This window comes from Bombina bombina, chromosome 7, assembly GCF_027579735.1.
Source record: "Bombina bombina isolate aBomBom1 chromosome 7, aBomBom1.pri, whole genome shotgun sequence".
Classification (NCBI taxonomy): Eukaryota; Metazoa; Chordata; class Amphibia; order Anura; family Bombinatoridae; genus Bombina; species Bombina bombina.
The window spans coordinates 569,803,377-569,875,465 of record NC_069505.1 but is presented as its reverse complement, the minus strand read 5'-3'; the positions used below and the strand labels follow the sequence as shown (position 1 = coordinate 569,875,465).

Below are 72,089 nucleotides of genomic sequence, written 5' to 3'. Positions count from 1 at the left end.
TTAAATTTATTAACCACTAAACCTAAGTCTAACCCTAACTTAAATATAATTTAAATAAATGTAAATAAATATTACTATCATTAAATAAATTATTCCTATTTAAAACTAAATACTTACCTATAAAATAAACCCTAAACTAGCTACACTATAACTAATAGTTACATTGTAGCTATCTTAGGTTTTATATTTATTTTACAGGCAACTTTGTATTTATTTTAACTAGGTAGAATAGTTATTAAATAGTTATTAACTATTAAATAACTACCTAGCTAAAATAAATACAAAAGTACCTGTAAAATAAAATCTAACCTAACTTACAATTACACCTAACACTACACTATAATTAAATAAATTAACTAAACTAAATACAATTAAATACAATTTAAAAAAATTATCGAAAGTACAAAGAAAACACTAAATTACAGAAAATAATAAATTAATTACAAGTTTTTAAAACTAATTACAACTAATCTAATCCCCCTAATAAAATAAAAAAGCCTCCCAAAATAAGCCCACACAATTGGAATTTTAAGAATTAAACATAGCTATAAGTGTTTTATTTTAACACCTTCCAACATAGTTAAATGCCTTTTATGTACACTATGTTTATATATTCTTATAGACACAGGTTCATTTTGAGCCTAAATTCATTAAAGTGCATTTGACTTACAGAGAATATTAAATGAAAAATAACGGAATTAAATAATGTGCATTTAATTAATTATATGTAGATCACATTAGGGTTTAATACATCTATGTATATTTTTAAAATATGTAAACGTTTGGAGATTATTAACGGTTAACATATGTATGTATACCTTTATGTAACATATCAATTGGCATATATGTAAATTGAATGAAAAAAGAGAATGCACTTTTAGTATTTTGAATAGTTAATTATAGACAGCAACTTTCTTCATAGCCAGCAAGGGTTAAGTATACAGCTGATTTGGTTTAACATGTAATTTGAGACTTATTTAAACCTCTGTAAAACATACAATAGACATGGTCTATGATTACGGCAGGAGCTAGCCGAAACGCGTTAGACCGTTCTATGCTTTTACACCTACATTTTTTCATGTTTTAACCTTGTTCTAAATAAACATTAATTTTTTATATATCAACCTCCGGGACTTTGCCATATATTTTTTCTATACACTTTCTTCAAGAGTAGAGGAACTCTTTTCATTAAGCCCCAGAGCACATCGGCATACAGAGGAGCATTGACCTAACCTGAAGCACTGATTGGATACAGACCGGTGAGAGTGTGAATTGACAGAGGAACTGATGACGTCACGTCCGATCGGTAAGTCCCGCACACGCCTGCAGCTGAGCCGGAGTTGGAAAGAGAGTGGCGGTTACGCCTTCTAGCGTGGCCGCCCTCCCGTCTACACAGAGGTGAGCTTACCCGAGAGAAGCAGAGGACTTCCACCTTCATGTAAAGGTAAAGAAGGGTTGTAGTTAGGTTTGTGTGCGGGTGAAGTGTTTGACGAGACTGCCGTGTCAAGTTACTGCAATACTGCACTAATCTCACATGTGTTTCAAGTGTGTATCCAGGAATATATTACTGTGGAGCTCAAAAAGTATTTTGCCCACTATGTTGCGTTATACTTGCCATTTTTCATTTTATCATTATGAAAACCTCTGGGTGGAGAGCCCACTCTCTCCGGGATGAAAGGACTGCTTGCTGAGAGATGGCAATCGTGAGACTCCGCCCTCTTGAGAATGCGAGTCACCTCCTTCATTGCTAAGGAGCTCCGAGTTCCTCCCTGGTGATTGATGTAGGCCACTGAAGTAATGTTGTCTGACTGAAATCTGTTAAAGCGGAGCGAGGCTAGTTGAGGCCAAGCTGTCAAAGCATTAAAGACTGCTCTCAACTCTAAGATCATTATAGGAAGAGAAGACTCCTCCTGAGTCCACACGCCCTGTGCTTTTAAGGAGCCCCAAACTGCTCCCCAGCCTAATAGAGTGGCACCCGTGGTCACAATCACACAGGAAGGTCTCTGAAAACATGTGCCCCAAGACAGATGGTCCTGAGACATCCACCACAAGAGAGAGTCTCTTGTTAGGGGATCCAGAACTATCCTCTGCAAGAGATTCGAATGGTTTCCGTTCCATTGACTGAGCATGCATAGTTGCAGAGATCTCAGATGGAACCAAGCAAAAAGAATGGATGTCCATAGAAGCAACCATCAGACCAATCACCTTCATGCATTGAGCCACTGATGGATGAATAGCAGACTGGAGAGAAAGGCATGAAGTAAGAAGTTTTGATTTTCTGAAGTCCGTCAGAAAAATCTTAAAGGACAGGGAATCTATAATTGTTCCTAAGAAACACACCCTTGTATCTGGTACAAGGGAACTCTTTCCCAGATTCACTTTCCACCCGTGGGGACGTAGAATAGATATCTCTGTATGAGATCCTGCTAGATGAAAAGATGGCGCTTGAACCAAGATGTCATCCAGATAAGGCCCCACAGCAAGGCCCTTGAGACTTGACCACTGCCAGAAGAACCCTCAGAATCTTTGTGAAAATTCTGAAAGCTGTAGCAAGGCCAAAAGGAAGGGCAACACACTGGAAATGTTTAGGAAAACCTCAAATACTGGAAATGATCCCTGTGAATGGGAACATGGAGATATGCGTCCTTCAGATCTATGGTCGTCATGAACTGACCCTTTTGTACCAAATCAAGAATGGAATGGATGGTCTCCATTTTGAAGGACGGAACCCTGAGGAATTGGTTGAGACACTTTAGGTCCAGTATGGGACTAGAAGTGGCCTCCTTTTTAGGAAATACAAATAGATTTGAATAGAATCCTAGACCCTGTTCCTCTAGAGCAGGGTTCTTCAAACTTTTTTTCTCCAAGACCCAGTGTAATGATACCCAATACCTGCGCGACCCTATTTTTATGCTTGGTCTTGAAATTTCTGAAATAATAAGCAAGAAAGCAGGCAGGCTAATGTAAAGTGTGTAAACCATTAATCAACACTTTTAAGACATATTTTATTAATTAAAACATAATTTTGTATCAAATATGCAAGATAAAATAATTATCTTGATCACAAAATAACAGTGCCCCACACATATCATATTTGTACATAATATATATCTATATCTATATATATAAATGTGTGTGTATATGTATATATATATATATAAATATATACACACATACACACACATCTAAATATCTATCTATCTATGTATCTATCTATATATATATATATTACACACGAATGTTGCTGGAGTAAGCAAATGTTGGAGCCTAGTTCATTGCAGTACACACTGGGACTCAATGGGTTAAGTTGAGATGGCTTTATTTGTCCCTAAGCTCAGCACCCTTTCCACAATCATATTTTTACCTGCCTCAATCGTCTCCAGGTTTTTCTCTGAACCGGAAGAGCTCCAGCTTTAAATATCCCAGGCACAACCAACACACAGAACACAGACACTTAAAGGGCCATAATACCCAAATGTTTAAACACTTGAAAGTAATGCAGTATAGCTGTAAAAAGCTGATTAGAAAATATCACCTGAACATCTCTATGTAAAAAAGAAAGATATTTTACCTCAAAAGTTCTTCAGTAGCCACATCCCATTGTAAAGTATTTCTAAGCAGCATATTAGTATGTCTGTCCTGGGACTGAAAGGATGAGCCTTGTGCACTCTCATGTTATTTCACCAATCAGGTAAAGGAAGCTTACTATGAAATCTCATGAGAGTTAAGTCAAATCTCATGAGATCACAGTAAGAGTTCATGACCTCAGCACTGCTGATGCTGATTGGCTGCTGTTCATTTCTTCATTTTTTTTTACCTGCAGCTGGTATCAGCTGAGTATAACATTTTACACAGCACTTACTCTGCTGAGCTGAGGAGATTCTGAGGTAAAATATCTTCCTTTTTTACATAGAGATGCTCAGGTGATATTTTCCTGTCAGCTTTTTACAGCTATACTGCATCAGTTTCAAGTGATTTAGCATATGAGTATTATGTCCCTTTAAATAAATATTTATTTATAGTCAGACCCTCTAAGACTAGTATCAAGCATTTTCCTTCATGTACAAGTAGAGCTGTACTGACATTTGCCATATATTCAACAAATCAGGGGAGGGTCACAGGCATATATATAATATTCATGTATATCATTTTGGTATCAACAGACTGATAATAAACAGGATATGGAGCCTAAGGGTGTTCATAAGTTCTGTAACCCTTACATAAACTCCTAGGAACTGTACAAAAATATCTGTATTTCAGTGACAATGGTCTGACAAATGGGGCTGTGGAATAGTCAGACTTTTCTGAAGGTAATGAAGATTATTTTCTCATTGGGAAAAAAATGAACTACATTTATTGCAATATACTGTATGTGCCCTAATACAGGTGGTTAATCCTCACCCCTCCGCTTTATATCTAAAACTGTGGCCTCCAACACAGCTCATCTCAACTTGGTGCTCCCTCTCTGACCCCACATTCTTTTATTTTATGCTCAGGCTCCGTGCATTCCTCTTCTCATCAGCCTAGCAACTTATAGTTCCCGGAGCAGCTTTGCCTCCCTAACTACTGCAGCGTGTTCAAAGCAGGCTGACTCCGGGATTTCCAAAAGCTGCACCTCATCTTTGCTATCTTTTTTTGACAGGAGGGACGATAGCTGTAATAAATTTCACACAAGAAGTACAGGGTTGCTAATAAGCAAACCGTGCCTGCTCTGTAACCGTTAACACACTGACAACGACAGAAACAAAACCACGGCTCATATCTCCTTCAAACAAGCTAAAGCAGGGAAATGCTTCCAGGCATGCACCTCTAACATTATGCACACAAAAGGAAGGCAGTAGTTACATCTTGATTAAATATATACACACCTTATCTAGGTTTTAATAGTGCATACACAGTTAATAAAATAGTGACTACTCTGTCCGCAGTAATTTGAAGGGAAGGTATGCTCTGCTGTAAAAAAAGGTATGTGCCTGCCACTGCTTCTCAGTACCCAGTAATCACAGTGCTGCAACCCAGTAGTGGAATCACTCCCAGGGAAGATAGGTCCTTTACGCAGTTTAAGAAGGCCTCCCTCGTTATCTGGTTCACAGATAACCTTGACAGGTGGAATCTGCCCCTGGGAGGGCAAGATTTGAATCCTATTCTGTAACCGTGGGACACTATGTCTACGGCCCAAGGATCTGGGACATCGCGTATCCAAGTCTGCCGAAAAAAAGAGAGCCTGCCCCCCACTTGATCTGATACAGGATCGGGGACGGTCCCTTCATGCTGATTTAGGATCAGAGGAAGGCTTCTTGGCTTGCTTTCCTTTAGTCCAAGGCTGACTGGACCTCCAAGAAGACTTGGAGTGATCCAACTTGGAAGTGGAGGAGGTAGACTTTTGTCCCTTAAACTTACGAAAAGAAAGACAATTAGAATTCTGGCGAACCCTTAGGTCTATTCTTTTTATCCTGAGGTAGGAAAGAGCCTTTTCCACCTGTAATGTAATGTAATTATTTCAGACAGACCTGGACCAAACAAGGTTTTACCCTTATAAGGCAAAGCTAAAAGCTTGGACTTGGATGTGACATCTGCAGACCAAGATTTTAATCACAGAGCTCTGCAAGCTAAAACAGTGAAACCAGAAATCTTATCTCCTAGCCTAAGAACTTGCATATTGGCATTACAAATAAAGGTATTAACTAGCTTGAGCCTTGATCCTGTTTTGGATCTCCTCTATAATGGTCTCTTCTAAGATACTATTAGATAAGTCATTGCACCAATAAGATGCTGCCCCCGCAACTGTAGCAATACTAGCAACAGGCTGCCACTGTAATCCCTGATTAATGTACATTTTCTTCAAAAAGCCTCAAGCTTCTTATCCATGGGATCCTTGAAAGAACAACTATCTTCAATAGGAATAGTAGTTCTCTTGGCAAGAGTAGAGATAGCTCCCTCTACCTTGGGCACGGTGCGCCACAAGTCACGAATAGCGTCAGCAACAGGAAACATCTTTTTAAAAACAGGGGACGGGGAAAAAGGAATCCCTGGTTTATCCCATTTCTGAGTTATGATATTTGCCATACGGTCTGGAACTGGAAACACTTCCACAGATGAGGGTACATCATATACCCTATTAAGTTTACTAGACCTCTTTGGATTCTCCGCAACAGACAAATCGGATTCATACAAAGTAGCAAGAACCTTCTTTAAAAGTACTTGGGGTGTTCTAACTTAAATCTGAAATTAATTTCCTCTGAATCTGTAACATTGGTGATTACAGTATCAGAATCCGATAACTCACCCTCAGAAGCCACTGAGGAATCATCCTCATCAAATAACTGAAATACTGACTAATGCAGCCCTAGCGGAGTTAGAACCCTTATTAACATTAATATTTTTGGATTTCCTTGTGTGCTTACCAGCAACCGGAAAGGCTGATAAGGCTGCTCAAACAGCAGATGTTATCTGCGCAGCAAAATCCCCTGGTAAATAAACACCCCCAGGAGGAGGTTGAGAGGAAACGCAGGGCACTTCACGTGAAACAGTATGGGACATCTGAGGAGAAAACGGAGGCATGGCATGGACAACGTTATCCTGAGAGGAGGGGACATTTTATCTTTAAACTATAAAGTTTTATCCAAGCATGTGGAACACAATTGCATAGGAGGCACTATCTGAGCCTCCAAACAAAGTAAACATTTTACAAAATTAGCTGCTATATTTTGTTCTGAGTCCATAGTAGCAAGAGTATAGAAAGTGAAAATTCCCACAGAATTTAATAAACTACAAATATTGTAGTAATATACCCCACTGCAGAATGAGATCAGATGCAAAATGCTACATCTATATTCTCAGACTGACTGAGGCAACTCAACACACCGGAACAGGAGCTCCACTAGCAACCGGATTCTGATCAGAGGAAAGGCTAAGAGACTAGTCTATACTTCTGTCACTCTAGACGCTAGGATTTTAACACCCTCAGAAGTAGCTCACCACTCCGCTCTTCAAGCCGCTATGAAAATGAAGGCGGAAGAGTGGAGAGTCACATGAGCGCAAAGAAAATACAACTGCGTCACAGGATACAAAGTGCACATATCAAGCGCTATGTTTAAACAAGTACTTGAATCTCCTACACACAAGGCCCCTTACATGACGAACCACTTCAGTCAATAAAACAAACACAAAATCAGGGAAACAAATGCACCTGAAACGTTCAGCCCTACTCAGCCTCAAAATCTAGGGCTAAACATTAACCCCTTATGATTCCTCTTTTACTCGAGTAACCAACTCTGGTTTTCTATCAAAGGGGTAGCATAAGTCTTAGAAATAAAGCAAGGACCACCTCGCCGCCTTCTAACTGCTAAAAGCCACCATTACTCTTACTATTGACATGGACACAGCATAGCCCCAAATCCTTGTTTGCAGGGAAAAGTACCCATTAAAAGGATTAAATATCTTCAGACACCTTCTTCGCCATTCTCCCGTGATCAAGGCAAAGAGAATGACTGTGGATTATGGGTAAGGGAAGTGATACTTAACAGCTCTGCTGCGGTGTTCTTTGCCACCCTACTGCTGGCCAGGAGTGAATATCCCACTAGTAATTTGAATGAATCGTGGACTCTCCATCCCATAGGAAAGAAATCTTCTTCCTTACTACAATTTCATATTATACAATATATATTATACAAAAAAATCCAATGCATTCACTCTAACAACAAAAAGGTTGTTTATAGGTAGGTGTCAATATATGTTATAGCAGTCATTGATCCATGTGACGTGGAGGAAGGGAAAGGTTTCTACCAGAACCCAGTAGCTTTAAAGCAACCCCTGACTAGTAAAATAGTAATATTTTTCTACCCCTGTATGTATGTATGTATGAATATATATATATTGTATATCATAAATAAAGAAAATATATATATCACGCACACATTATTATAATAAAAACACAAAAAACAATTGTAGGATTTGTATTTCTCAGCTGGAAGACCTAGAAAAGATCCTGCCGTACCAAGGTAAAATTTTAGGTGCGCTGCAGGTGGTGGCCAACGAGGTGAGGGCACCCATAAATGTCTTGAGGATTCTAAACCAAGCAGGCAGGTTGTAATTTTAAGTTGCCAGGGAGCCCCTGAGTTTGTTGAGCTCTGACATAAAATTTCAAGCTAAGGAGGCGATTTGATGGTGATGAAGGTTTTGCCCAAACAAACCTGCAATTCTAAACAGGTTACTGGTGTGGGAGAAGAGCAAACGTCTGAACTAATCAAAGGAGGAAAAGTGAAATACATCACAGCTTTGAATGAGTCACATGAAAGTGTTGCAGCATCACTGTAAAAAGCTGACTAGAAAATATCACCTGAACATCTCTATGTCTACCTACAATGTCCTAAGTATTCACACCCCATTGTAAAGGACTTTAAGCTGCCAGTCACTTATGCCTGTCTTGGGACCTGCAAGGGAGCGTGCCTTATGCACATTCATGTTATTGCCCTATCCAATTTAAGGAAGTTTACTATGAAATCTCATGACATCACAGTTCATGACCTTAGCACACTGATGCTGATTGGCTGCTGTTCATTTCTTTCTTTATTTTACCTGCTGCTGAAGTATAATTGTTAACACAGCACTTACTCTGGTGAGCTGAGGAAATTGTGAGGTAAAATATCTTCCTTTTTTAATTAGAGTTGTTCAGGTGATATTTTCCTGTCATCTTTTTACAGTTATACTGCATCACTTTCAAATGATTTAGCATATGAGTATCATGTCCCTTTAAAGAGGGTAGCAACTTAAAGGAATAGTCTAGTAAAAATTAAACTTTCATGATTTGAGATGAAGCAAATCTCAAAAAAGAAGTAAATTGGAAAGTTGTTTAAAAGTGTATGCTCTTTCTAAATCGTGAAGAAAAAAATTGAGTTTCATGTCTCTTTAAAGGAATAGTTTAGTCAAAATTAAACTTTCATGATTCAGATAGAGCAGCAATTTTAAGTAACTTTCTAATTTTCTCCTATTATCAATTTTTCTTCATTCTCTTGATATTTTTATTTGAATGTAAGCTTAGGAGGAGGCCCATTTTTGGTTCTGCACCTGGGCAGCGCTTGCTGATTAGGTAACAAGTCATTTGGAAAGTTGTTTAAAATTGTATGTGTTATGCGCACACCCATCAAAGACTACACTATCCTGCATAGGTTACTTTCTAGTGTCGAAACAGCTATGTCCTAGAATTGGAGAGGTGAGAATAGACCCCATAACCATTTCGGATCATGCTCCAGTCACATTAGAGCTACGCACAAACACACCTCACAGGAAGGCATGTAGGTGGAAATTCCCCACACATCTGTACCATGACACAAACCTGAGAAATCACCTGATAGGGGAATGGTTGGCATATAAAGACCTCAACGCCCAACACATGGCTAACATTTCACTGTTCTGGGAGGCTGCAAAAGCGGTACTGAGGGGAGTAGTGACGGGGTATACAATTAAAATGACTGCAACTTAAAAACAAAAGGGAGAGCTGCTGCTACGCCAACTTTTGAATGCTAGAAACCAGTACCTGAGATACCCGACAGAACATAATAGAATAAAGTACAAAGACACTAAGCAACTCAGAGACACACACCTCATTCAGACATCAAAGATAAAAAAAGAAGGCGCTACCATAGTGCACAATCAGATGTTTCTGACACGCCAAATATACAAGTAAGACCGTACTTACAAGCTGTATGACACTTGAGAAGTGTCACAAATGCCTTCTGGACTGTTTGGAGTCGTCCAGCTAACTCACACTGGTAGATATCCGAATTTCTCTGGGGTGTGGGAGCGGCGATAGCAATCAGCATGCAGTATCCAGCCACAGACGTTTCACAGAGCCGGTTCGTCTTGTACTTATCCACTGTTATGGTAGATACATTAGTAGATACAATGTATCAAATGGAACAAAGTGATGAAAAAATGAATAAAAGATACTTCGTGGCAAAAGTCTTATAAAAGCAAACAGACTTTATTTGGAGTACACAAGCACAACGTTTCTCGGTCTCTCCTGACCGTTTCCTCAGGTGCAATATACATAATTAAAACCACAAACTTTTATTGCCGAATTTTCGGCGTCTTCTCAAAGGAACAGCGCATGCGCGAAGGTGTGACCACTGCTAGAGCTACCATTGGTTATTGTAATCCAATGGTAGGAAAGATAATAGCAGTGTTTTACTCACGCTGTCTATATCACACAGAGGCTTGAATATTATCTTTCCTACCATTGGATTACAATAACCAATGGTAGCTCTAGCAGTGGTCACACCTTCGCGCATGCGCTGTTCCTTTGAGAAGACGCCGAAAATTCGGCAATAAAAGTTCGTGGTTTTAATTATGTATATTGCACCTGAGGAAACGGTCAGGAGAGACCGAGAAACGTTGTGCTTGTGTACTCCAAATAAAGTCTGTTTGCTTTTATAAGACTTTTGCCACGAAGTATCTTTTATTCATTTTTTCATCACTTTGTTCCATTTGATACATTGTATCTACTAATGTATCTACCATAACAGTGGATAAGTACAAGACGAACCGGCTCTGTGAAACGTCTGTGGCTGGATACTGCATGCTGATTGCTATCGCCGCTGCCACACCCCAGAGAAATTCGGATATCTACCAGTGTGAGTTAGCTGGACAACTCCAAACAGTCCAGAAGGCATTTGTGACACTTCTCAAGTGTCATACAGCTTGTAAGTACGGTCTTACTTGTATATTTGGCGTGTCAGAAACATCTGATTGTGCACTATGGTAGCGCCTTCTTTTTTTATCTTTTACTTCTGCAGAGTTTAACATCTTGGGACACCAACAAGAACTTCGAAGAAGCAGCTTGCCATCTGTTCCAGATTTCAGTATTTGGATTATGGACTAGATGAACTGTCCTACAACATACTTCCATCATCTACATTATTGGTTTGATTGGGACTTTAACCTCACTGTTTATATTATGCAGTTTCTACTTATGTTTTTATATATATAGGGGTATTTTATTTGAATGCACTATATGTTGGTATTTTCACTATTTTTTTTATACAGGTATTTGGCGCACTGGTTTTATATATATGTTTTTTATATATATTAATTAACTCATTCAGACATCAGTGAGGGCCCAGGATCGCATGCAGGCGAAATTCTATCGCTATGGGAATCGCACGGGGAAACTACTGGCGAGGGTTACCAAGTTAGATAGAAAACCAAACTACATAACAGCTCTTAGAGAAAAGGGTAGATTAATAACGCAGGAGAAAGACATACATGAAGCATTTATAAACTATTACTCTAACCTATACAGTGCCCAAGCAATACCCAATGACCAGAAACTAAACTTCTGGAAAGACATAAATCTCCCGAAGGTGGCTGAAGAACAGCTCCAAAAACTCAATGCCCCAATCAGCTCACAGGAAGTTATTAAATCTATCGAATCATTACCCTTAGAAAAGACCCCTGGCCCTGACGGACTACCAGGGGAATTTTATAAAATGATCAAAGGGGAAACAGCGGAGACGCTCACATTGCTCTTCAATGCAATTAGGGAGGGAAGAGCTGGCCTATCTAGCAGATTTTCGGAAGCGAACGTGACAGTAATACCCAAACCAGACAGAGACCCCCTACTGACATCCTCATACCGACCAATATCCCTTCTTAACTCTGACTACAAACTGTTCACGAAAATACTGGCCAACACACTGACAGAAATCTTACCCTCACTGATAAACGACGACCAGACGGGATTTGTAAAGGGCAGATCATCGGTGAAAAATATGAGAAAGTTACAATCCATACTAACTTACTATTGGGGACTAAAGAAACAAGACCGAGAGACAGAAAGAGGGGAAGCCTGCCTAATACTTGTGGATGCTGAAAAAGCGTTCGACAAGATATTATGGGACCATCTATTTACCGCATTGGAAAAATTTGACATAAGGGGTGACTTTATGACAGCCATACACGCCATTTACACTGATCCTAGAGCAGCGATCCTAGTTAACGGTACTCCTTCTAAGGTATTCTCCCTTAAGCGAGGCACGAGGCAGGGCTGCCCCCTGTCGCCGCTCCTCTTTGACCTTGCGTTAGAGCCACTAGCAGTTAAACTTAGAAGAGATATGGAGGGACTGACTATAGGTAAAGAAACAATGCATATCTCACTTTTTGCAGATGACATGATTCTATACATGAAAGAACCTAGAAATAACATCCCCAATATTATGCGCATTATCACTGAATTCGGACAAATATCGGGATACTGTATCAACAAAGAAAAATCAGAGCTACTTTGGCTACACAATAAAAACCCTGCTGTACCGCTTCAGGACAACTTCAAAATCATTACTACTACATTCAAGTACTTGGGTATCACTTTGGCTAGAGACCCCAGACAGTGGTATTACTTGAATTTCAAGCCCTTAATTAAAGGTCTAAGACGTACATTGGTGACCTGGTCAGCACTAACACTAACACTGTCGGGAAGAGTAGGATTAATTAAAATGATTCTGTTTCCCAAATTGCTTTACACCATTCAAATGTTACCAGAACTCATACACAAACAAGATCTCCTCACGCTGAATAGAGACATCCTTCAATTCTTATGGAGAGGGAAAAAACACAGAATAAGCTTCACAAAAATGACCTGTACACCAGAGATGGGAGGGTTTGGACTTCCAAACATAGAGCATTATAATTGGGCTGCCCTAGCTAAATACGCAATGGATTGGCTTTTAGATAGAAGCACCTTCACTAATCCTAAATTAGAGGGAGAACTTATCACCCCGTGGTCCCTGAAAATGCTCCCACACATGACCCGTGCACAAATTGAAGGGGCAGTGGGCAATACCACCCTCTTCCTACACCCTCTGTTGGCGTGGAGGAAGATATGCAAGGCTCTTGGACTCTCAAACAGACACACTACGTACCTTCCACTAAGGGGTAACCCAGATTTCCAGGCGGGTTTTACCACCAAACCATTCAAACAATGGGAAGACTGGGGACTAACTACCATAAGACAGATGTTATCAGCAGATCAGAGAACAGTTAGACCATTTGTCGAGATACAAACAGACTTTAACTTACCCAACCAACATCATTTTGCTTTCCTACAGAGTAGACACTATATACAAGGCCTCTTGAGAGCGGGGGACTTGCCAGACACTAATTGTGAAATTTACAGACTACTGACATTGCACAGAGGGGGGATGACCTCAATCTCACACACCTACAAGGCTCTTCAGAACAAGCCCAACAAAACCACAAGAGATCACCTCCAAAATAAATGGAACACACTACATGGACAACCGACCCCAGATCAAATTATTGAACAAAGTGTAATGAAAGTTAGGAAAGCCTCATTGTCTAACGAGATCAGGGAATCACACACGAAATTACTACACAATACATACATAACACCTAGACAGTTTCACAAGTGGAGTCCTGAAACCTCAGGGTTATGCCCAAAATGTTCACACCCTAACCCTAACATTACACACATGATATGGCAATGCCCGTGACTCAAGAAATTCTGGGGAATGACGCAGAGATGGGTGGAGAAACTTACAGGGGAAAAATTCGAATTGACAACGACTATGCTGATCCTACTGCACTCACAGTCAGATCCACAGAAACACGTTAAATTCACCCATAATGTAATACTATTGGCTAGAAAACTTATTCTCAAACAATGGATGGCACCCGATCCACCAACTCTGACACAGCTCAAAATAACTGTACAAAGACAAATGACATATGAACAGATTGACACACAAGGGGACGTAACAATGCGGACCCAACACTTTCTGAATAAATGGGAACCCTTGATTTGCAGCTTAGACCTCCCACACCAGAGACAAATAATATACCCATTTAAAGACTCAGAGTTTGTCCTTGAAGCCCAACTTAGGGGACAGTGGAATATCTTTAACTAACATACCCGTATTTGACTAATTGACTCAGATAAGATGGAGAGTTCTGACCCTGGGGGGGCGCCTCGGGAGAGTAAAAGAAGAGTAGAACTTTGGAAATAGTGGGAAAGGGATGTGATGAAAATGCAAAATGTTAGACTTTGATGCCAATAACATGAAACAAAGACTTACCTCCATGGCAAAGACATTGATTGACAAAAGGATAACCCATTGCCACATTACTAAGACTTTTGAGTAGCTTGCAGCAAATCGCAATGTGGCATAAGACTTCTTGCTCCTTAATCGATGGGCAGCGAAGGAAAGAGATAATGTGATAAATAGCATGTGGGGTAAAGCACATATAGGCTTAGATAGGTTACTAATGGTATTTGAGGGGATGGAGGAAGTGGAAGGAGGGTGGTGGAAGTAAACCGTTGAAATATATAGAAAATGCCAGGACGGTTGTAGTGACAAATCTGTATTGAACATTGTAAAAATCTAACTGTTTAAGATGCTTGTTATTGTGACTAGTGCTGGAAATAAATAAAAGATTTAAAAAAAAATAAAAATAATTGTATGTGTTATCTGAATGATGAAAGAAAAATGTTGTGTTTAAAGTGCCATAAAACAGGTTGAGATCTGTGCATATCCTAAAAGGACTAATTAAGCAACAATAGTTACATAGCTATGCTGTTTGAAGTAGTCTGATCCACCCCCCCCTTTGTAGTGTTTAGCATTCCTTTAAATCTAAGTATTTATTCAACTGCTTCCGTTCATCTTTCTTTTCTACCTTTTAGACACAGCAGCTTTGCTTACATTTTTTATTTTCCTCCTTTTGAATCTATTTTTTTTCTCCCAGCAGCCAGTATTTTTAATGTTCTATTTATGCACATTCTTTAGAAGGCCACCTAGTTTGTATTAATAGTTGGTACTGCTGTTTAACTCTCCATAGTAGAACATTGATAAAATAAACAAGGAGAGAATCTATTCACAGCCTTTATTCATTGTCCCATTAAAGCCACAACAGGAGCCAAACCCTCATTTTTTTTTCTTTTATGACTTGGAACATACAATTTTATCTCCTGCGTATAATGACACGTGTTAGCCATCTGTACAATGCTTTCAGAGCTCATCCCCCCATGATGTTATGCAAAAGTCCCAAGGGGGAAGAGGAGGCATTATAAAGGGACACTGAACTCAACTGATTCAAATAGAGCATGGAATTTTAAGAAACTTTCTAATTTACTCCTATTATCAAATTTTCTTCATTCTCTTGGTATCTTTATTTGAAATGCAAGAATGTAAGTTTAAATGCCGGCCCATTTTTGGTGAACAATCTGGGTTGTTCTTGCTGATTGGTGGATAAATTCATCCACCAATAAAAAAAGTGCTGTCCAGAGTCCTAAACCAAAATAAAAGCTTAGATGCCTTCTTTTTCAAATAAAGATAGCAATAGAACAAAGAAAAATTGATAATAGGAGTAAATTAGAAAGTTGCTGCTCTATCTGAATCATGAAAGAAAAAAAATTGGGTTCAGTGTCCCTTTAAGTTAAGAATTTCCTTGCTTTTAAACATTTCAAAGAAAACTTAAAGGGACACTGAACCCAATTTTTTTTCTTTCATGATTCAGACAGCAGCAATTTTAAGCAACTTTCTAATTTACTATTATCAATTTTTATTTGTTCTTTTGGTATCTTTGAAAAGTCAGGAATGTAAGTTTACGAGCCGGACCATTTTTGGCTCAGCACCTGGGTATTGCTTGCTGATTGGTGGCTAAATGTAGCCACAAATTAGAAAGTTCTGAACCAAAAAAATGGTCTGGCTTCTATGCTTACATTCCCGCTTTTTCAAATAAAGATACCAAGAGAACGAAGAAAAATTGATAATAGGAGTGAATTAGAAAGCTGGTTAAAATGTCTGCTCTTTCTGAATCATGAAAGAAAAAAAAATTGGATTCACTATCCCTTTAAACTCTGGCAATTAAAAAAACAAACAAAAAAAACCAATATTATATATATATATATAAAATTATTTTTTTTAATTGCCAGAGTTTAAGTTATAAAAAGCACACACTATTGTTAAAGGGATTTGAAACTCAACATGAATATTCTCTGGTATTGAGGGTGCCTTGAAACGCGTCAGGTTTTAGAAGTTACGCTGTGTTGACAGGATTATAACACAGGACTTGTGTGAATATTGGGCTCCTATAAGACTCTGGAGGAGTACCCTGATTTGTGTATATATATATATATATATATATATATATACTGTACATATATACACATGCATGAATTACCTCATACATATTGAGGTTGAATATTGTAAGCAATTTTAAAGGGAGTGTGTGTGACAGGATTGCACTATTGGTTCTCTTTTGTCTTTTACATGTTTCTTCGTTTGACATATGGGAATTGAAACACACGCTGCCTGATATCCTGTGGGTATACAAAGTGGATGCACCTGGTGTCTATTACAGACTCTTCCTACACTGTGCGTCTCTTACCTCATAACGGTTGAGGTACTAGAACATCTTTACAAAAGGAAACATTTTTTACAACGATTTATTTTTTCTAACCATTTGGAGCATTTTTTTATATTGTTTTACTTATATATTTTAGTTTTAACACAGACCCTAGTCATGAGTTTTATTACTATAAATGTTATATGTTTTCTAAGATATACTATATGTGTAATATATTAGGGTAAAATAAACAATAAATTGAACTTATAATTTAGGCACACTTTCTGTCTAGACTATCCCCTTGGTAACCGTAGTGATGAGGCGCACCTTAATACCCAGATTCTAACTTGTACTTATATCCTTTTAAGGTCTTTGGATAGTATTTTATTGGTGATACAGTGAGTCCACAACTCCATTCAATTACTGTTGGGAAATTCACTGCCTGGCCACTAGGAGGAGGCAAAGAACACCCAGCCAGAGCTCAAGTATCTTCCCACTACTCATACTCCCCCAGTCATTCTTTGCCTCTGTAACTAGGAGGTGGTGAAGATTGTGCTCTGAAGAAAATGTAGTCCTTTTATGGGTAGTTTCTCTTCAAGATAGGACTGGGGTTAATGCTGTGTCCATATAAACCTCTTAGTAAGAGTATTGGTCACAGAGAACTTATATGTCCTCTCTCTAGCAATTTGTACTAACATTGGCTTCTTACCTGGCTTGGGAAAATGATGATGTGTGCTTCTAACTATGAGGTTGAAAATAGTTGAAGTTGAGCTTGATCAGCTAATTTAAATACAGTAAGTAGATAAGTAACAATTATTTATTTGTATTGTTTATAAGAAGTGGCACTGAAGACATTTGGTCCCAGACTTTTCCCAGGTCTCAGTGACCCAACAGCATTTTCTATTTACTGTATGGAAATACAGTAGGTTGGATAAGGGTTTCATTCTTTTCATGTAAAGTTGTATGAGTCATGATTAAGTCTTGACAGTTTTGGGTATGAGGAGTTAGATCTCTATTTGGGAATAGATGATATACATTTGCATACCATCATCTAAAGACCTCTGCTATTGATATGGTATACTCATGTGGGAGGGGGAAGAATAAACGTGGTAAACATACACTATATGGCCAAAAGTATGTGGACACCCCTACTAAATTATTGAATTAAGGTATTTCAACCACAGCAGTTGCTAAAAGGTGCACAAAATCCATTATATAGCCATGAAACATTCATAGACAAACATTGGTGGTACAATGGGTCATACTGACATGACAATGTTATAGAATGCCACCTCTGCCTCGTCAGTTCGTGACATTTCTTACAGCAATGAATTAGGTAGAGCATACGAAAGGTTGAGGACTGAAGCATGTAAAAATCATCTATAATCTGTTTACATCATTCACTACAGATTTCCAAACTGGCTTTTAAAGCAAAATCAGCACAAGAAGTGTGTGTTGGGAGCTTCATGGAATGGGTTTCCATGACCAAGCAGCTATACACAAGGTTCACATCAACATACCAATTCCAAGCGTCAGCTGGAATGGTGTAAAGCATGTCACCACTGGACTATGGAAACGTGTTCTCTGGAGTGATGAATCACAGTTCACTATCTGGCAGTTTGATGGAAGAATCTGTGTGTGGCGGATGCCAGGTGAATACTACTGATCGGAATGCATAGTGCTTACTGTAAAGTTTGGTGGAAAAGGAATGGCCTGGGGCCGTTTTCAGACTTTGGGCTGGGTCCCTTAGTTCCAGTGTGCTACAGGATAGAAAGTTATTTTAAACAATTGGGTGCTTCCAACTATGTGGCCACAGTTTGGTGAAGGCCCTTTCCTATTCCAGCATGTAAGTACCATATACACTAAGCAAGGTCTAAGAAGACATTGTTTGACAAGTCTGGTGTGGAAAAACTGAAGTGGTCTGCACAAAGCCCTGACTTCAACTCCACTGAAGTTTTGGAAGTTTCTTATCCAACATCAGTGCATGACCTCACAAATGCTCTTTTGGCTGAATAGGCGCAAGTTCTCACAAACACAAAAATCTTGCGGAAAGCCTTCCTAGAAAAGTGACACCTTTTATAGCCACAAACGGAAGGAGGGCAACTCCATACTAATGCCCGTGGTTTTTAAAAGGGATAGCCAGAAAGCTCATATAGGTGTGACGGTCAGGGGTCTACTCACTTTAGGTCATATAGCGTATCTTGACAGTTTTACGTCTCTGCTGGATTTGTTACCTTCCATAAAGTATTTTTGTTTTGTCTATGTAATTTTACCACTTCCTCTCCTCCTTGACCTTTGAAAGATTTTGTAGTTCAAGGCAGCAGCATTGCCAAGTGATGGCATAGCCAGCCCGCCAGTTATCAAGTGACATAAGTGGTATGTTCTCTCTGCATGAGAACTGCCTCTAAACTATAGTGCTGTACATCATTTTCTCAAACTCCTACATCATGTGAGTCCTAAAGAGCTTCAGTAAAATGCCTCAAAACATGAAGCATCAGCTTTAAAAACCATTGCACAAAATTTGAATTGCATAATCAACAAGTGAATAATAAAAAAAAAGACAATAAAATAGTACTTAATCTGGATATTAAAATGAGTAGATTATTTTTCTGACAAATTTAAATTTACTTCTGTTTGCCAGTCCCCTGTATCATGTGACATCAGCCATTCACAGACTCATATGTATACACTGTTCAGTAGTGGGTGCCTCAGAAAGTGTGCATATAAAAAGATTGCACAATTTGATAATGTAATTTGAAGTATTTTAAAATTGTTTGCTCTATCTGAATCATGAAAGTTTAAAGTACAATTAAAGGGACAATCAAGTCAAAATAAACTTATGATTCAGGTAGAACATGCAGTTTTAAGACTTTTTTCCAATTTACTTCCATTATCAAATTTTGCAGTCTATTTATATTCACACTTTCTGGGGAACAAAATCCTACTGAGCATGTGCACAAGCTCATATGGTATACTAGTCTGTGATTGGCTGCTATCTATCACATGATACAGGGGCGGAAAATAAGAAAAGAAAAAAATCTACTGCTTATTTGAAATTCAGAGTAAGTGTAATTGCATTGTATTTTTATTGTGTATTTGTTAATTATGTGATTCTATTGCATTGAGTTGTCCTTTAAACATAAAAATGAGAGAAACTGTCACTCACTTAGCTTTCTGCTGACTTTCTGCTGCGCAGCACCTGAAGGAGTCCCTGCTGCAAGATAGCTTTGAAAAAGCGCCAGAACGTCGTGAAACGCGTCCGATAACGTAGACACCTGTTCTGTTTGTTCCTGCACTCCTCTTCGGCATGTCCGGTGTATTGTAAGTTTTAAATGTATATGCCAAGAAATGTGAAGTTTTATCCACACCACGATCAAAGCTAAGATTGTTGCCTTTTTCACTATTAAAGGGACACTGAACACAATTTTTTTCCTTTCATGATTTAGATAGAGCATGCAATGTTAAACAGCTTTCTAATTTACTCTTATTATCAATTTTTTTCCATTCTCTTGCTATCTTTATTTGAAAAATAAGGCATCTAAGCTAAGGAGCCAACACTTTTTTTGTTCAGAACCATGGACAGCACTTGTTAATTGGTGCTGTCCAATCAGCAAGGACAAGCCAGGTTGTTCACCAAAAATGGGCTGGCATCTAAACTTACATTCTTGCTTTTCAAATAAACAAAAGAAAGAATTTGGGTTCAGTGTCCCTTTAAGCTTCTGTAGCTCTGTTCTCTGGATATTACCCTTTGCAGAGTTGTCCTTTAATGCTGCTTACACAGATAGACTGATGGGAATCATGTGACAGCTTTACAAACATATAGAATGTTTCGGGGGATGTTACAATGATATCACTAATAGGGCCATGTGTACTTAAGAAGAGATCTGGCTAACTGGTAATGTACAAATACAATATTTACTGCAGTACATTTAGTCATCTGTTCATTGCAGTCAAAATTAAAGGGATATGAAACCAAACATTTTTCTTTTATGATTCGCATAGAAGGAAATTAGAAAGTTGTTTCAAATTGCAAGCTCTATGATCTATTTTTCTTCATTCCCTTGGTATCGTTTGTGGAAAAGCAGGGCTGTGTGTTTAGGAGCTGGCCATTTCCGGAGCAGATGTCAGCACTATTTCCTGTCCTGTGTTACTCCATTTGCCTACATAGATATCTCAACACAGAATATCATGGGAACGAAGCAAATTGGACGCAGTTTTTTTTTTTTTTTTTTAAACGTTATGCTCTGTCTGAATCACAAGAGAAAATTGTGGGTTTCCTATCTCTTTAAACTTTCATGATTCAGATAGAGCCTGCACTTTCAAACAATTTTCCAATTTATTTCTATTATCAAATTTGATTTATTCTTTTGATATGCTTTGTTAAACAATAAAGCTCAACAGCAGCAATACACTGAGAGCTAGCTGAACACATCAGCTGAGCCAATGACAAGAGGCATAGAAGTGCAAGCACCAGTTACCTCCCAGCAGAGCAATGATGCTCCTGAGACTACCTTGGTATTCTTTTTAACAAAGCACACAAGAGAACATTTGATAATAGGAGCAGGGGCGGACTAAAACCAATCAGGGCACCGGGCAAAAATTAGGAAAGGACCCCCCCCCCCCCCCACTGTCTCACACTCATCCAAATGTATGCAAATAAACATGGTATCCGCCCCCCCCCCCCCCCCAACAGAGTACTAGTTCATGTGTGTCATATAGATAGCATTGTGCTCACTCCTGTAGAATTATTTAGGAGTCTGCACTGATTGGCTAAACTGCATGTCTGTCAAAAGCACTGAGATAATACTGTTTTTAGCCCTTCTCCTCTGGAGTGCTTAGATTATGGTTTGTGATTTAAACTATGTACATCCCCTACACAGTAGGGTGCAGTTATGTAAAAAGACTGAGCTATAAGTCTGTCCCTCCCCTGCAGGGTCACACAAACAAAAAGAGCTATAAGCCTTCATGACACCCCCCCATATGACACAGAAGGTTGATTTGTACCTACATGCCCAGTGGCAGAAAAAGTGGTTATGACATAGTCTATTTCATTAAACACAGAATAAAAACACACATTAAAAAAAATATATATTTAAAAATATTTTTTGTAAATAAATATTTACACATAGTAAAAATATCAATCAGTAAGGTCCAGGAGGAGAAGTTTTAATCAGTATCATTTAGTGGCTCAGTCTCTGTGGTTTTGGGGAAAGATACTATTATATCTCCACTCCTACTTCCGGCTAAATCCATGCCCTAGGTTAGAGGGTCCATATGCCAAGGTAAAAATCAACGGCTCATGGCTTCCACATACCATGGTGGAAGAATTAAGAGATCTGGGTCGGAATACATGGAGCAAGTGACGTCTGATCCAGGTTCCCAAGAAAAGAGGTAAACGAGCCTACATGGAGATATGGAAGCAAGAATGAATAGATGGTGTATGAGAGCTAATGATGACAACATAAGGAAAAGGAAGAAATGTGAGATTTGACCAAACAACGTACCCGGGGTCGTCTCTGTTCACCACATTTTTGATGTGAGTCAAGAAGGCATCACAAAAATTCATACAGACAGCAGGGTCCCAGCTGTTTTTGTCTCCCTATAAATACACAAACAAGGCAATTTAGTGATAAAGTTTATAACAGCATCAGAAACGGCTTCTAGAGGTCTTACCCGAACTAAGAGGGGTATCTCTGATGTCCGGAACTTCTGTAGTGCCACAACTTTTCCCTCTTGACTGCGAAATCCAGCAACAATAAGTGGAATCCCAAGCAGAAAGGACTGACACCACCATTTGAGGAGCTTATACCTTAGAATGGATGGGGAGAACATAAACTTGTATCTACAATTCGGAAAACTGTCCTACAAGAATCACAACAAAATCCCTTGGTGTCCGACTGCAATGGTTTTGCTCGTCATGAGGACCAACTATGATAATCTACCTTACCAGCCAGTGGACAGTAGAGTTCTAGGACAATACCATGCACCTTTTTAATGTTACTTACACTTTTACATAAAAAGATATTTTTAACCATGTTTAACATGCTCTTCCATATATGTGATAAAACAAATTGAGAAGAATGTCCCTTTAAACAGTTAAAGGGTCATTATACACTAGATTTTTCTTTGCATAAATGTTTCGTAGATGATCGATTTATATAGCCCATACAGTTTTTTTTTTTTTTTTTTTTTAAATGTATAGTTTTGCTTATTTTTAAATAACATTGCGATGATTTTCAGACTCCTAACCAAGCCACAAAGTTTTAGGAGAATACTGATGTATTCCTCCTCCAACTTGCTCCTGTTTGTGTAAAGGGTCTTTTCATATGCAGAGGAGGGGGGGGGTCTGGTATTTATCCACTTTCCCTGGGTGTTCCTTATGAACAGGGCTAACTAAACTGGGAGCTTTTAAGTAAGTTTTTAAACAGTTTTATACTGGATTTTTATATCAGTATCTGTGCATCTTATTCTTTATATCAGTGTCTATTACATGCAGTTATATGAAAATGTGTGTATACTGTCCCTTTAAGGCATTGAATGGGTGTATAAACAGTTCCTGTCAATGGACTTCTGGCTAATCTAAATAAGCAAGTCCAAAAGCACTAAAGAAAGGGGAACATTAGGCAGTGCTGTAGAAATAATCAAAATGCATGTGGTGGAACTAGCTAGAGTAGGTGAAAGGGAGTGGGGGAAAGGAGAGAAGAAAGGGGAAAGGAGAGAAGAAAGGGGAAAGGAGAGAGAGAAAAAAAATGAAGACAGTCAGAAAAAAATAAAAATGTAACAGAAAAAGACAAAAAGAAAGGAGAAATGAAAAAGATAAAGATAGAGGGAGAGAAAAAAACCCTGCAGAATGGGGAGAAAACGTTGAGGGTGATACTCGCTACCTGTTAAAGCTGCGCTGTTGGTGGGGGTTCCATATTTGGGCGCTGGACTTCAACTCCACATAGCAGGAAGGGGGCTGAGGCTTGGAAGCTGATGGGTCCACACAGTCCACCTCCCCGGAAAGCAGGATAGAATGTGAGGCAAGACGAGCTAGCAGGACACTACAAAAGCCCTCATTAGTGTTCACCACACCAGAGGGATTGGGAGAGCCGTCAGGGGTGTCTACACAAAATAAATGAATAATTATTGTCAACCAGTCGGGCTAATTAAGACAAATACAAAGAAATTTGATTGATAAATGGTACATTGTCCCTTTGCAAAAGTGGGCAAGAGTATGGGGCAGAAAGAGGAGAGGAGGAATAGAATACACGACAAAATGGAGTTACAAACATGTAAAATTTGAGCAGAGAAACATACCTGCACACATATAGCTCTCAAATTTATACCCAGAGTACATGAGCTTATCCTGTTCACATGTCCTCTCCAGCCTCTTCTTACGGGCAGCCTCTGTTTCTTTCTCACTCAGGTAAAAAGTTCCCTTAAACAAGGTTACTGCCAAAAGCCAACCTTCCTGTGTCTCAAATGGCGTACACAGAATCTTAGTGAGGTGACCACGCCAGGTCACAAAGTCACGATTCACAGGTCTGGAGTGGAACAAGAAAAGAATAAAAGCTTTGGAAATCTAGGGCAGACACGAGAGTGGTTAATCTGTAGATCAGTCGATTACAAGGGGGCACTGCAACAAAAGGGCTTTAGACTAAGGGCCCAATTATCAAAAAATCACCAACATGAAGAAAAGTCACAAAATCTTTAGGGACTTTTTTTTTTAGTCTCGCCTTCATGAACAGTACCCTGCATAGCAAGATCAACAGCTCTTGTAGTAAAATATGACTTTCTAAAATTCTTCTAGGGACCTGGCATTACTGACAAGATTTCTTAGATAATCTAGCCAAAGGGGAGTACTTTAGATCAGGGCTTGACAAACCCAGGAGCCAGTGGCTCCTAGAATTTTACCCCTGGCTCCTAATTTTTAAATAGATTTGTCGAGCACTGCTTTAGATCATAAGGCCCTTTTTGGTCATATTGAAATGAAATGTTAAATTAGGCAATTACATACCAGCTCAACTGCAATATGTTTATTAAATGGAGAGTAAAGCAATTTTTACAGTTTTGTAATATATTGCAGCAGTTGAAAAATTGCATTGCAAATTTGAAGAAAAATAAAAAAAAATTGTTAAAAAAAAGGGACAGGAAACTCCTAAATATTCTTTCATGATATGGATATAACATACACATTTTAAACAACTTTCCAATTTACTTCCATTATCAAATTTGCTTAGTTATCTTGTTATCCTTTGCTGAAGGAACAACATTGCACTACTAACAGCTTGATGAACACATCTAGTCAGCCAATCACAAAAGACAAATGTCTGCAGGCACCAATTAGCAGCAGCTCCCACTTGTGTAGGATATGTGTGTATTCTTTTTCAAACAAGGGATACCAAGAAGACAAAGCACATTTAAAAATAGAAGTGAATTTAAAAGTGTCTTACAATTATCCCTTTTAAGTCTTTAATATGTCTCTTGAATAAATTTGTTTCCTTTGCGTTTGGTCTAATATCACAGTTATAAAGGTAAAAATATACTACTAAAAAAAGGTGCATTGCTCACAAGAGTGTCTTACATTCAGAAGTTACAGCTTTACAGACCAGGGAAGGTTAGGGGGCAGAGCTAATCAGTCAATGTGCTGCTGCGTATTTGACCGTTCTCTTCAAACAGCACTTCGCTTCGGCTGCACTGTTATAAGGTAAACTTACACAGTATAGCCAGAGAACAGCGCTGTTTCAATAGAACATCCTTATATAAAGCAGCACTGCAAAGCAAAAGTGCCGACAGTTCCTGTATGTGTCCCAATTATTTCTGCGGCCCATTTTCTCAAATGATATCTCACAGATCACAGCATGTTCTGCCTTGGGTCTTGTTATGACAAAATATTTATAAAGTCTTTCAATAGATTATCAGCAGAGTCTGAACATTTTTAAAGGGACATCTTGGTGTACAAAAAAAAAATAATAAAAAAATGATTTTATAAGAGCATGTTTTAAGCAAATTATGTTCGTTTACAAAGTAGTTAACACCTTTAAAAGGGTTAAACAAAGTCATAGTTGGAACTCCTGGAATGCCCTAATTCTGTTCCAGATAAATATAGCCAGTGCCTGGAGCATACACACGTATGCCTGCTACTCATGGGCTCACTAGCCATATCATCTGGAAAGGCACATGAACACAGCCTTTTTGACCATACATGTACCCATTTGCAGGAATTTGTTTAAAAAAATAAAATGCTGCAACATAATTGAGAAAATGTACCTCAGAATGTCCCTTTAATTTATCTATTGTCCCAGAGTCCCCTGAAGATTCACCATCTATACACATTCTCCTAACACTTCTCACGTCTCCTTTCTTCCAACAGTTTTTTCCACAATCTTCCGCTCATTGCTTGTTCCTGACTGTATCTACAGCATTTTTTATGGTTCATTCTATAACTTTCTCCCTCAAATGGTTTCTCCCTCTTATCGGAAGCTTCCCCAAGAAATTCCCTGTTCAGCCCCTTCACATCATTCTGTCTAGATTACTGGTTCTTCTCTCACTGCAGATTCCAGTTGTTCCCATAACGTTGTGAACAAGTTACCTCCCTCACTGTCTTTCTCCAAAGTTCCATCTAGCAGTTCCCATCCCTCTTGCTTCGCAACAAAGTTTCTTAAAAAGAGACAGTAAAGTGAATTTAGAGAGCATGTCATTTTAAGCAAGTTTCCAAATTAATTTACTCAAATTTTCTTTTTTCTCTCTCTAGGTATTCTTTGTTTGGTAGGCTCAGCAGGCTCTAATTAGAATATTAAACAAAACAGAAAAAAAGGGCGCCTCCTAGTGTAGCCAATAAATCACAAGTGGAGTATAGAGGATACAAACATACTCACAATGTAGGAAGGCAGAGGTAGTGCCTAGGAAAACAGTCTGGGGACTTCACAGTGTCCCAGCAAACTGTGCACCGTACGGTGGCTGCTCCTCCCAAAATCAGAATGGAAATCTGTAATCTGAAAAATGTGAGAAAGAAGAGGGCGACCCCTAGTGCAAATCAATTGGGGACATATAATAGATATCGACTTGTGCTGACGAAGGAATACTCACAAATTGTATTGCACACTGTAGTGCAAATGGAGCATACTAGGTATATTATGGTGACCTAGTGCACATATGAACCAAGGATGTGCTGCTGCAATTGAAGATAGACTCCAGGTAAAAGATGATGGACGTCAGAACAAAGGATGAAGACTCCAGTATAAATATAAGTAGTAAAATATTTAATTAAAAGAAGTAAAAAAAAAAAAAGGTACACAGATCTAACAATGAACCTGTGATACAATGCTACGCGTTTCTAAGCGCTCACCGCGCTTTTTCCTCAGGCAAATGATACTACATATATACCAATACACGCTGAATGTTAAGCAGCTGAATTTCATTGCACAGGTGCTGCAATAATTGGCCTCATTAGTTTCTAGCAACATGTTCAAGAGATACAAAATATAATTTTTACAATTCTAATAAACAATCCCAAATATAATATAATAATAAGCACATGTATTATGGTAATATAGAAAAAAAAATGTGGATGTCACCCTTATGTGGAGCGATTATAATTGTATTCAGTCATGTACCTTTTTCAAAAAAGTAGATAGTAATAATTTTTTAGACTATTACAGTAATCATTACACAAGTTGGAAAACAAATATTCCATACAGTCAGTTTAGGAGGATCCGGCGCAACTGCACAGATATTACAACTTATGATTCACAAAGTTGAATCCTCAAGAACAAATTTAAGGAAAAACATTACCCAGATGAACTAATAGAACTAGGATTTCAAAAAGCACGCTCTCTCAATAGAGAGGATTTATTAAAACCCAAAGTCAAAAATAAGGTAATAAAGGAGAATGCTAATTATGAATCTTCTTTCATTACTAGATATAATAATAACCACAAAGAAATTAAAAAAATCTTGTTAAAACATTGGCCATTACTCAAATGAGATCCCATGTTTAAATCAATTTTACAAGACAAACCCAGATGTACTTTTAAAAGAGCCCCCACAATTAAGGAGACGTTGGCACCCAGTAAGGTGGTAATGTGTAAATGTGTGTTTAAAACTTCTAATAATAGTTCTCCTACTTCTATGATGTCTAATATAGGAACTTTCAAATGCAACAAAAATAGATGTCACATGTGTAGGTATATCACTAATGGTTTAAAAAAGTATTATATCCAACAGCACTGGGGAATCCTTTGCTATCACTCAAAGAATAACATGTAATTCCAACTATGTAGTTTATTGTATAACATGCTTGTGTGGTCTACAATATATAGGCCGCACCTATAGAAAAATCAGACAGAGATGGTCAGAACATTTGAGATGTATCTTAAGAGGATCTGACAAATTACAGCACTTCTAGACATCACTTTTCCATGCATGGCAAAAACAAATGTGTCATGACCATTACCCCGTTAGAAATCATCCCTGCTGTTAGTTTCCAGAATAGAATGACTAAGTTACGCCAGAGGGAAACCTTTTGGATATACAAATTTAAATCTCTATACCCTGAGGGTCTTAATGAAGTTATAGACTCTGCTGCTTTTTAATTTACCTCATTTTATATACAAGTATTATACATTACATAGATACACACATCTGTATACATATATTACATTACTTCACTAGTGTATTTCATTCACTCTCATCATATTCATCGTTTGTATATTATTCTTATTATATAGTTAGGTTTATATACATATTTAGTCATGTAGTATAGTTTATTTATTAATATGGATTAGGCCTTAAAAATTACATAATCTACTATTAGTCCTTAATACTCACATTAAATACACACGAGTCATGCTTAGTTTTAGTATATTTTACTTTTATTAAATATTCTAGTAATTAGATATATTTAGTTACGTATCATATATTATATATATCATTACTCTGCAACCTCACCAATATTGAATTTTGCCATATATTTAAATATATATTATGTTTTTAGTTCTTAACATTAATATTCCAGATAAACACACATTCACTTGATTCACGTTCAGTCCTAGTTCATTCAACTTATACCATTCATCACAGTTCACTACACTTTACTATTTCTGAATATGTTATATACATACATCTAGTTACATTTAATATTAATTTGTAGTATATACGTCAAGATATCACTTGCACTTCCACTAGCCAATAGACGTAGTCTTCACGTCACTAGACAAACACCCTCATTAGATACACGTAGGGAATACATATTGCATAATAGGCAGATTTTATCACTTTACGTAGTGATCTTTCTTACACAGTCCCCTAGTTACCGGGATAAGATACAAAATATTAAAAGATTTAAATTTTATTCAATGAATATACTATTAGAACTTCAGTTCATATTTTCCTATCGATAAAGATGAATAATTTTGTATTAATGCTCTTAGACTGCAATAGCACAAATGGTGCAATGAGTATACACTTGTATTTAACACATTTAGGTTAAAATCGGACGAACAATATCAATTTTTAACATAGAAACTACTAACGTATCAACTCTAGAGGGACCAATTAGAGCGTTCCTATTGGTCCAGTTAAACACACCCTCAAAAGATTTAAATTTTATTCAGTTAATATACTATTAGAACTTCAGCTCATATTTTTCTATTGAGTAAAATGAACAATTTTTTATTAATGTTCTTATACTGCAATAGTACAAATGGTTCAACGAATATACACTCCTATTTAACACATTTAGGTTAAAATCTGACGAATAATACCAATTTTTAACATAGAAACTACCAACGTACTAACTCTAGAGGGATCAATTAGAGCGTTCCTATTGGTCCAGACAAACACACCCTCCTTGATTTAGCTGTTAACTATTAAACCTTAGAATCGAGACAGATTTTTTTATTAATAGTTTTATTTTATTTTTTTAAGGTTTACTTATCAAGTACTACTATATTAGAAATATGCTAGTTTACTACATAAATGTAGTATACATGTATTTTTAGTATTGCAATGAATATCACATATCAGTATTATTTTATATGGACACGAGTTAGACGGTTCACAATATTTATGATGAATATATATTTTGATTTACCTCATTTTTTTTTCTATATTACCATAATACATGTGCTTATTATTATATTATATTTGGGATTGTTTATTAGAATTGTAAAAATTATATTTTGTATCTCTTGAACATGTTGCTAGAAACTAATGAGGCCAATTAATGCAGCACCTGTGCAATGAAATTCAGCTGCTTAACATTCAGCGTGTATTGGTATATATGTAGTATCATTTGCCTGAGGAAAAAGCGCGGTGAGCGCTTAGAAACGCGTAGCATTGTATCACAGGTTCATTGTTAGATCTGTGTACCTTTTTTTTTTACTTCTTTTAATTAAATATTTTACTACTTATATTTATACTGGAGTCTTCATCCTTTGTTCTGACGTCCATCATCTTTTACCTGGAGTCTATCTTCAATTGCAGCAGCACATCCTTGGTTCATATGTGCACTAGGTCACCATAATATACCTAGTATGCTCCATTTGCACTACAGTGTGCAATACAATTTGTGAGTATTCCTTCGTCAGCACAAGTCGATATCTATTATATGTCCCCAATTGATTTGCACTAGGGGTCACCCTCTTCTTTCTCACATTTTTCTAATTAGAATATTGTTGCTCCTGATCCTACCTAGGGTCACTCTCCAACAAAGGATACCACGAGAACACCACAACTTTGATAACAGAAGGAAATTGGAAAGTTGTTTTTAAAGAGCAAGTTCCATCTGAATTATGAAAATTTAATTTTGACTTTACTGTTCCATTTACCTACTGCCTGGCTTCCATCTCTTTCTTACTTGCATCCAACCCTCCGTCCCAGCACCGCCCAGCTCTTACCCACACCCAAGACCTTAATTCTCCTCTTTACCTCTTGCTACCACTGCCTGTAGGTCCCCCAACTTTTTCCTGATTGTCCTTGGCCCAGGTCAGAATGTGCAGAAGTCCTTCTTTCTCCTCCTCGTCTCTTCGAGCATAACAATCTTCATATCCATCTATTAAGTCCCAGCCAGGAGAAGCCCATTTGCCTTCTGTCGGTGGCCGGTAATAGCGCAACTTTCTGGCATCACCATGGTAACGCCGCTCCTTATCTAGCGAAAATTGCCCCACTTCAGAGGGCATCCTGTAAAATGGAAAAGATTTCTCGTACAGCGAGTGATGCGATGAGAGGTTGGGAAAAGATTCTAGATGGCGTCTTGATACATCGGTAGGGGACAAATCATGTTCATAAACCCTCTTACGAGATTTCCCTTAAAAATAGAAAAAGAACAAATGATTAGTCGAATACAAATATATACTGAAGGATCTACAGACTAAATGCGAGTATTTATGATCTCTCTATGGGGCATATGGTGCCCCGTGTTTCTGGCAAGCCTTCAGGCTTCCTGGACACGCAAGCACCTGGGTAGCGCTAAATGTAGCCACCAATCAACAAGCGCTATCCAGGGTTCTGAACCAAATATGATCCGGCTCCTATGCTTACATTCCTGCTTTTTCAAATAAAGATACCAAGAGAACGAAAAACATTTTATAATAGGAGTAAATATCATGATAGAAAAAATGTGGGTTCAATGTACCTTTAAAATGTCCCCTCTCCTGTGTATTAAAGAGGTATAAGTAAATATGGCTATGTGCTTAAAAAAAAACAGGAGGAGGCTCAATTTATTTAAAGGGATATTAAAGAGCATACATATGCTAGCTATAACGATGTATTCAAAGCACTGATTAACCTTAAAATAATATATGTATATTTCACAATTGTGAGTTGTTTAAATATTAAATATATAAATGTAAAAGGTTACTATAAAGTAATGGGCACGGCCATGTTTGAACTAGTTTTTTTTTTTTTTAATAGAATAAAAATTGAGCACCCTTTAACAGTGAAAATAATATAAAAAAAAAAAAAAAAAAAAAAAAAAGAATGTGAATAAAATGAACACTGTGTATACTGGAAAAGGATAAAAAGTCCTCCTTTAATGTAAGAAATCTTTGAATCCTCTCAGGTAGGTAAAAAAAACAAATTGACCTCAGAGAGAGAAACAGAATACCCATAGTGAAGTTCTATTATGCTGGATTTTACATTGTCACCAAAAACACTACTCACATTTCACAGAGCTACTCACATAAAATGTTTTTTTAGACCAAACATATACTCCGCGGTAGGTCATCCTCCAATCACGGCTTCCCCCCTGGGGGAATCAGTGTCTGATTCAACACCGTGATTGGAGGAAGCCGGATTCCTCATTTTAGACCCAGGAAGAGGCTTTGCGATGGGTGGAGGAAGCTGGAGCTGCTGTGAAGATTAAAAGGTAAGTTTTTTATCTCAACAGGAGTGAAATGTAAATTTTGATGAATTAGCCCTTGTTTTTAATAAAATTTTTAAAAACCGGGCACTTTAGCATCAAAATTGACATTCACTTTGATTGGGCCCCCCTAACTGGCCAGATTTTCTAGATTCTCTTGGGTGAGAGCAGGTTAATAACCATATTTACTAATCAGCTGATTGTTTCACCAGTGCTCCAGTTCAGATATCCTGAAAATCTTGCCTGTTAGGGAGGCATGAGGACATTAAAGGGACATACAACCCCAAATTTTTATTTCATAATTCAGATAGAGAATACAATTTTAATTTACTTTATAATTGACTTCTATTATACAATTCTCTTTATTCTCCCAGTATCCTTTGTTGAAGGAGCAGCAATGCACTACAAAGAGCAAGCTGAACATACAGGTTCAGCCAATGACAAGACATAAGTGCAACCACTATTCAGCAGCTAGCTCTCAGTAGTGCATTACTTCTCCTGAGCCTACCTAGATAGGATTTTGAACAAAGGATACCAAAAGAACAAAGCAAATTAGAGAATAGATGTACATTGTAAAGTTCTTTTAAATTGAATGTTCTATCTGAATCATGAAAGAAGTAGAACATTTTTGGGCTTTATGCCCATTTAAGTTCAAACATGGCAGCTTCCATTACTTTTATAGAAACTGAGTAGAATTTAGAAAATTAACCATTTTCAGAGTTAAATTAAAAGAAATGGGACAAAATAAGCAATAAAAGGATAATGCAAATGTTGTTAACTACATATAATTAAACACTGTATATTATAAATCACATTCTGTTTAATATCCTTTTAAGCAACCATTACTACTTCATCTTGGGTCATGATCTAAAAAGCAAATTACTATATAGATGGAGGTTACACAAATCCAAACCTATAGTGAATATAGTTTAATATTTCTGAGATGGTTGATTAATCTAAAGCATTAGATCTGGGTGAATTGTTCCGTTATCTAAACCAGATCTGTTTTAAAGGAGATAGAAGTAGTTTGAGTCCCCATAGATTTGATCTATAAATAAAATAAATTGGATTTATAGTGACAAACTACCACGGAGATTTCTCACCTCCATTCTCTTTGTTTAACGTTTTATTTGCCTCCATTTCTCCAGTTTTTCTTTATATTGCGTTCTAGTGACGTCATTAACCTGCGACCGACCGAGGTAATGTATATTTCGGTTTACTAATAATAATTTTAACGCCCAGCTCCAGATAGGCAAATAGTAGAAACCATCTTTGTACACCCACGCAACTAGATACGCCATATTTATACCCAGACGCCAGTAAATACATTCACGAAGAAACCATATTGGTACGCCAACGCCACCTCGCAGTTCCTTCCTACAGACAAAGTACACCATGGAAGTTGACGCCATCTTGGTACACCCCCGATACCCTTATTAGGCATGAATACTGTGCATCTACCGGAAGTGGGTGTACTGCTCTCTCTTCTGGGATTGAGTTGAAAAATAGGAGACAGGTGAGAAAATGACGTTGGAGACAGAAATAACGCGACACATATTTTAAAAATTTAAATATAAAAAGTAAAATTAATGCCTGAATCCATAAAGCTGTTCTGCATTTAACCGTAAGATGATTTAGTGTTTATGAATCTATTTAGTACTTTGGTTTCATCAATTGTATCTCCTATTTACTGTATTCCCATCTTTGTGTGTTCTCTGGTGGATTTGGTAATTTCCCTTATGTCCTGTACCCTTTTATCTTCTTTTTTTTTCATCAGCCCCCCTCAGTGTACCCCTTTTCTTTTTCAAATACTTTATATTTCTATCTTCACTTCATTTTGTGTGCCCCATCTTCATTAAAGGGCCATAATACCCAAATGTTTAAACACTTGAAAGTGATGCAGCATAGCTGTAAAAAGCTGGCTAGAAAATATCTCCTGAACATCTCTATGTAAAAAAGAAAGATATTTTACCTCAAAAGTTCCTCAGTAGCCACCTCCCATTGTAAAGGATTTCTAAGCAGCATATTAGTATGTCTGTCCTAGGACAGCTGAAGGGATGAGCATCGTGCACTCTCATCTTATTTCACCAATCAGGTAAAGGAAGTTTACAATGAAATCTCATGAGAGTCAAGTCAAATCTTATGAGATCACAGTAAAAGTTCATGACCTCAGCACTGCTGATGCTGATTGGCTGCTGTTAATTTCTTCATTTTTTTTATTTATTTTTTACCTGCAGCTGGGAGCAGTTGAGTATAACTTTTTACACAGAACTTACTCTGCTGAGCTGAGGAAATTGTGAGGTAAAATATCTTCCTTTTTTACATAGAGATGCTCAGGTGATATTTTCCTGTTAGCTTTTTACAGTTATACTGCATCAGTTTCAAGTGATTTAGCATATGAGTATTATGTCCCTTTAATTTGTAAAATCTCACGCACATACATACACCTCTCCTTTTACCCATCAAATGCTCTGTCTATTAGGCACTAGGGACCTCTGGTTGTATATGCTGTAAATTCCTCTCCTCTTATTGAATCTTCTCACATACCTCATGCTGTAAACTCTTCTCCTCTTATTGTATCTTCCCATATACCTCATTCTGTAAACTCTTCTCCTCTTATTGTATCTTCCCATATACCTCATGCTGTAAACTCTTCTCTTATTGTATCTTCCCATATACCTCATGCTGTAAACTCTTCTCCTCTTATTGTATCTTCCCATATACCTCATTCTGTAAACTCTTCTCCTCTTATTGTATCTTCCCATATACCTCATGCTGTAAACTCTTCTCTTATTGTATCTTCCCATATACCTCATGCTGTAAACTCTTCTCCTCTTATTGTATCTTCCCATATACCTCATTCTGTAAACTCTTCTCCTCTTATTGTATCTTCTCATATACCTCATGCTGTAAACTCTTCTTATTGTATCTTCCCATATACCTCATTCTGTAAACTCTTCTCCTCTTATTGTATCTTCCTATATACCTCATGCTGTAAACTCTTCTCCTTTTATTGTATCTTCCCATATACCTCATGCTGTAAACTCTTCTCCTCTTATTGTATCTTCCCATATACCTCATGCTGTAAACTCTTCTCCTCTTATTGTATCTTCCCATATACCTCATGCTGTAAACTCTTCTCCTCTTATTGTATCTTCCCATATACCTCATGCTGTAAACTCTTCTCCTCTTATTGTATCTTCCCATATACCTCATGCTGTAAACTCTTCTCTTATTGTATCTTCCCATATACCTCATTCTGTAAACTCTTCTCCTCTTATTGTATCTTCTCATATACCTCATGCTGTAAACTCTTCTCCTCTTATTGTATCTTCCCATATACCACATTCTGTAAATTCTTCTCCTTTTATTGTATCTTCCCATATACCTCAATCTGTAAACTCTTCTCCTCTTATTGTATCTTCCTATATACCTCATGCTGTAAACTCTTCTCCTTTTATTGTATCTTCCCATATACCTCATGCTGTAAACTCTTCTCTTATTGTATCTTCCCATATACCTCATGCTGTAAACTCTTCTCCTCTTATTGTATCTTCCCATATACCTCATGCTGTAAACTCTTCTCTTATTGTATCTTCCCATATACCTCATGCTGTAAACTCTTCTCCTTTTATTGTATCTTCCCTCATGCTGTAAACTCCTCTCCTCTTATTGCATCTTCCCACATACCTCATGCTGTAAAGTCACCTCCTCTTATTGTATCTTCCCATATACCTCATTAATCTTCCCTTATTGCATCTTCCTATATATCTCATGCTGTAAATTCCTTACCTTGCAATTTATGTTCCAATATATTTTATGCTGTTAAAGTGATGGTAAACTCTCCCCTTTTTAAAATCAGATCCGGAATGTTAGTGATATTTTAGATGGAGTTTAATTCATCAGTTGTAATCAAGGTGCGCTATAACTTCTTTTTTAATATAGACATGAAATTCAAATACCCTGCGCTCCGCCGCCCACTTCAAAAGTATTTTTTTTTCTGTGAGTTAAAGGTTTGAATTGTTCTCCAATCAGCACTCTCCCCTTAAGGCACTTTTGTTGTAGCTAGAGCGCTGATTGGAGAACAGTTCAGACCATCAGCTCACAGGAGTTAAGGGGCCGGAAGGGGAGGAGGCACAGGTGGGCAGGTGTGCTGTGCTCTAGCTCAGATGGGAAAGAGCTAGTCTCCCTATGCTAACACGCTGCAAGCAATTTCCTAGGAGCCGCATACCATTTACCGGCTGCCGGATTCTTTGCACCATTGGTGCGGTTTGCTGCAATTACCAGTGTCCGCACATACATACACCTCTCCTTTTACCCATCAAATGCTCTGTCTATTAGGCACTAGGGACCTCTGGTTGTATATGCTGTAAATTCCTCTCCTCTTATTGAATCTTCTCACATACCTCATGCTGTAAACTCTTCTCCTCTTATTGTATCTTCCCATATACCTCATTCTGTAAACTCTTCTCCTCTTATTGTATCTTCCCATATACCTCATGCTGTAAACTCTTCTCTTATTGTATCTTCCCATATACCTCATGCTGTAAACTCTTCTCCTCTTATTGTATCTTCCCATATACCTCATTCTGTAAACTCTTCTCCTCTTATTGTATCTTCCCATATACCTCATGCTGTAAACTCTTCTCTTATTGTATCTTCCCATATACCTCATGCTGTAAACTCTTCTCCTCTTATTGTATCTTCCCATATACCTCATTCTGTAAACTCTTCTCCTCTTATTGTATCTTCTCATATACCTCATGCTGTAAACTCTTCTTATTGTATCTTCCCATATACCTCATTCTGTAAACTCTTCTCCTCTTATTGTATCTTCCTATATACCTCATGCTGTAAACTCTTCTCCTTTTATTGTATCTTCCCATATACCTCATGCTGTAAACTCTTCTCCTCTTATTGTATCTTCCCATATACCTCATGCTGTAAACTCTTCTCCTCTTATTGTATCTTCCCATATACCTCATGCTGTAAACTCTTCTCCTCTTATTGTATCTTCCCATATACCTCATGCTGTAAACTCTTCTCCTCTTATTGTATCTTCCCATATACCTCATGCTGTAAACTCTTCTCTTATTGTATCTTCCCATATACCTCATTCTGTAAACTCTTCTCCTCTTATTGTATCTTCTCATATACCTCATGCTGTAAACTCTTCTCCTCTTATTGTATCTTCCCATATACCACATTCTGTAAATTCTTCTCCTTTTATTGTATCTTCCCATATACCTCAATCTGTAAACTCTTCTCCTCTTATTGTATCTTCCTATATACCTCATGCTGTAAACTCTTCTCCTTTTATTGTATCTTCCCATATACCTCATGCTGTAAACTCTTCTCTTATTGTATCTTCCCATATACCTCATGCTGTAAACTCTTCTCCTCTTATTGTATCTTCCCATATACCTCATGCTGTAAACTCTTCTCTTATTGTATCTTCCCATATACCTCATGCTGTAAACTCTTCTCCTTTTATTGTATCTTCCCTCATGCTGTAAACTCCTCTCCTCTTATTGCATCTTCCCACATACCTCATGCTGTAAAGTCACCTCCTCTTATTGTATCTTCCCATATACCTCATTAATCTTCCCTTATTGCATCTTCCTATATATCTCATGCTGTAAATTCCTTACCTTGCAATTTATGTTCCAATATATTTTATGCTGTTAAAGTGATGGTAAACTCTCCCCTTTTTAAAATCAGATCCGGAATGTTAGTGATATTTTAGATGGAGTTTAATTCATCAGTTGTAATCAAGGTGCGCTATAACTTCTTTTTTAATATAGACATGAAATTCAAATACCCTGCGCTCCGCCGCCCACTTCAAAAGTATTTTTTTTTCTGTGAGTTAAAGGTTTGAATTGTTCTCCAATCAGCACTCTCCCCTTAAGGCACTTTTGTTGTAGCTAGAGCGCTGATTGGAGAACAGTTCAGACCATCAGCTCACAGGAGTTAAGGGGCCGGAAGGGGAGGAGGCACAGGTGGGCAGGTGTGCTGTGCTCTAGCTCAGATGGGAAAGAGCTAGTCTCCCTATGCTAACACGCTGCAAGCAATTTCCTAGGAGCCGCATACCATTTACCGGCTGCCGGATTCTTTGCACCATTGGTGCGGTTTGCTGCAATTACCAGTGTCCGTCGGGGCACAGGGATATTGACCGGCTTATGTTCTTGGTGTATGAAGAGGTCTCCTTACCAGGGCCTATCTGGGCAAAACTAGACAGCTCAAGTAGCTCAAATAAGTTACCGTTTGAATGCCCTTGAGACTGCACCCTCAATATTTTATACCTCTTGCCCTCTACCCTTGAGAACGTGGCAGTGTCCACTTGCTACTACTATTGTTACTGCCCTGGACTGTCTTAAAAAAAAACGCAAAACGCCTCTAGTGGAAGAAGTACTGATAACATCCCCCGCTATCGAGAGCGTGGATGTACTTGCCCACTAGTGCTCTGAGCTGCAGCGGAAACGCCCCATGAGGGAATAATATAATTACAAATACCCGTGCTGACTTAAAAACAGTCCCCAAACGGAGCCTGAAAGCTACAATACCTCCTGCTCCTAAGAGCGGGGAAATATTCTCCTGTCCCTGTACCGGGTTGAAGTGGAGGTCACCCCCAGAGGAGGAAGATCGGGTTGGCGGCTGCGTCTACGGATCCAGTTCCTGTCCCACTCTGACAGCGGAGGCTCGCTGAAGAGGGCGGCTGCTGCTGCCCATTGCACAAAGCGCTGATTGACAATGGTCTAGAGGAAGAGAATATCGTCAGTCGATCTGATGTCTTGAGATGTGCGGCCACAGTAAGTAATCAGTGAAAGGCAAACGGGCTGAGTAAATCTCTGGATCCAATAATAGTGCTGGCTGCTGAATACACGCTGCCTATCCGGTATAATACGAAGCTGTGTGGACACTTGCCTACTGGGCTGATACTGGCTATAAATCTTTGGATATAAAAAGGTTTATTTCTTATAAGTTGCTTGGGCAATAAAAAGAAAAAGACTGTGAGCTCACAGAAAAATTGACTTTTGAAGTGGGCGGCGAAGCACAGGTTATTTGAATTTCATATCTATAGCGCATCTTCATTACAACTGATGAATTCAACTCCATCTAAAATATCACTAACATTCCTGATCTGTTTTTATAAAGAGGAGAGTTTACTATCACGTTAGTACCTCTCATGCTTTAAATTCCACTCCATGCACTTATCCATATAATTAGTTTTTTTTTTATATTCTCTAGTCTACACCATACATTTGCACACACATTGCTTATGTCTCCTTCCTATGTTTCTTTCCCCACTGCTTCTCTTCATCCGTTTCCTTTGCGTTACATTGGCATCCTCACCCATTGCCCTCACTCGTCTTTCTATTGCTTGATCTTACTAATCTCTCTCTTTTTTTCCAGTTAGTTCTCCTTCCCCCCCTTCCCCTTCCCTCCCCTCCATGGAACGCAAGCGGAAGTTAATTTGTGATGCGTTCACCGCGAAGAAGCAAAAAAAAGAGCAAGAGTTAAACTCATCACCCTCACCCTATCCAGGTAATGACCGAGCAGCTTATGACCTATATCTTGCACTTGTTGTTCCTACTCTAAAATTTCTTATCTTGCATATGAAAGAGCACAAATAAAACATATTTAAAATATATATATATATATATATATATATATATATATATATATATATATATATATTTATTTATAATTTATTTATTTTTTGGTATGAAAAGGTTAAGTTAAAGCTATTTCGAAACTAAAAGAAAATGTGTGTGCATAATTTATCTCTAGGGACTGATTGCTTACTGGCTGACAAGGACAACTCCTATAAGTCTATTGTTGTACAGGGTCACACCTAAATCATTATTTATTATTAACAGGTATTTGTAGAGCGGCAACAGATTCTGCAGCGCTATAAACATAGTTGGTATACAGGATAACATTTATAGGGATCAAATGGGTAGAGGGCCCTGACGAGAGTTGCACTTTTGTAGTCGGCTCTTATGAAGGCGATCTACAAACAGCTGGGCTCATAGGCTTACATTCTAAGGGGTTCAAGGGGAAAGCGATGGAGTTAGGAAAGGTTAGTGTTGGTTGTATGCATCCTTGAATAGTAGAGTCTTTAGGGAGCGCTTGAAGCTGTTAAAACTAGAAGAGAGTCTTGTGGAGTGAAGCAGAGAGTTCTACAAGATGGGAGCCAGTCTGGAGAAGTCCTGTAAACGGGAGTGTGATGAGGTAACAAGAGCGGAGGAGAGTAGGAGATCGTGAGCAGAGCGAAGGGGACGGGAGGGAGAGTATCTGGAGACAAGGTCTGAGATGTAGGGGGGAGCAGTGCAATGAGGGCTTTGTATGTCAGCGTGAGGATTTTGTATTTAATCCTGGAGGCAAAAGGAAGCCAGTGAAGGGATTGGCAGAGAGGTCCAGCAGATGAAGAGCGATGTGTAAGGAAGATGAGCCTGGCAGAGGCATTCATCATGGATTGTAAAGGTGCTAGGCGGCAGCTAGGTAGACCAGAGAGGACGGAGTTGCAGTAGTCGAGATGGGAAAGGATGAGAGAGTGGATTAAAATCATAATTGTGTCTTGTGTAAGGAAATGTCTAATTTTAGAGATGTTTTTAAGGTGGAAGTGGCAAGCTTTAGCCAAGGACTGAATTCGAGGAGTGAAGGAAAGGTCTGAGTCAAGTGTGACCCCCAAGACATCGGGCATGCAGGGTAGGGGTAATGGTGGAATTATCAACAGTTATAGAAAATTGAGGGGTGGAGATTTTGGAAGAAGGGGGAAAAATAAGGAGTTCAGTTTTGGAGAGATTTAGCTTAAGGTAGTGAGAGGACATCCAAGATAAGATATGAGAAAGACAGTTAGTGACACGGGTTAGTAAGGAAGGAGGTAGGTGCAGAGAGGTAGATTTGGGTGTCATCGGCATACAAATGATATTGAAACCCGTGGGACTTTATTAAGGAACCTAATGATGACGTATAGATTGAAAAGAGAAGGGGACCGAGGACAGAGCCTTGAGGTACCCCAACAGAAAGTGGTAACGGGGCAGAGGATGCACCGGAGAAGGCTACACTAAAGGTAAGGTTAGATAGGAAGAGAACCATAAGGGAGCTGTGTCGCAGATGCCGAAGGATTGGAGGGTTTGGAGCTAAAGAGGGTGGTCAACAGTATCAAAGGCTGCAGACAGATCAAGGAGGATAAGCAGAGAGAAGTGGCCTTTGGATTTTTCGGTAAGTAGGTTATTGGTAACCTTGACAATTGCTGTCTCTGTGGAGTGATGGAGAGGAAATCCAGATTGCAGTGGGTCAAGAAGAGAGTATAGTGTAAGGAAATGGGATAGGCGTGCATATACTAGCTTTGTGACCAGTGCATGTTTTAGAGATGAGGGAAAGATACCAGTGCTGAGGGAGAGTTTAAAGATGTGTGTAAGAATAGGGGTAAGGGTAGAAAAGAGGGAGGGGAGTAGCTGTGAGGGGATAGGGTCGAGGGGACAGGTAGTGAGGTGGGAGGACAGTATAAAGGCAGAAACTTCTTCCTCAGTAACAAGGACAAAAGAGCTAAATTTAAGGGTATTTGGGTTTTGAATGATTGTGAGCTTTTGAGGGGGTGGGAGATTGGTAGTAAGTTGAGAGGTGATTTCATTTCTGATGGAGTCAATTTTTTTTATTGAAGTGGTTGGCAAAATCTTGAGCTGAGAGAGAAGTTGTATTAGGAGGTGGGGGTGGGTGGAGAAGAGTATTGAACGTGGAAAACAGACGTTTTGGGTTAGAGGAAAGAGTAGAGATGAGAGTAGAGAAGTACTGTTGCTTATAAAGATTAAGGGCAGAAAAGTAGGAGTTCAGGATGAACTTGTAGTGAAGAAAGTCAGCTGAACTCTGAGATTTCCTCCAGTTTTGCTCAGCAGTACAGGGACATCTGTGTAGGTACTGTGTCAGAGGAGTATGCCAGGGCTGAGGATGAGAGTGTGGTTTCTGAGCTATGGTAGGAGGGGCCAGGGTGTCAATGACTGATGTAAGGGTGGAGTTATAGTGGCAGATTGGTCAGGGCAGGAAAAGAAGGTGATGGAAGAGGGGTTTGAGAGAGCTAGTGAGCTGTTGCTGATCTATTGACTTAGTGCTTCTGTGAAGTTTGGTGTAAGGGGGGGTTGTAGGGAGGGAAGTGATGTTGCAAGTTAGAAGATGATGGTCTGAAAGAGGAAAAGGGGAGTTTGTGAAATTTGAGATAGTGCATCGATAGCTGAAAATCAGACAAGGGAGTGACCATCTTTGTGAGTGGGAGAGTCAGTCCATTGTGACAGGCCGAAAGAGGAAGTGAGTTGCAGAAGTTGTTTTGCAGAGGAGGCAGTGGGATTGTCAAGAGGGATGTTGAAGTCACCAAGAATAAATCATAATACCTTTTTTTTCCATTATAGGTGCATTTTGTTTTCCTATAAACCTGGTTATGATAAATTTCAGACTTAAGAATGTTCCAATGTAAAGTATATTAGTGTAGAAGCAAAATTTCCTGTTCCTCCACCTCCTTCATTTCCTATTTTGGCTGAGCTGTAACCTAGAGAGCAGTACCACCCACTGTCCGGTTGGACTAAAAGTGTCATATGACTCATACACTGATTGAATATTTATTGTAATTGTCATTAAAAAAATTCATCCCAGTGGGCCGGCATATCATTGTAATAAAAGCATTAACCATTTTCACAAATTAAAAAATAAATAAAAAAATGTACGCATACTTTTTTTAATGGCAAAGATTACATATGACATTTGGTTAGCTAAAGTTTACCATTACTTTTTAAGAATGTCGTCTTTCAGATGCAACAAAAAAAAACAAAAAAAGATGTTTGAATATCTATATATTTTTTTAAACTTTTGGTAATTACTCGGCATGTGTATTCAGACTATTCGGAAGCAAACGAATGACGAATAGGGCAGCCGCCAGCGTAATTCGGCTATTTTCGGAACTGGATTTCTTCTTTTGAAAGGGCAACACACTAAGATCTTGAACCTTAACTAGCAGAAATCCCACTCCGAAATTAGCTGAATGCCGTTGGCCATCTTCATCATTTGATTGCTTCTGAATGCACATGCCTAGCCTTAGTAATTACTCTATAACCAATCAGTTTAATAAAGCTGTGAAGAATATATTACTAGGCCGCCTGTGACTGTTTTGTCTTCTCTACACTCTTGATCTTTCAGATTTCACAGATGATCCCCAGGAAGCTGTTTTATACCTCTGCGCTCTTTTCCCTCGCAAGCTGTTCAACGACACCCTCCCGCCTCTGTTTTTGAGACATCAGTTGTATAGTCTAATACAAGACCGCACCAAGGCAGATAGACTGCTTGTGAGTTATGTCACTTACAACAATGACAATGAAATGCCTCGTGCATGTTGTCTTTATTTTATACCAGTGTTTCTAATGCCTCTTTTTTATTCATTAACAACCTACTTTATTCTCTAATTTCCTTTCTTTCTCTTGATATTTTTTCTTTCTCTCTTAATCTCTTAGAAACAATGTTAAAGGGACAGTCTAGTCCAAAATAAACTTTTATTATTCAGATAGAAAATGTAATTTTAAACAATTTTCCAATTTACTTTTATCACCAATTTTGCTTTGTTCTCTTGGTTTTCTTAGTTGAAAGCTAAACCTAGGAGGTTCATATGCTAATTTCTAAGCCTGTGAAGGCCGCCTCTTCTCTCAGGGCATTTTGACAGTTTTTCACCACTAGAGGGTGTTAGTTCATTTGTGTCATATAGATAACACTGTGCTCATGCACGTGGAGTTCCAGTGAGCCAGCTCTGATTGGCAAAAATGGATGTCTGTCAAAAGCACTGAAATGAGGGGGCAGTTTGCAGAGGCTTAGATACAAGATAATCACAGAGGTAAAATGTGTATTTATATAACTGTGTTGGTTGTGCAAAACTGGGGAATGGGTAATAAAGGGATTATCTATCTTTTTAAACAATAAAAAAACATATTTCCTTTTAAAGTGTAAGCTTAAAGGGGGGACATAAAACAGGTTGAGATCTGTGCATATCCTAAAAGGGCTAATTAATTAAACATAGTTTGCATAAAAAAAATTGTTTAACAATTGCTGGCAAGTATTTTAAAATAATTTTCAAAAATAAGCAAAATTAATTGCATAGCTAGGCTGCCTGGAGCAGCCAACTCCACCCCTCTTATCAGTGTTTAGACACAGGCATTGTATTTCGACTGGGTTCACAGCTTCTAGGCATGCTCCAGCAGATAATCCCTATTCACTTCTGCATTCTACCAAAAGAACAATAAACGTAGATACAGCCATAGAAGGAAATGTGTGGGGGGAGTTAGAGCTTTACAATTCAGAAACTAAAAAGAAAGGGTTAATGGCGAGGCACTGCAGTATACATTTGCAGGTAAAGTAATTCAAGTACATATTATTATATTTTGTCTCTCTATCCCAACTTGTTTTATGTCCCTTTAACGGGATATGAAATCCATTTTTTTTTCTTTTATGATTCAGATAGAGCAGCAGTTTTAAGCAACGTTCTAAATTACTCTTGTTATCAATTTTATTTCGTTCTCTTGGTATCTTCATTTGAAAAAGCAGGAATGTAGACTTAGGAGCCGGCCCATTTTTGTTTCAGCACCTGGTTAGTGTTTGCTGATTGGTGTCTACCAATCAGCAAGTTCCTGCTTTTCAAATAATGATACTAGCCACCAATCGGCAAGCGCTACCTAGGTGCTGAACCAAAGATGGGCCGGCTCCTAAGCTTACATTCAATATAGTGCATTGCTTCTTCTGCTCATACCTATGTTTACTTGTCGACAAACAATACTAAGTGAACAAAACAAACTTAAAGGGACATGAAACCCAGATTATTTATTTCACGATTCAGATACAGAATACAATTTAAAAAAGTTTCCAATTTACTTCTATTGTCAAATTTGCATTGTTCTCGTGTTATTCTTTGTTGAAAAGAGATCTAGATAGGCAGCGTGCACATGTCTGGAGCACTACATGACAGGAACTAGTGCAGCCATCTATAGCTCTTGCTAATGTATAACATTGTTGCCCAACTGCTGCCATATAGGGCTGCAGACACGTGCACACTCCTTGATTTATCTTCCTGCTTTTCAATAAAGGATAGCAAGAAATAAAAAATTGATAATAGAGCTAAACTGGAAAGTTGTTGCATGGTCTAACTCACGGGTCTGCAACCTTGGGCACCAGATGTTTTGGAACTCAGCATTATGGGAATTGTAGTTCCAAAACATCTGGGGCCCAAGGTTGCTGACCCCTGATCTGAGTCATAAAAGTTTAATTTTAAATTTATTGTCCATTTAAGTAAATCTTTACATAGCTGTATCCATATTCCAGACATTCTTAAGTTATTTGTCCTTACCACCTATTAGAAGTGTATTCCATAAATCAAATGTCCATTCTGAGTGCTTTTGGAACTCTACTTTTAAACCAGTTACCCTCAAACTTGATATCATGACCCCTTGCTCTGGTGAGGCTCATTTGCAATAAATGCTTTCATCCATAGCTTTTGTTGTATGCCGTAATATAGTTGAATATTTCTATTAAAGGGGCAGTCTAGTTAAAATTAAACTTTTGTGATTCAGATAGGGCATGCTATTTGAATCAACTTTACAATTTACGTTTATGATCAAATTTGCTTTGTTCTCTTCTTTGTTAAAAGCTAAACCTAGGTAGACTTATATGCTAATTTCTAAGCCCTTGAAGGCCGCCTCTTATATCAGTGCATTTTGACAGTTTTGCACAGACAGTGCTAGTTCATGTGTGCCATGTAGATAACAACATTGTGCTCAGTCCTGTGGCATTATGAGGCAGCACTGATTGGATAAAATGCAAGTCTGTTGAACTAAAATAAGGGGCCAGTCTGCAAAAGCTTAGATACAAGGTCATCACAGAGCTAAAAAGTATATTAATATAACAGTATTGGTTATGCAAAACTGGTGAATGTCCATAAATGTAAATATCCCTGCAGACAGGACGTTACATGACCATTACTGTGACCATGTGACTCCAAACAGCTCTGGTTGGCTCCTGGGGGACTGATTGCGTTGCTATGCGCGTCCCCTAGTCGTATCCACCAGAGTTTTTACAAGGAGGGAAGCAGGATGCCGTAAAAGTTAGGACATTCCATGCTTACCTAAAGGTCATAAAGCCCAGTGCTTTTAGGATAGCATGGAACATCCTAATGGCATCTAGGGGTTAATCTTTTTCTATCCTTTTGTTTTCCAGAGCTCACTTCAGCAAAAAGGCGAAGTATGTTTGGTCCAGACTGGGTTTGATCTTGACACGTTCCTAGTGGTGATGACGGAGGATTTGCGTAGGACGGCCCTAAAGAGTAGCGCAGGAGATACTAAAGGGGCCATTATACGCAGGTTCCTAGACTCTGATCTCCTCTCCTCCACCAATATCAGCTATGGCCGTGAGGATATGATGGGCAAGCACCGGTTCGGTGATGGAGAAATCACGTAAGGGAAAAAAAAGGGCAGAGAGGATCTCTTGGCTATTTTTTTAAATTTCCTTTTTTTTTTTTTTTTTTTTTTTTTTTTAATTACCTCTATGTATTGGTATTGCAAATCCACCATTTTTTTTATTTTACTTGGTTTTATCATGGCAGATATCTTTTTGTCATGGTGCACCGCAAATTTTGGTTATACAGATGTTTATGGAAACCTCAATATCTCAGCTCAGGGTGGTCCTAGCTCAACAAAAACTGATCTCTAGATCACATTACATTTACATATTTTTATGGATATTTTCAAGGAAAGATTTGTTTTTCCAATTGAGAAGTTTATTCGATATGGCGCTATTGGTGGTGCTATATTGATGATATTTTTTGGATTTGGTTAGGAGATGTTGGAACCCTTATGGCTTTTGTGAATTATTTGAATAGTGCAACTAGACATATTAAGTTTAAATTAACCTGGAGTGAGGAGTATGGGGTCTTTTTGGATACTAACGTAATTAAAAATGGAAACACTGTAATTGTAGATCTGTTTAGGAAGGAAATCTATCGTAATAGCCTTTTACGTTTTGACAGTGCTCAGCCCCCATTGCTATTAAAGGCATTACCCTGTAGTCAACTTTTAAGAGTCCGTAGGATAGTCTCTAATGATAACCTATTTAAATTAAGACTGAAAGAAATGGGGACTCGGTTTGCGGACCGTGGCTACCCGCTGTCTGTCATTAATAAAGAGATGAAATCTGTTTCATCTATCCCAAGAGAGACTTTAAGCCCAAATAAGGGAGTTGATCAGAAAAATGATACACAGCGAGTAGTCTTTGTTTCTGATTTAATGTACAAAGCCATATGATACAGCAAATTATTAGAAAACACTGGGGAGTTCTATCTAAATTCAACCCAGAAAGAGTTTCAAAATTTCCCTATGACTGCATACAAACATGGATTGAACCTTCAACAACAACTCATTAGAGCGGATATTGGCTCAAATAAAAGAATAATCAAGGGTATATTACCTCTAAGAGTCAAGGTTGTTATCCATGTTTGAGCTGCTTGTGTTGCGCCAACATATTTAAAGGTTTTGTGTTTTATCACCCCACTACTGGCAGAAAATATTCTATCAGAGGATGCCATACATGCCATACTAAATTTGTGATTATGATTAAATGCCCTTGTGGGTGGAGCTATGTGGGCGAGACTACCAGGAGCATCTGCAATAGAATAATAGAACATAAAAGTAACATTAGGACCAAAAACATGTTGGCACCAGTAGCCCACCATTTTATTGAGATGTGCCATGTGATCAATCAGTTAAGTTTTCAAATTATTGATTTTGTTCTGAGGCCCCGTAGAGGAGGCGATAGAGAGTTGATGCTGAAACAGTGTGAAGCCTTACGGATTTACAAATTAGGCACTATGGAACCAGTAGGGTAGGATAAATATTGGGATCTCTCAGTGTTTCTTTAAAATCATAAGAGTATTTCTGTAAAATAAAAGAATAAAAGTATTCTTGCTTTTTGTTGTATTACTGGATATTTGTAAATATACTGTATGTTCAGAATATACTTGTATCATATGTTTGCTTCCAGACAGAGTATTTAATTTTTTTTGTTTTTATGATTCCTATTTATATTGTAAGTTGCATTTAAGTGTCACTTTCCAGAATAGGGTTAATAATGCACTCTTGAGCGCCACCTTGTGGTACCTGTGTATAAATAGATGTAATTAAAGGGACATAATACTCATATGCTAAATCACTTGAAATTGATGCAGTATAAATGTAAAAAGCTGACAGGAAAATATCACCTGAGCATCTCTATGTAAAAAAAGAAGATATTTTACCTCACAATTTCCTAAGCTCAGCAAAGTAAGTTCTGTGTAAAAAAGTATACTTCAGCTGTTGCTCAGCTACAGGTAAACAGCAGCCAATCAGCATCAGTAGTGCTGAGGTCATGAACTCTTTAACTGTGATCTCATGAGATTTCATAGTAAAATTCCTTAAACTGAATAGGGAAATAAGATGAGTGTGCACAAAAGCTCACTCCCTTAGCAGTCCCGGGACAGACATACTGATTTGCTGCTTAGAAGTCCTTTACAATGGGATGTGGCTACTGAGGAACTTTTGAGGTAAAATATCTTTCTTTTTTACATAGAGATATTCAGGTGATATTTTCTAGTCCGCTTTTTACAGCTATGCTGCATCACTTTCAAGTGTTTAAACATTTGGGGATCATGGCCCTTTAAGCACTTTGTATGTCAGCATACAGTAAATAAGGGAGCAATCCCAAAACGTTGCTGGTTTTTGCTGTGTTTATAATAAACAATATTGCATTGCTGCCACTCTCCTTTCTGATGTTGTCACATGTGGGGGGAAAGGAAAATTGAACTAACTTTAAAATTTGTCTGATAAAAAATCTACTACTGATTTGACATTCAGACTAAGTGCTTTTGCATTATGTTTTTATTATGCTTTTATATTGTGTTTAATGTTCCTTCTTTTTTAAAATACACTTTCAGCATCAACATATCCCCATGCAGCTAAACGTTAATTAAAAGCATTGCATTATCATACACCGTTTCTTAACACCTTGTTACGTCTGCAGGCAGCTTGTCCGCGCAGGGCTCCTTACTGTCAGAGATGCTGGGAGCTGGTGGCTCGCTGTGCCTGGTGCCGGCAGGTTCTTCACCCATTTTATAAAGGGTAAAAGGAATTAAGTTCTTATACTTGTTGGTCTTAAAAAATATATCCATGCTTTTGTTTCTAAGGCCTGGGAGAGGGGTGATATGAAACTCTCAGGTATATTAAGGGATATAATTACCCATATGCTAAATCACTGGAAAATTATGCAGCATAAAAAGCTGAAAAGAAAATCTATGTTAAACGGACATGAAACCCAACATTTTTCTTTCATGGTTCAGATAGAGAATACCATTTTAAACAACGTTCTAATTTACTTTTATTATCTCATTTGCTTCATTCTTTAGATATCCTTTGTTGAAGAAATAGCAATGCACATGGGTGTGCCAATCACACAATGTATCTGTGCAGCCACCAATCAGCAGCTACTGAGCCTATTTAGAAATGCTTTTCAACAGGATATCAAGAGAATTAAGCTAATTAGATGATAGAAGTAAAATGGAAAATTGTTTAACAGAAAATCATAAAAGAAAAAAATTGGGTTTCATGTCTCTTTTAAAGGGACTATGTTTTACCTCAAAATGTGTTCAGCTCATAATAGTAAGTGGTCCGTGAACAGATATCCTTTTAGCTCCTGTCAGCTGCACATTAAAAACAGACTAAACACTACACCCTCATCCAAAGTGTAGCATAGTAAGAGGCTCTAAACAAGTCCACTCTCAGAGGCACAAAGCCAGCCCAAATAACTAGGAATGGAGTAGTCCACAAATCCGTGAGGCAGCTCTTTTCCTTTATCCAAAACTTAAATATCCACAGTTTCATCAGGCACTTTCATCAGCCTCCTGTTGTATACTGTTCACACAATGCGTTTGCTTTGTGATTTCATGAGATTTCACAGTAAACTTCCTTCAACTGAGGAGGGAAATAATTTCACTGGGCTGCACATGCCAGATGCACACTCCCTTGCAAGTCTTGGGACTAGCATCCTGATTGGCTGCCTAAAGTTCCATTACAATGGGATGTGGCTACTGAGGAAATTTTTAGGTAAAATATATTTTTTTTACCCAGAGATGTTCAGGTGATATGTCAGCTTTTCTGCTGCATTACTTTCAAGAACTTTAACTTTTGGGTATCGTGTTCCTTAAACCCCTTATATATATTATATAATGTATGTCAGACCTTCAGGAAGCTCCAGCAGCCTTCATTGTCAAGTGACAGATGAAACTTTCTCTTCCTTAGCTGCAGGCATCTGCTTTCATATGATAACCGAACAAGATTGGTGCCTTGTTACCATATGAGTGCAGATTGCCATATCATAAAACAATGTAAGTGTTCCTAACAAAATAACCGTGGCCAGCTGTATCTATTCCAGTAACAATTCCGGATTGATTCTTCCAAATAAGACCAGTGGTAGATGGAGTTTAGCTATTGAAAAACAGTTGCAGCAAATATGGTGCTAATTCATTCAAACAAATTCACTCTCACCTAATATGTTAAAAAAAAAAAATCCTTTTAAAGAACCATTACCATTAAAGGGACAGTCAAAATTAAACTTTCATGATTCAGATACGGCATGCAATTTTAAGCAACTTTCCAATTTACTTTTATAATCAAATTTGCTTTGTTCTTTTTGTATTCTTTTATGAAAACTAAACCTTGCTAGGCTCATATGCTAATGTCTAAGCCCTTGAAGGCCACCTCTTATCTCAGTGCATTTTGAGAGTTTTTCAGTTAGACAGTGCTAGTTCATGTGTGCTATATGGATAACATTGTGCTCACTCCAGTGGAGTTATGAGTCAGCATTGATTTGCAGGTTACAAAATGTATTTTTTGGCCTATCTTGGAATCACAATTTTTACACAAAAGCAAGCAGTGTTTAAACTCTTCTCAAGCATTTAGTTTACTGCTAATAAGAAACATTATTGTAACTAATATATGCGTTAATTGTGCATATAAAAGAGCATCAATATAAGTAAAGTATTCATTGGTAACTATATGTTTTAACCGTGGCTTATTTCTGTTTTCTTTCAGGGCGGAAGGCTCTCCTGTCTCAGTTCCGTAGGGCGCCTTATAAGGAAATCCTGCTAACCGAACTGTCCATGCGAAAGTCTCCGCCTTCCGTTCGCCTGGGAATGGAGTATCATATTCATGACATTATAGGGGCGGGACTTGTTGACTGGTGGGTCTTGTGACAATAACTATATATTATATTCTCCATCTTCTTATCTTTCCTTCTGACACATTTTTCTTTCTTTGCTGCTCTCCAGTGTTCCCACAGCCTCCGGTACCCTGCTCCGATTATCTGATACATAGCAGAGGTGTTGCTGACTCCCCCGTGCCATGTGAACTCTTCCTGAATTCCTCCCTGTGGCATTTACAATGTGTTAGGGGGGTTTGTGATCTCTTTCTTACCGTCTTTTTATTTGTAATATCTCTACATTAGCGTTTTGTCTTTTCTTCTCCCTCTGCCTTTTCTTACACTTGCCACATTTTTCAACTTTATTTTTTTTCTTGTTACTTTTGTCTTTCGTTAATTGTTGCCATTGTATATTGATGAAATAAAGTAATATAATTTATTTAATTTTTGCCTCATTCAGGTACATAACAATTCTTAAAGGGACACTCGTCAAAATAAACTTTTATGATTCAGAAAGAGCAGCAGTTTTAAAACACTTTCCAATTTACTTATTATCAAATGTTGCACAGTTTTTTTTTATATGCACACTTTTTGGGGAACAAGATGCTAATGGGGTATATGTATACTAGTCTGCAGTGTGATTGGCTGATGTCTGTCACACATTACAGGGGGCGGGAAAATAGGAGAATTAATTTGTCAGAAAAAAATTCTACTGTTTATTTGAAATTCAGGGTAAGTGTTAAATCATTGTCTTTTATTATGCACTTGTTAATTATGCAATTTTGCATTGAATGGTCTTGTAATTATACGTAATGTAAACAAGTATGTGATTGTGTATTTATATTATTTGTATTTACAAGTACATTGTATTATATATCTCTATACTATTTTTCTGTTTCAGAGCATTAATAATCTGTAAATACAGATGTGCAAGCCAGACGCATTCCAAAATAGGGTCACTTCTAATTACAGTTCAGCCAAATCCACGCCATGATAGGGACGCGGCTAGTCACAGGTCAGCCAGACTGACCCCATATAGGTTTATAGAAGAGACAAATAAATTAACCATTTATACAATTTCTCTCCTGACAGTCGTTCTTCAAAAAATATAATTTTCTACTAAAGATGTTTTCCTTGTGGCATGTGTTACTTTATTATAGTGCAGATATCTACTTCTTTCTATCTCCTTATGAGTTGAGTAGCGCTAATTAAATAAAACGGGGAGTATTTGGGTTTTCTATTTACATTTAAAGGGACAGTTTTACTCCAAAAATCATTATTGTTTAAAAAAAAAAATAGATAGTGCCTTTGCTACCCGTTCCCCAGCTTTTCACAACCAACATTGTTTTATCAATAAACCTCTAAATTTCAGCCAGTCTTTAACCCACTTAAGACCCCCCTCTTATCTCAGTGCATTTTTATAGCTTTTCACAGCAAGACACTGCTAGTTCATGTGTGCCATATAGAGAATGTTGTGCTCACTCCCGTGGAGTTATTCACGAGTCAGCACTGATTGGTTAAAATGCAAGTATGTACATAGCACTAAGATAAGGGACAGTTTGTAGAGGTTTAGGCACAAGGTAATCAGAGGTAAAAATGTATTAATATAACTGCATTGATTATACAAAACTGGGGAATGGGTAATAAAGGGATTATCTATCGTTTTAAACAGTAACAATTTTCAAGTAGACTGTCCCTTTTACTAGGTATCAACGTATGAAATTCAAAACAAGTGGATCCAAATGGTTTTTGCAAGAAAGGACCTTTTTCCATTTCTGTGACGACTTGGTTCCAAAATGATATAAATAGTGATCATATCCACCATATATTAAAGGGACACTGAACCCAATTTTTTTCTTTCGTGATTCAGATAGAGCATGAAATTTTAAGCAACTTTTTAATTTACTCCTAAAATTTTCTTCATTCTCTTGGTATCTTTATTTGAAATGCAAGAATGTAAATTTAGATGCCGGCCCATTTTTGGTGAACAACCTGGGTTGTTCTTGCTGATTGGTGGATAAATTCATCCACCAATAAAAAAGTGCCTTCCAGAGTTCTGAACCCCCAAAAAAGCTTAGATGCATTCTTTTTTCAAATAAAGATAGCAAAAGAACAAAGAAAAAATGATAATAGTAAATTAGAAAGTTGCTTAAAATTGCATGCTCTATCTGAATCACGAAAGAAAACATTTGGGTTCAGTGTCCTTTAAGTTCCTGATTCACCAAACCCTCTCTAGTAGGTATTAGATGATGAGGGGAAAATTAAATCTGGTGATCAACTTGGTGTTCCTTTCTACAATGTTCATTAAAGACTTGCGTTCCATCACCTTGAATATATTTTTCAAAACTGACTTACAGACAGATATACAGACTGCATTTTCCCACTTTTTGAAGTGCTTCAATGCATTTTAAAAGGGCAGTAATGTCAAAATTATTCTTAAAGTAATTGGATAGAGTAGGTAGCTTCAAACAACATTCCATTTTACTTCTATTATCAATATTGTTTTGTTCTTTTGGTATCCTTTGTTAAAGAGTAATCCTAGGCGAGCTCAGGAGTGTACACGTTTCTCTAGCCATCTGGTAGCAGTTGTTTATAGCTGTGATATACATAGTTACACACACTGCTGCTATAGGCGTGCACGCTCCTGAGTTCCTTTCAGCCTACCTAGATATAGTCTTCAACAAAAGATACCATGAGAATAAAGCAAATTAAATAATAGAAGTAAATTGGAAAGTTGTTTAAAATTGCATGTTCTATCTGAATCATGGAAGTTTAATTTTGACTATACTGTCCCTTTAATTTAACTTCTGTTTATACTCAAAAATGATCTAGCATGTGTTTAAACCTAACTGAATTTTATTTCTTGGATGTCTTGAAAGGGCCATAATAGTAAAAAAAAAATGACATGCTCTAATTTGTCCATATGAATCTAATTTTAAGACTATTGACCCTGCACTATTATGTGTTTAACAGCCTCCTGCAAAGGGGTGAAACGCACAGTTGAAGTAATATTTGGGATTCTTTCCTGAGTGGAAACTGCATCTGATCCAATCAGCAACACTAGTTACACAGCTGACTCGTGTGACTTACACTGCTGATTGGATCAGCAGCAGTTTCTGCTCTGCAGGTCCTGAGTAGTACTTTATGGTCTTTAAACACATAGTAGTTTAGGATTGCTAGTGTTAAAATGATAATCTCTAACAAATTAGAACATATAATTTTTTTGATTATTATGGTGCTTTAAAGGGATATTAAACACTTTGAGATAATGAAATTTTGAGCTTTTCAGTTCCTGTTAGAAATTGTCATGTAAAAGGTGAGATATTATTGGAAGCTATGTGCATAGATTAATTAATCTATGTATGTGTAATTTCTATACTAGAAGTTACAGTAAATTCTGAAATCAGAAATTAATTTCTAAATATATTGTTAAAAAAAATATATATATATATATATATATATATATATATATATATATATATATACATACATACATACACACATTTTAATTGGAAGTTACTTTAAAGATAATAATAATTATATTGTAACCCTGGTATATACCGACATATCTGGAGGCATTGCTGAGAAAAAATAAATAATAAATTATATTGTAAACCTGGTATATACCAACAAAATGGAAGTGCAGAACACTGTTATATTCCACACATCCATTAGCTGTACACTCTAGTGACCTATTTATAATTGTCCCTAATTGGCCACAGCAGAGAAGGTGACCTAAGTTACAACATGGCAGCTCCCATTATTTAATAGGCACTAAAAAATTGCACTTATTTTGTCACTATTTAAACAACTAATGAAACTTTAACAAATACATCTACATGTTATTTTCAGACTATTTATTTTTTTAATGCATCATTATATCTAGCATTTATTTTATGTTGAAAAGTTTTTATTCAAGATTTTACATAGACAATAAACAATAATCATACATTCCAACATCTGTAGGTCACTTAGATCATAATAAATACTCTCCATTATCTTGTAATGTAACATAAAAATTTAACATTTTCTCTGAACCGTTGCAGAAGGTGGTATAGTTATATCATGCATTCCTCACCTGGCCTGGTCCGCTCCCTCCCTCCCCCTTGAGGCCTCATGGTAATGGATATAGGGCTCCCATTGTAGCAGGAAGGTCTCTCTGTCATCTAGATATTCGGCCGTGGCACTTGCTTTATCAAAGTGATATGATATTTTTTGTTTAATTATTTCAAAACTAGGAGGAGTTCCCTTCCAGAATTGGGCTATACCCAGTCTCACTATCGTGCAGATCCATCTGACTAGCTTGTTATTGTGCTTAGAGAGTCCTGGGATCGGGAAGTGGAGCAGTCCGATTATCTTTTGGAAAATCTCACTCACTAGGGCCGAGGTATGGTCCCATATCTCCCTAACATATCTACACTCCCACCACATATGTGGGTACATTCCTAGTTCTCCGCACCCTCTATAACAAAGTTTGGACAGTGGGTCTCCCCTGCTTCCTGATCTAGTTGGGAATAAGTACCATCTGAAAGCTACCTTAATGAAGTTTTCCTTGAGTGTCGCGTTCTGTGAGAAAGATAACCCACAAGGAAGATTTTCTGTCCAACTTTTAATGGACCAAGTTTTTCCTGTATCCTGTTCCCATTTTAGCATGATGGGGGGTTTACTATCTTGAGGAGGACTATTGAATATAGTGTATAAGGTGGATATTCCCCCTCTAATGTGGTGGTCAGCTAAGCAAAGTCTTTCTAGTGTGGTGCTTACAGGAGCCCTTTCGCCCCCCATGATCTGTTGTGCTCTGGATTTTAATTGTAGGTAATGGTACCATATGTTTCTATCCTCGCTATCTATAGCTTGATATTGTTCAAACGTCATCAGTCTGTCCTCTTTATATATATATATATATATATATATATATATATATATATATATATATATCTGCTATTCTATAGAGTCCTTTATTGGCCCATTTCTGCTGTGTGCCTTTGTCAATGTTGGAGGACTGGGTTATCAGGGGTGTAATCTTCGACCGCTTATTGAGTAAGGGGAATTTGGAGTTTAATGTTTTCCACATGTGTATAGTGTGATGGATTGCAATGTATTCACATTTTTTATGGGTGGTAACCTCATCAGGCGTCCACAATAAGTTAGATAGAGGTATGGTTCCCATAATGCTAGATTCAATTTGTACCCATTGTGAGATATTGTGGGGTTGAAACCATTGCACAGTTTGGGCAATGCGAGCCGAATAGTAATAAGGGATTAGGTTTGGTACACCCACCCCACCTTCCCTTCTAGCGGAGCACATACGTTTTTTTTATTGATTCTAGCTCTTTTTCCCTGCCATACAAACTTAAGGATGTCGTTTTGGAGTTTATGTAAATCTGATAGTGGGAGCGTGATAGGCAAGGAACGAAACAAATACAACAGCTTGGGCAACTAGGACATTTTAGTAGATATGATTCTACCATATAAGGATATTTTGAGTTTCATCCATTTCGCTATTAGGGCTATAATATCTTTAAACATAGGTAGGTAGTTTTATCTGAAACAGGGAGTGTATATTATTAGATAGATTAATCCCTAAGTATTTAATGGACTTCGTAGGCCAGTTAAACGAGAAGTTTAATTCCATACATTTTTTAGTATGATGTGGTAATTTGACTCCAATGGCCTCGCACTTCTCTTCATTAATTTTATAGCCTGATAGTGACCCAAATTGCTGTATTATTTTATATACTGGGGGGAGGGAGAGTAATGGTTTGGTTAGTGTCAGGATAACGTCATCGGCAAATAGGGATATCTTGTGTTCTGTCTGACCTACTTCCCGAAATGTCTTGGTTGTCTCTAATTTTAATGGCGAGTGGTTCTATGCTTAGGGCGAATAGAAGCGGGGAGAGTGGACATCCCTGTCGGATGCCATGGTTAACGGGTATTGGTTTGGATTGATATCCTGATAGTCTAACATAGGCTGTAGGGAATGAGTATATGGATTTGATAGCGTCATAAAACGACCCTGTAATACCAACCTTCTCTAATACCGCAAACATAAAGTCCCAGTTGATTCTGTCAAACGCCTTCTCTGCGTCCAAAGAAAGGAACAGAGAAGGCGTTCCCCGAACCGTGGCTATATTAATTAAATCTATAATTTTTCTAGTGTTGTCTGGGGCCTCTCTTTGTGAGATAAACCCTACTTGATCAGGATGAATTAGTTTAATGAGGAGGGGGTTAAGACGGTTTGCTAAAATTTTAGTAAATAGTTTGATATCCTGATTGATTAAAGAATAGGGCCTATAATTTTGGCAATGTTGCTTGTTTTTACCAGGTTTCGGAATCACTGTGATTCTAGCCATCAACATTTTCTTGGGTACCTCTTTACCTTGCATTATAGCGTTAAATACCTTTGCTAGTTGCGGTATCAGTAAGGGCTGTAAAATTTTATAAAAGAGGCCTGAGTAGCCGTCGGGTCCTGGTGCCTTAGATCCTTTAAGGTTTTTTATGCTTAGTTTTATTTCCTTATGGGTAATGGGGTTATTTAAGGAGTCAAGTTCCTCCTTTGCTATATTGGGCAATGCGCTATCTCCAAGGAATGACAGTAAATCTAGAGCTTTGTCTCTGTTTTATTACCTGTCGGTATATTATACAGTCTTTGGTAGTAGTCAGCAAATAAGTTTGCTATGTCTTGAGGGTCATTAGTTGTCTTGTTTTCCGGGGTCTGTATTTGTGGGACTGTTGTGGCCCTTATGACGTCTTTTAGTTTATTAGCTAACATTCGGTCGGGCTTATTTCCATAAATGTAATATTGGGTGTCAGCTATTCTTATTGAGCTGGTCGCTTCTTTATTTAAGAGAGTGTCTAATTCTTCATTCTTGGCTTTGAGCTTATTAGCTATCATGCGAGAGGGGTTTCTACTAAGTTGTGCTCGTAACTGATTCGCCTCCGTTTTTAGGTCTAATAATTTAGCTTCCCTAAGTTTATGTTGTCTGCTAGATTCAGCCATGAGTAGGCCTCTAGCATTAATTTTAAAGGGACAGTATACACCAATTTTCATTTAACTGCATGTAATAAACACTACTATAAAGAATAATATGCACATATACTGATCTAAAAATCCAGTATATAAACATTTAAAAACTTACTTGGAAGCTCACAGTTTAGCTCTGTTAAAAATGTTATCTGGAACACCCACTGCAAGTGGGAAATGGCAGACACTCCCCCTTCCTTTGCATATGAAAAGACCCTTTACACAAACAGGAGCAAGCTGGAGTAGGTATACGTCAGTATTCTCCTAAAACTTTGGGGCTTGGTTAGGAGTCTGAAAATTAGAGCAATGTTATTTAAAAATAAGCAAAACTATACATTTTTTATTTTTAAAAAGCTGTATAGGCTATATAAATGGATCATCTACAAAACATTTATGCAAAGAAAAATCTAGTGTATAATTTCCCTTTAATGTCCCTTTAACTAAAATGCAATTAAAATATTTTAAAAATTGTGTTTGTTTCTACTAGCTGATTATTATTTTTTTGCTTTAAAAATTTTATTGTAAAAACTGTTGAAATGTAAATGAAATATTATAGGTTAGTATCAGCATACCTCCCAACATTTGTGGCTTAGTATCAAGGACTCAGGAGGTTTATGAAATCCTGTCACTGTTTTGTGGGTGGAGCTGTGTTGAGAGGGGTGGAGTTGTGGGTGATTAATGGGCGGGGATTGTGGGTGTTAGTGTGGTCAGTGGGTGTGTCTGTGGTCAGTGGGTGTGACTGGGCAGTTTGTGGGTGTGTCAGTGCTCAGTGTGTGGGACTAGGGGAAATTCTGCAAATAGGTATATATGGCTATCTCAGTGGGACAGAGTTCAAACAGGTCTGTTATCGGTTTTGTATTTCATGCAAATGCACAGTGCCTTACACAGACAATTGTGACAGCTCTACTGACCAAAAATATTGGTTTATTTATGATATAAACATGCATAAAAAGACAAATAATTCTAATACTTAAAGGGACACTCGAATCAAAATAAACTTTCTTTTTTATGACACGATGAGTCCACGGATCATCTTAATTACTACTGGGATATTCACCTCCTGGTCAGCAGGAGGCGGCAAAGAGCACCACAGCAAAGCTTTTAAATAGCTCCTCCCTTCCCTCCCACCCCAGTCATTCTCTTTGCCTACGTTAGTGATAGGAAGTGGTAAAGTGAGGTGTTAGAAAAGATTCTTCAATTAAGAGTTTATTATTTTTAAAGTAGTGCAAGATTGTGCTGCTTTGTCCTAGGGTGTAGCCGTAGTCCAAATCAGTCTCTTCAGTAGAGCATTGGTGGTTTTAACATAATGGGAACTTGTGGGACATAATTCTTACTGCGCCTCCCATATTTAATACTGCTCTAATTCCTATAGTCTGAGGGATATGACTCAGTCTTTGATTTCTCTGCAGGTCGATATGAGGAAGAAGACCTCTCAAACCTGTGATCTGCCTTGCTGTCAGGCAGTAATATGAGGTAAGTGCCGCTTTTATTTTTCTGGGAGCAGGAGACAACTCAGAACAAAGTAAGCACATTGGATCTACCTTATACACTATATAACGGGGCTCAAGATAAATGGGGCACTTTATTACTTTTATAAACTATCCTAGGCTGGAGAGGACTGCGGACAGAATTTTATAGCAGGCACTGGGGCTGGTTAGAGCGCTGCAATATTGGCTACGTGGTTATGGGGTTAACATAAGTATTTTTACCCGGGAAGAAAGCTTTTACTTTGGGTACGCCCACGATGGGCGGATCTGTCTCCTTTGCGCGCCACTTCTATACGCATGTTCCGTATCAGACATGCGTTCCTAGGACCGGACTGCTGAATTTTCTTCTGGCGGTATTCCGGATCGTCTACTGCATAGAGAGATTTGATTCAGCTCTTGGCCAGTAAGGTAGGCGCCTCAGCAGTGTTGCTGAGATGTGGAGGTAGCTGCATGTTTATTTGGTAACAGAAATAAGCAGAAAGTGTTATTGCTACTTTACACAGAACGCAACAAAATAGTTGCGGCTTGAATTTAAAGAGGCAGTAATGTTTTTTTGGGATTACATTTTTTAATTAAATTATAAGGTTTTTATTAAAAAAATTACCAAGTGTGAACCAGTATGGATCAAGGGACTTTGCAAAATGTTCCTTGCTCTTTGTGTTTTAATGCTGTTGTGGAACCACCAGTACCTTTCTGTCCCTCATGTAATTGAGAGGACTTTAAGTTATAAGGAAAAAAATTCTGAGCCAACTTCTTCTAAAGCGGATGTTGTCCAGGAATCTAATGATAAAGTACAATATATGCTGCAACTTTCTCCTCAAGCACTCCAAGCTTTAACGCCCTCACAAGCAGTGCCCTGCATCTCCTCTCTAGCTCCCGCTGAAGTTACTTTAAAGGGACAGTCTACCATAGAATTGTTATTGTTTTAAAAGATAGATAATCCCTTTATTACCCATTCCACAGTTTTGCATAACCAACACAGTTATATTAATATACTTTCTCTTGTTAAGTGTAGTCAGTCCACGGGTCATCCATTACTTATGGGATTATATCTCTTCCCTAACAGGAAGTTGCAAGAGGATCACCCAAGCAGAGCTGCTATATAGCTCCTCCCCTCACATGTCATATCCAGTCATTCTCTTGCAACCTAACTAAAGATAGGTCGTTGTGAGAGGGCTGTGGTGTTTTAAACTTAGTTTTATTTCTTCAATCAAAAGTTTGTTATTTTAAACGGCACGGGAGTGTGCTGTTTGTTCTCAGGCAGCATTAGAAGAAGAATCTGCCTGCGTTTTCTATGATCTTAGCGGACGTAACTAAGATCCACTGGCTGTTCTCATACATTCTGAGGAGTGAGGTAACTTCAGAACAGGGGAATAGCATGCAGGGCCCCCCTGCAAAGGAGGTATGTGCAGTAAATTATTTTTCTATGGAATGGAATTGACTGAGAAAATACTGCTAATACTGAAGTAATGTTCAGCCTTAAATGCAGTGGTAGCGACTGGTATCAGGCTGATGAGTGTGTGTGTGTACACTGAAGTATTTTTCTAAGGAATGGAATTTTACTCAGAAAATACTGTTAATACTGAAGTAATGTATGAGCCTTCACTGCAGTAAAAGCGACTGGTAGCAGGCTTATTAATAACACTTCATAACTTTAAAATACATATTCAAAACGTTTACTAGCATGTTAATCGTTTTTTGTGAGGTACTTGGTGATAAAACTTATTGGGCATGATTTTTACCACATGGCTATTGTTTTTTCTGCATAGAAACAGTTTACTGAGCTTCCCCACTGTTGTAATAGGAGTGGGAGGGGCCTATTTTAGCGCTTTTTTGCGCAGTAAAAATTCAGTCACAGTCTTCCTATTTCATACTCCATGATCCAGGACGTCTCTACAGAGCTCAGGGGTCTTCAAAGTTCGTTTTGAGGGAGGTAATCAGTCACAGCAGACCTGTGACAGTGTGTTTGACTGTGATAAAAACGTTAATTATTACAATTGTTATCCGTTTTTGGGTATTAAGGGGTTAATCATCCTTTTGCTGGTGGGTGCAATCCTCTGCTAACTTTATACACTTACTGTAAAAATTTGGTTGCTATAACTAATTTGGTTCATTGTTATTTCAACTGTGACAGCTTTTTGTGCTTCTTAAAGGCGCAGTAGCGTTTTTTATATTGCTTGTAAATTTATTTGAAAGTATTTTCCAAGGTTGCTAGTCTGGTTAAACATGTCTGACTCAGATGAATCTCTTTGTTCACTATGTTTAAAGGCCAATGTGGAGCCCAATAGAAATTTGTGTACTCAATGTATTGATGTCACTTTAAATAAAAGTCAAACTTTGCATGTAAAGAGATTATCACCAGACAACGAGGGGGAAGTTATGCCGACTAACTCTCCTCACGTGTCAGTACCTTCGCCTCCCGCTCAGGAGGTGCGTGATATTGTGGCGCCAAGTACATCAGGGAGGCCCATACAAATCACTTTGCAAGACATGGCTACTGTTATGACAGAAGTATCTAAATTGCCAGAATTAAGAGGTAAGCGCGATCACTCTGGGGTAAGAACAGAGCGCGCTGATAATGAGAGAGCCATGTCCGATACTGCGTCACAATTTGCAGACCATGAGGACGGAGAGCTTCATTCTGTGGGTTATGGATCTGATCCAGGTAGACTGGATTCAGAGATTTCTAATTTTAAATTTAAGCTTGAGAACCTCCGCGTATTGCTAGGGGAGGTATTAGCGGCTCTGAATGATTGTAACACGGTTGCAATTCCAGAGAAATTATGTAGGCTAGATAAATACTTTGCGGTACCGGTGTGTACTGACGTGTTTCCTATACCTAAGAGGCTTACAGAAATTATTAACAAGGAGTGGGATAGACCCGGTGTGCCTTTTTCACCCCCTCCTATATTCAGGAAAATGTTTCCAATAGACGCCACCACACGGGACTTATGGCAGACGGTCCCTAAGGTGGAGGGAGCAGTTTCTACTTTGGCTAAGCGTACCACTATCCCGGTGGAGGATAGCTGTGCTTTTTCAGATCCAATGGATAAAAAATTAGAAGGTTACCTTAAGAAAATGTTTGTTCAACAAGGTTTTATCTTACAGCCCCTTGCATGCGTTGCGCCTGTCACTGCTGCGGCGGCATTCTGGTTTGAGTCTCTGGAAGAGGCCATTCGCACAGCTCCATTGGATGAAATTATGAACAAGCTTAAAGCTCTTAAGCTAGCTAACTCATTTGTTTCTGATGCCGTCGTACATTTAACCAAACTTACGGCTAAGAACTCCGGATTCGCCATCCAAGCGTGCAAAGCGCTGTGGCTTAAATCCTGGTCAGCTGATGTGACTTCTAAATCTAAATTGCTTAATATTCCTTTCAAGGGGCAGACCTTATTCGGTCCCGGTTTGAAAGAAATTATCGCTGACATTACCGGAGGTAAGGGCCATGCTCTGCCTCAAGACAGGGCCAAATCAAAGGCTAAACAGTCTAATTTTCGTGCCTTTTGTAACCTCAAGGCAGGAGCAGCATCAACTTCCTCCGCTCCAAAACAGGAAGGAGCTATTGCTCGCTACAGACAGGGCTGGAAAGCTAACCAGTCCTGGAACAAGGGCAAGCAGGCCAGAAAACCTGCTGCTGCCCCTAAGACAGCATGAAGTGAGGGCCCCCTATCCGGAAACAAATCTAGTGGGGGGCAGACTTTCTCTCTTTGCCCAGGCTTGGGCAAGAGATGTCCAGGATCCCTGGGCGTTGGAGATCATATCTCAGGGATATCTTCTGGACTTCAAAGCTTCTCCTCCACTAGGGAGATTTCATCTTTCAAGGTTATCAGCAAACCAAGTAAAGAAAGAGGCGTTCCTACGCTGCGTACAAGACCTCTTACTAATGGGGGTGATCCACCCAGTTCCGCGAACGGAACACGGGCAAGGATTCTATTCAAATCTATTTGTGGTTCCCAAGAAAGAGGGAACCTTCAGACCAATCTTGGACTTAAAGATCCTAAACAAATTCCTAAGAGTTCCATCATTCAAAATGGAAACTATTCGAACCATCCTACCCATGATCCAAGAGGGTCAGTACATGACCACAGTGGACTTAAAGGATGCCTACCTTCACATACCGATTCACAAGGATCATTACCGGTATCTAAGATTTGCCTTCTTAGACAGGCATTACCAGTTTGTAGCTCTTCCCTTCGGGTTAGCTACGGCCCCAAGAATCTTTACAAAGGTTCTGGGCTTACTTCTGGCGGTACTAAGACCGCGAGGCATAGCGGTAGCTCCGTACCTAGACGACATTCTGATACAAGCGTCAAGTTTCCAAACTGCCAAGTCTCATACAGAGATAGTTCTGGCATTTCTAAGGTCGCATGTGTGGAAGGTGAACGTGGAAAAGAGTTCTCTATTGCCACTTACAAGGGTTCCTTTCCTAGGGACTCTTATAGATTCTGTGGAGATGAAGATTTACCTGACGGAGGCCAGGTTATCAAAACTCCTAAATGCTTGCCGTGCCCTTCATTCCATTCCACACCCGTCAGTGGCTCAGTGCATGGAGGTAATCGGCTTAATGGTAGCGGCAATAGACATAGTACCATTTGCGCGCCTGCATCTCAGACCGCTGCAATTGTGCATGCTAAGTCAGTGGAATGGGGATTACTCAGATTTGTCCCCTCTGCTAAATCTGGATCAAGAGACCAGAGATTCTCTTCTATGGTGGCTTTCTCGGCCACATCTGTCGCAGGCCAGATTGGACGATTGTAACTACAGACGCCAGCCTTCTAGGCTGGGGCGCAGTCTGGAATTCCCTGAAGGCTCAGGGATCATGGACTCAGGAGGAAAAACTCCTCCCAATAAACATTCTGGAATTAAGAGCAATATTCAATGCTCTTCTAGCTTGGCCTCAGTTAGCAACTCTGAGGTTCATCAGATTTCAGTCGGACAACATCACGACTGTGGCCTACATCAACCATCAAGGGGGAACCAAGAGTTCCCTAGCGATGTTGGAAGTCTCAAAGATAATTCGCTGGGCAGAGTCTCACTCTTGCCACCTGTCAGTGATCCACATCCCAGGCGTGGAGAACTGGGAGGCGGATTTTCTAAGTCGCCAGACTTTTCATCCGGGGGAGTGGGAACTTCATCCGGAGGTCTTCGCCCAACTGATTCACCGTTGGGGCCAACCGGATCTGGATCTCATGGCGTCGCGCCAGAACGCCAAGCTTCCATGTTACGGATCCAGGTCCAGCGACCCGGGAGCGGTGCTGATAGATGCTCTGACAGCACGTTGGGTCTTCAACATGGCTTATGTGTTTCCACCTTTTCCGATGCTTCCTCGTTTGATTGCCAGGATCAAACAGGAGAGAGCATCGGTGATTCTGATAGCGCCTGCGTGGCCACGCAGGACCTGGTATGCAGATCTAGTGGACATGTCGTCCTGTCCACCATGGTCTCTACCTCTGAGGCAGGACCTTCTAATTCAGGGTCCTTTCAACCATCCAAACCTAATTTCTCTGAGGCTGACTGCATGGAGATTGAACGCTTGATTCTATCAAAGCGTGGCTTCTCGGAGTCGGTTATTGATACCTTAATACAGGCTAGGAAACCTGTTACCAGAAAAATTTACCATAAAATATGGCGTAAATATTTATATTGGTGCGAATCCAAGAGTTACTCATGGAGTAAGGTTAGGATTCCTAGGATATTGTCTTTTCTACAAGAGGGTTTAGAAAAGGGTTTATCTGCTAGTTCGTTAAAGGGACAGATTTCGGCTCTGTCTATCCTTCTACACAAACGTCTGGCAGAAGTTCCAGACGTTCAGGCTTTTTGTCAAGCTTTGGCTAGAATTAAGCCTGTGTTTAAGACTGTTGCTCCGCCGTGGAGCTTAAACTTAGTTCTTAACGTTCTGCAAGGCGTTCCGTTTGAACCCCTTCATTCCGTGGATATCAAGCTGTTATCTTGGAAAGTTCTGTTTTTGATGGCTATTTCCTCGGCTCGAAGAGTCTCTGAGTTATCTGCCTTACATTGTGATTCTCCTTATCTGATTTTTCATTCAGACAAGGTAGTTCTGCGTACTAAACCTGGGTTCTTACCTAAGGTAGTCTCTAACAGAAATATCAATCAAGAGATTGTTGTTCCATCATTGTGTCCTAACCCTTCTTCAAAGAAGGAACGACTTTTGCATAATCTGGACGTAGTCCGTGCCCTAAAGTTTTATTTGCAGGCAACTAAAGATTTTCGTCAAACTTCTTCCCTGTTTGTCGTTTACTCTGGACAGAGGAGAGGTCAAAAGGCTTCGGCTACCTCTCTCTCTTTTTGGCTTCGTAGCATAATACGTTTAGCCTATGAGACTGCTGGACAGCAGCCTCCTGAAAGGATTACAGCTCATTCTACTAGAGCTGTGGCTTCCACCTGGGCCTTTAAGAATGAGGCCTCTGTTGAACAGATTTGCAAGGCTGCAACTTGGTCTTCACTTCACACCTTTTCAAAATTTTACAAATTTGACACTTTTGCTTCTTCGGAGGCTGTTTTGGGTAGAAAGGTTCTACAGGCAGTGGTTCCTTCCGTGTAAAGTTCCTGCCTTGCCCCTCCCGTCATCCGTGTACTTTTAGCTTTGGTATTGGTATCCCATAAGTAATGGATGACCCGTGGACTGACTACACTTAACAAGAGAAAATATAATTTATGCTTACCTGATAAATTCATTTCTCTTGTAGTGTAGTCAGTCCACGGCCCGCCCTGTTTTTTACGGCAGGTCTAAATTTTAATTAAACTCCAGTCACCACTGCACCCTATAGTTTCTCCTTTCTCGTCTGGTTTCGGTCGAATGACTGGATATGACATGTGAGGGGAGGAGCTATATAGCAGCTCTGCTTGGGTGATCCTCTTGCAACTTCCTGTTAGGGAAGAGATATAATCCCATAAGTAATGGATGACCCGTGGACTGACTACACTACAAGAGAAATGAATTTATCAGGTAAGCATAAATTATATTTTTTACCTCTGTGATTACCTTGTATCTAGGAACCTTCTTCCAGCCCCCTGATCACATGACTGTGACTGTTTATTTTCTATTGTCTTAAATTTAGCATTGTTTTGTGCTAAATCTTAAATAACCCCCTGTGCCTGAACACAGTGTTATCTATATGGCCCACGTGTACTTTCTGTCTCTTTGTGTTGAAAAGAGATTTAACCCCTTAACGACTGAGGACGTGCAGGGTACGTCCTCAGAAAAAAGGCAGTTAATGCCTGAGAACGTACCCTGCACGTCCTCAGTGTGGAAAGCAGCTGGAAGCGATCCTGCTCGCTTCCAGCTGCTTTCCGGTTATTGCAGTGATGCCTCGATATGGAGGCATCCTGCAATAACGTTTGTAAGCCATCCGGTGCAGAGAGAGCCACTCTGTGGCCCTCTCTGCACCGGAGATCGGTGGCTACCGGCGTTGGTGGGTGGGAGCCGGACCGGGAGGCGGGTGGCGGCCATCGATGGCCATGTGGATCTGAAGGGGGGCGGGATCGTGGGCGGGGGTGGCTGGGGGCGCGCACGGGCGCGCGCGCGCGTGCACGGGAGGGTGGGGGCGGGCGCGTGCACGGGGAGGGAGCGGGTGGGAACCGCTACACTGCAGAAAATGGGGAAATAAAAAATATAATCAAAATAAAATATATACAATGAGCAAGGTGGTGGGGGTTTGTTTGTGGGGGGTGGGGGGTGGGGGGTTGGGGGAAGCTACACTACAGAAAAAAACAAAAAACCCCAAAAAAAAGCACTTTTTATTGTAAACTGGGTACTGGCAGACAGCTGCCAGTACCCAAGATGGCCCCCAATAAGGCAGAGGGGAGGGTTAGAGAGCGGTTTTGGGGGGGATCAGGGAGGTTGGGGGCTAAGGGGGGGATCCTACACAGTAGCATATGTAAATATGCTAAAAAAAAAATTCATTTTTTTTTAAAAACTCTTTTATTTTAGTACTGGCAGACTTTCTGCCAGTACTTAAGATGGCGGGGACAATTGTGGGGTGGGGGAGGGAAGGGAGCTGTTTGGGAGGGATCAGGGGGTGGGATGTGTCAGATGGGAGGCTGATCTCTACACTAAAGCTAAAATTAACCCTGCAAGCTCACTACAAACTCCCTAATTAACCCTTTCACTGCTAGCCATAATACACGTGTGAGGCGCAACAGGATTTAGTGGCCTTCTAATTACCAGAAAGCAACGCCAAAGTCATATATGTCTGCTATTTCTGAACAAAGGGGATCCCAGACAAGCATTTACAACCATTTGTGCCATAATTGCACAAGCTGTTTGTAAATGATTTCAGTGAGAAACCTAAAATTGTGAAAAATTTTACGTTTTTTTTAATTTGATCGCATTTGGCGGTGAAATGGTGGCATGAAATATACCAAAATGTGCCTAGATCAATACTTGGGGTTGTCTACTACACTACACTAAAGCTAAAATTAACCCTACAAGCTCCCTAAAAGCTCCCTAATTAACCCCTTAACTGCTGGGCATGATACACTTGTGGTGCGCAGTGGCATTTAGCGGCCTTCTAATTACCAAAAAGCAACGCCAAAGCCATATATGTGTGCTATTTCTGAACAAAGGGGATCCCAGAGAAGAATTTACAACCATTTATGCCATAATTGCACAAGCTGTTTGTAAATGATTTCAGTGAGAAACCTAAAGTTTGTGAAAAAATTCGTGAAAAAGTGAACAATTTTTTGTATTTGATCGCATTTGGCGGTGAAATGGTGGTATGAAATATACCAAAATTGGCCTAGATCAATACTTTGGGATGTCTACTAAAAAAAAATATATACATGTCAAGGGATATTCAGGGATTCCTGAAAGATATCAGTGTTCTAATGTAACTAGCGCTAATTTTGGAAAAAAATGGTTTGGAAATAGCAAAGTGCTACTTGTATTTATGGCCCTATAACTTGCAAAAAAAGCAAAGAACATGTAAACATTGGGTATTTCTAAACTCAGGACAAAATTTAGAAACTATTTAGCATGGGTGTTTTTTGGTGGTTTTAGATATGTAACAGATTTTGGGGGTCAAAGTTAGAAAAAGTGTGTTTTTTTCCATTTTTTCCTCATATTTTATAATTTTTTTTATAGTAAATTATAAGATATGATGAAAATAATGGTATCTTTAGAAAGTCCATTTAATGGCGAGAAAAACGGTATATAATATGTGTGGGTACAGTAAATGAGTAAGAAGAAAATTACAGCTAAACACAAACACTGCAAAAATGTAAAAATAGCCTTGGTCCCAAACGGACAGAAAATGGAAAAGTGCTCTGGTCACTAAGGGGTTAAAAAGCATGTGATAAGAGGCAGCCCTCAAAGGCTTAGAAATTAGCATATGAGCCTACCTATGTTTAGTTTAAACTAAGAATACCAAGAGAAAAAAGCTAATTTGATGATAAAAGTAAATTGGAAAGTTGATTAAAATTAAAAGTCCTATCTAAATAATGAAAGTTTAATTTATACTAGACTGTCCCTTTAAGGGACATCGCATCTCTCATGTCTTCTACAATTCTGATGAGCTGTCTGCTTTCCCAATGTTGCAGATAAAGCGTAAGAGAAAAATCAGACACTCAGTAAGCGAGGTTTCTGATGCAATTGTTGCGGTTTCGGAGGTATCCTCTCAGAAGCCTGAGGAGGAGGAGGATGCCGTGGTAGCATCTGAAGGTGAAATTTCAGATTCTGAAAGTGTAATTCCTCTTGCTGATACTGAGGTTGTATTTTTTAGATTTAAGATAGAGCACCTCCGGCTATTACTTAAGGAGGTTTCAGCTACTTTAGACTACAGCGACTCCACGGTAGTGGTTGTCCATAAGAGGTCCAGTAAGCTGAACAAATATTTTGAGGTAACTTCCTCGACAGACGTGTTTCCGGTCCCTGACCGAGCTTCTGAGATTATTACTAAGGAGTGGGAGAGACCTGGTATTCCTTTTTCTCCATCTCCTAATTTTTTTTTATTTTTTTTTAAAGTTTCCCGTAGCCGATTCTATCAGGGAGGCTTGACAAACAGTGCCCAAGGTGGAAGGGGCTATTTTCACCCTAGCTAAGAGAGCTACTATTCCCATAGAGGAAAGTTGTGCCTTCAAAGATCCTATGGACAAGAAGTTAGAGGGTCTACTCAAAAAGATGTATGTGCTCCAGGGCCTGCAATAGCAGCCAGCTGGGTGCATTGCTACTGTCATTAGTGCAGCGGCATATTGGTTTGATGCGCTGTCTGATGCTATCAGGACAGAGACTTCTTTAGATGAAATCCAAGATAGGATAAAAGCTCTTAAATTAGCTAATTCCTTTATTACGGATGCCTCCCTTCAAGTTATCAAACTGGGAGCCAAGATTTCGGGGTTTTCTATTCTGGCCCGCAGAGCCTTATGGTTGAAGCCTTGGTCTGCAGATGTGTCGTCTAAGCTTCTAGCTATTCCTTACAAGGGGAAGACCTTGTTTGGACCTGGGCTAATGGAAATTATCTCTGATATCACGGGAGGTAAGGGTCAACTTCTCCCTCAGGATAAGAGAAACAAGCAGAAAGGACGACAGAGTAATTTTCGTTCCTTTCGAAATTTTAAGGGACATTCTTCCTCTTCCTCCTTTAAGCAGAAACAATCTAAACCTGCATGGAGACCCAACCAGTCTTGGAATAAGGGAAAATAATCCAAGCAGCCGGCTATTGAATCCAAGACAGCATGAAGGGCATGCCCCCGATCCGGGACCGGATCTGGTAGGGGCAGACTTTCCTTCTTCACTCAGGCTTGGGTTCGGGATGTTCAGAATCCCTGGGCAATAGAAATAGTGTCCCAGGGATACAAACTAGAGTTCAAAAGTTTTCCTCCCAGAGGCAGGTTTCTACTTTCAAGATTATCTGCAGACCAGACAAAGAGAGAGGCGTTCTTACACTGCGTAAGAGACCTCCCTGCCCTGGGAGTGATTGTTCCCGTTCCAGTACAGGAACAAGGTCAGGGTTTTTATTCCAATCTGTTCATGGTTCCCAAAAAGGAGGGAACCTTCAGACCAATTTTAGACCTAAAGAGTCTAAACAAATTTCTCAGGGTACCGTCCTTCAAGATGGAAACTATTCGTTCCATTCTTCCCTTGATCAATTTATAACAAAAGTGGATTTAAAGGATGCGTACCTACATGTTCCTATTCACAGGGATCATCACAAGTTCCTAAGGTTTGCCTTCCTGGACAAACATTTCCAGTTCGTGGCTCTTCCTTTCTGTCTGGCCACAGCTTTTCACAAAGGTTCTGGGATCGCTGTTGGCGGTGATTCGGTCACGGGGCATTGCAGTGGCGCCTTATCTGGACGACATCCTAGTCCAGGCGCCATCCTTTCAAAAAGCAAGCTCCCACACAGACATGGTGTTATCTTTTCTGCGATGTCACGGGTGGAAGGTAAATTTGGATAAAAAGAGTTCCTTGGTTCCAAATACAAGGGTGACTTTCTTAGGAACCATAATAGATTACCTGTCTATGAAGATTTTTCTGACAGAAGTCAGAAAATCAAAGATTATCAATACTTGCCTAGTCCTTCAGTCCACTCCTCGGCCGTCAGTGGCTCTGTGCATAGAAGTAATCGGGCTGATGGTGGCGGCAATGGACATCATCCCGTTTGCTTGGTTCCACCTCAGACCTCTGCAGTTAAGCATGCTCAGGCAATGGAACGGAGATTGTGCGGACTTGTCTCCTCGAATACTTCTGGAGCAGGAGACAAGGGATTCTCTGCAATGGTGGTTGTCTCTGAATCACCTTTCACAGACCATCTTGGGTGATTGTGACAATAGACGCCAGCCTTCTAGGGTGGGGAGCAGTCTGGGGATCCCTAAAAGCTCAAGGAGTTTGGACTTAGTCAGAGTCTGTTCTTCCTATAAACATTCTGAAGCTGAGAGAGATCTTCAATGCTCTTCTGGCCTGGCCCCAGTTGGCCTCGGTCCGGTTTATCAGGTTCCAGTCGGACAATATAACTTCAGTGGCTTACATCAATTGTCAGAATGGAACGAGGAGTTCCTTAGCGATGACCGAAGTAGCCAAAATAATCCAGTGGGCGAAGTCCACTCTTGCTGTCTGTCCGCGATCCACCTCCCAGGGGTGGACTACTGGGAGGCGGATTTCCTAAGCAGGCAGACTTTTCATCCGGGGGAGTGGTACTCCATCCAGAAGTGTTTTCAAACCTGATTCTCAGGTGAGGTTAGCCGGAAATGGATCTCATGGCATCCCGACAGAATGCCAAGCTCCCAAGATAAGGGTCGAGGTCCAGGGACCCCCAGGCGGAGCTGATAGATTCTCTGGCGGTCCCTTGGACCTTCAGTCTAGCATACCTATTTCCTACGTTTGCTCTTCTTCCTCTGGTTATTGCGCAAATCAAACAGGAGAAGGCATCGGTGATCCTCATTGCACCGGCTTGGCCTCGCAGGATTTGGTATGCGGATCTGGTGGAGATGGCATCTCTGCCACCTTGGAGACTGACTCGGTCATAGAGACCATGATTCAGGCTTGTAAGCCTGTAACTAGAAAGATTTCCAATAAGATTTGGGCGTAAATATCTCTATTGGTACGAATCCAAGCGCTACTAATGGAGTAGAGTTAGGATTCCTAGAATTTTGTCTTTTCTCCAAGAGGGTT

At 39.0% G+C, this 72,089-nt stretch overlaps 2 protein-coding genes across 2 annotated transcripts; one reads left to right on the top strand and one right to left on the bottom strand.

Annotated features, from left to right (window-relative positions):
• Nucleotides 1–21,430: 21,430 nt before the first annotated feature.
• Nucleotides 21,431–33,079, bottom strand: DXO (decapping exoribonuclease). The gene is made up of 7 exons (XM_053721951.1): nt 32,806–33,079; nt 30,271–30,649; nt 23,659–23,885; nt 23,244–23,463; nt 22,033–22,168; nt 21,864–21,958; nt 21,431–21,760 (listed from the first exon to the last, which is right to left on the bottom strand). The coding sequence occupies exons 1-7, from the start codon at nt 32,840–32,842 to the stop codon at nt 21,649–21,651; spliced, it is 1,206 nt and encodes a 401-aa protein (XP_053577926.1). The 5' UTR covers nt 32,843–33,079; the 3' UTR covers nt 21,431–21,648.
• A 28-nt stretch (nt 33,080–33,107) lies between these two features.
• On the top strand, nt 33,108–51,389 carry STK19 (serine/threonine kinase 19). The gene is made up of 7 exons (XM_053721952.1): nt 33,108–33,218; nt 39,116–39,247; nt 42,893–43,038; nt 45,947–46,182; nt 48,779–48,876; nt 50,845–50,992; nt 51,081–51,389. Exons 2-7 carry the CDS (start codon nt 39,154–39,156, stop codon nt 51,124–51,126), a joined length of 768 nt encoding a protein of 255 aa, XP_053577927.1. The 5' UTR covers nt 33,108–33,218; nt 39,116–39,153; the 3' UTR covers nt 51,127–51,389.
• The last annotated feature ends 20,700 nt before the right edge of the window (nt 51,390–72,089 follow it).

Coding starts and splice junctions, on each gene's coding strand:
- DXO (XM_053721951.1), bottom strand. CDS start 32,842: ATGGAGGCAAATAAAACGTTAAACAAAGAGAATGGAG. Junction 23,886..30,270: donor ACAGGCAGTGGTAGCAAGAG/GTAAAGAGGAGA, acceptor GTTCCACTCCAG/ACCTGTGAATCGTGACTTTG. Junction 21,761..21,863: donor GTGAACAGAGACGACCCCGG/GTACGTTGTTTG, acceptor ATCTCCATGTAG/GCTCGTTTACCTCTTTTCTT.
- STK19 (XM_053721952.1), top strand. CDS start 39,154: ATGGAACGCAAGCGGAAGTTAATTTGTGATGCGTTCACCGCGAAGAAG. Junction 46,183..48,778: donor TTCGGTGATGGAGAAATCAC/GTAAGGGAAAAA, acceptor TTACGTCTGCAG/GCAGCTTGTCCGCGCAGGGC. Junction 48,877..50,844: donor CTTCACCCATTTTATAAAGG/GTAAAAGGAATT, acceptor GTTTTCTTTCAG/GGCGGAAGGCTCTCCTGTCT.